The 72,089-nt window shown below is 36.0% G+C and overlaps 4 protein-coding genes, 1 long non-coding RNA gene and 1 other non-coding gene across 6 annotated transcripts in view; 1 reads left to right on the top strand and 5 right to left on the bottom strand.

Annotated features, from left to right (window-relative positions):
* The window catches only part of LOC137723712 (uncharacterized), a 5,538-nt gene extending 3,977 nt beyond the window's left edge, over positions 1 to 1,561 (top strand). The window contains exons 4-5 of the mRNA XM_068462906.1: positions 134 to 320; positions 790 to 1,561. Of these exons, the coding sequence (XP_068319007.1) occupies positions 134 to 320; positions 790 to 1,394 (792 nt within the window). The 3' untranslated portion in view covers positions 1,395 to 1,561. The remainder of the gene's footprint in view (positions 1 to 133; positions 321 to 789) is intronic.
* A 13,614-nt stretch (positions 1,562 to 15,175) lies between these two features.
* On the bottom strand, positions 15,176 to 16,135 carry LOC137722020 (uncharacterized). The gene has a single exon (XM_068461026.1). The coding sequence runs from the start codon at positions 16,133 to 16,135 to the stop codon at positions 15,260 to 15,262; it is 876 nt and encodes a 291-aa protein (XP_068317127.1). The 3' UTR covers positions 15,176 to 15,259.
* Positions 16,136 to 26,922: 10,787 nt separating this feature from the next.
* Positions 26,923 to 29,025, bottom strand: LOC137721791 (uncharacterized). The gene is made up of 4 exons (XR_011066719.1): positions 28,958 to 29,025; positions 28,778 to 28,853; positions 27,999 to 28,498; positions 26,923 to 27,197 (listed from the first exon to the last, which is right to left on the bottom strand). It is a non-coding gene; the product is annotated as an uncharacterized lncRNA (long non-coding RNA).
* Positions 29,026 to 37,021: 7,996 nt separating this feature from the next.
* On the bottom strand, positions 37,022 to 38,644 carry LOC137723443 (protein SODIUM POTASSIUM ROOT DEFECTIVE 1-like). Its single transcript, XM_068462640.1, has 3 exons — positions 37,839 to 38,644; positions 37,574 to 37,649; positions 37,022 to 37,231 (listed from the first exon to the last, which is right to left on the bottom strand). The coding sequence occupies exons 1-3, from the start codon at positions 38,511 to 38,513 to the stop codon at positions 37,041 to 37,043; spliced, it is 942 nt and encodes a 313-aa protein (XP_068318741.1). The 5' UTR covers positions 38,514 to 38,644; the 3' UTR covers positions 37,022 to 37,040.
* A 4,424-nt stretch (positions 38,645 to 43,068) lies between these two features.
* On the bottom strand, positions 43,069 to 46,797 carry LOC137722550 (UDP-glucuronic acid decarboxylase 1-like). Its single transcript, XM_068461578.1, has 7 exons — positions 45,643 to 46,797; positions 45,385 to 45,529; positions 45,207 to 45,286; positions 44,345 to 44,428; positions 44,147 to 44,221; positions 43,738 to 43,830; positions 43,069 to 43,502 (listed from the first exon to the last, which is right to left on the bottom strand). Exons 1-7 carry the CDS (start codon positions 46,273 to 46,275, stop codon positions 43,293 to 43,295), a joined length of 1,320 nt encoding a protein of 439 aa, XP_068317679.1. The 5' UTR covers positions 46,276 to 46,797; the 3' UTR covers positions 43,069 to 43,292.
* A 5,496-nt stretch (positions 46,798 to 52,293) lies between these two features.
* On the bottom strand, positions 52,294 to 52,367 carry TRNAR-UCG (transfer RNA arginine (anticodon UCG)). The gene has a single exon. It is a non-coding gene; the product is annotated as a tRNA-Arg (tRNA).
* Between the last annotated feature and the right edge of the window lie 19,722 nt (positions 52,368 to 72,089).

Below are 72,089 nucleotides of genomic sequence, written 5' to 3'. Positions count from 1 at the left end.
CAACAAGTGGATGCATCATACTTTATACGTATGTCGCATCTCTGTGTTTGAAATTCCTTCCCTGCTCGGTTGAAAGCAGGGCTTTGTATTAAAAAGTAAAAATTTTCTCTCAAATATTCCATTAAATTTCCAGGAACCATCAATCAGGCCCCCTGATGAACAGGCAGTCCCCTCTAACCATTCCGTGCCTGGAATCGAATCTCCTGGAAGCTCCAAGGAAGCTGAGCAGCCCAGTCCGGTTTCAGTTCTGGAAGTTCCTTTTACTGATGATGTGTCATCTAGTTCTGAATGCTTTGAGAGTGTCAGTGCTGACCTGCAAGGTAATTGCAAGGCCATTTATTTTGATTATTATTTCTTTTGTTTCTAGTGTCAGTTTCCCTATGAATATGTAGGTACTACAAAAAGCTATTGCCTTCTTCCAGTATCCATAGAATATGTTGTGCTAATTCGTATGTAGATTATTGTGATGAAGCCTTGATAGTAAGATGATACTTGCTAGCCAAGTAAAATATTTCTATGTTTATATCAATATATCGTATGCGAGAAGTCAGTTGATTTTTATTTTTTATAATAAATACTCATAAGGAAGCACGCAATTTTCAAGTGTAGGTATTGGGTAAGGATATGCTTTAGTCATTGATGGGAGTTAATTTTTGTTTGAACTGAATCCGTGTTGAGTTTGCTTACAAATATGATTTACTTGTCTTCCTACTGTGTTGTGCATTCCTTTATTTAATTGGCCTATTCCTTTTGTTTGCTTTAGTTTTCATCTTTTTGTTTGGTTTCTAGGGCTTCGGATGCAGCTTCAGCTACTCAAGTTGGAATCAGAACCACACATGGAAGTCTCGAGTGATGAAGACGGTGATGGATCTACAGCGTGTTCAGATGCAAGAGGGCTTTGCAAAGATGAAGAGAGCTGGGAATCTGTATACTTGGCCGATATTTTAACTGAATCTGGTTTAAGCAACGCTGGTCCGGCTACCTTCTTGGCAATATGTCACACTCCAGAATCTCCTATGTGTCCTTTACTATTCGAAGAACTGGAGAAGAAGTACTACGGTCAGACTTCTTGGCCAAAGCCCGAGAGAAAGTTACTGTTTGACCGAGTAAATTCAGGGCTCCTGGAGATGTTTGAGCAATTCACTGATCCACACCCATGGGCGAGGCCTGCAAACAAAAGAATTGGTCCCAAGTGGATTAATACAAGTGCACTTGAAGATGATCTTCACAAGTTTCTAGCAAGCCAAGAAGAGAATGCGAGTGAGGACAATCTGGAGAAAGAGCTGCAACGTGACTCGCTGTGGATGGATTTTGGAGATGAAATAGACGTAATAGGTGGGGAAGTAGAGAGGAAGTTGATAGATGAGCTAGTAGCAGAGGTAGTGGTTATGTAGTGTAGAAGGCCAAGAATTTCAACTGAAGTTTTTCTTCTGTTCGTTGTTTTGGTCGACGAGTTTAAATAGAATATGTAAATGAAGACTTGAAATTGTAGTTTCATGAGAAGATGAATAAATGGGATGGTCTTTGTTAGAGAAAAAAATTGTTGGTGGGTATGACTATAGGGGTAGAAAAGAATGCTCATCGACTACATAATTACCTTTTTATTTTTTTCTCCATATCACAATGGGGTCAATTATAACTGTACATCGAATTTTCTGTATACTCATGTGAGTCGAATTTGATACCTATTGCAATCAAATAAGACTACCTATAGCAGAAGACTTGCGGAGGTCCTTACTTCCCACTGCATGAGTGGTAACTTTCACTCGAAACTCATTTGACATGTGAACGCTCAACACAAACTAATGTGAGCAGCTATACCAACGAAAGCTAAAACCCTGTGTTGTATTTCCCGCTGGCCACCATAATTTAATGTTGTCATTTGCTATGATGTTGTCGATTGATGATGTGAATTTGGCGGAAAATTAAAGGTCAATTCATTATAATATTTTCTCATATACGCCGTAATTCAAGTGAGCTGAAACGTGTACCAATAAACTAAAGGTTGGTTAGTCTTAATATTTTTTATACGCCGCAAATTCAAGTGAGTCGAATCTGGTACAAATAAATTAAAATCTAGTTGGTTGTATCATTTCCTCCTATCCTTCCATAAGTTGTATATAGTTGGTGAAATTCCATAGTTGCTAAACCTCAAAAGGAAAAAAATTTAATGGATTCATATGCATTTACACACCAAATACAACAGAATACAAATTGATATACCACAAATCTAACATGGATTCAACGTGTTAATAAATAGCAAAAAACCATATAAGGAAAATAAATCTCTTATATGAGCACAACAATATAGCATAACTTTCGTTCAGAAACAACAACAAAGAGAGAGAGAAAGAGAAGCATTATCATGGGACTGTCACTATCCTACCAAAACTTTTCATGGCTGGCCTTGCTCCTTTTGCTAGCCCTAGGCTTTGCCTCTTCCTTCTCAGATGGCACCAAAGGGAAGCACAATCAGTTGCTCGGAAGGTGGGCTATACCTAGACACATCCTATCAAACGGCCTTCCAATCCCACCATCTGGTCCTAGCAAGGGTAACCCTCCACTTGATCCATTTCCATCAAGTTTTGGTGAATTATCAAAAGGCTCTCCAGTTCAACCATCTGGTGCAGGAGCTACAGAGCATAGAGTTGGAGTGAGTCAAATCCCTTTTCCCAAAATATCATCGGGAGAATTCCATGTTGTTATGAAGCCAAAGGGTACCATAATCCCACCATCTGCTCCTGGTAAAAGACATAATGCAGCTCCACCTGAGACATAAGTATCAGACAATTAAACTTTTTTATGCTACAAAACAACTCCTACCATTTTGTAGCATAAAATATTATGTTGGATGTTTGAGATATTATCAATAAAAATGAATGCATCAATTTTAGCTGCTCTGATATATATGACTGCACTAACAGCACTAAAATGAATGCATCAGTTTTAGAATATCTGATATATATGAATGCACCCTGTGCCCACATATAGTTATTCATTTATTTTTTTTCATCTCACTAAAGAAAATTGTTAATGGAAGATGCAAAATGTCTTGAAATGTGTACTTTATGTTTTTGGCTGGCTGGAAAACTCTCATATGGAGATATGTAAAATATCCATTTTGGCTAGAAAATGGAAACCAAAAACCTAAAGTTACATCTTTCTTTTACATCCTTTGGTGGTGCGGATCTTGCCAGTCAAAGAGAAATGAAATTGGATTCTAAATTTGCATCTCTGCTATTGTCGTAGAACTCCTATTTACATCTTCCAACATTGTAATAAAATGGTAAGTAACATAATTTGTGCATCTCAAATTTGTATCGTCACATTGAAGATGCTCCAAAATATTATGTGTACAAAATGAGGTGGGTAAAGACGTATGTGTGGCTAACAGTGTAGGCAAAAGGTATACTCACCCTCTTAGCCACTGATAAAGTTTTCACTCACCACATTCTGTGTAACTAATACTAGTGGTTATTGTCCAATTTTCTTGCAGTGAAATCATATAGCTCCATTTCAATTTCTCCTTTTTAACTTTGGCCTTTATTATGTTCTTGTATATCCAGACCTAAACCTATGCTATAAAATATCATACTATGGATACTATAAAATCACTGATTCATACGATAATGCTCACGTTTTAGGGAATTCAACAATCTTGTTCTAGTGGCATACAGTAATTGCGCGAGCTCACCTGTTTGAGGTCCAATCAATAAAATGAATGCATCAGTTCAGGCATCTTGGTTTCGTTTTCTCTTTGGCCTGGAAAAACAAAGGGAAACTATTAATATTCAAAATCGGGTATCTTGATTAATAATATTCAATCTCACTATCATGATTAATATTATTTGAAGAGAAGTATCATCACTCGTACTTAGGAGTGTATGCATACGCGATATAAAGTGCAACGTTGTTTAAGTTTGGTAGTATGTTGTTGACGCAGCAGAAACATAAATATATAAAAAAATATATATCAATAGAAGTATGAAGTGAAGTGATGTTTTTAGTAGGATTTGATGATTTATAAACTAATTTTTCTGGAAAAAAATGAACACTTATACACGTGGCTCGCTCTACATCATTTAGTGTTAGCAGCCCCACATCGATGGGGGTAAAGAAAACAATGACTTTAAATAGGATTATCCTACTCTAACTAATATTGAGGCATTTTATGTTAAAATTCCACACCTGATAGATTGGACGGTAAAGTTGGGAACAATATCAATGTCGTTAGAGTGGGGCTCCCGGGCCCGTTGATCTAAAAAAAAGTTGGGGACAGTATCGGTGTCGTTAGAGTGAGGCTCCCCTGAGCCCGTCGATCTAAAAAAAAAAAAAAAAAAAAATTCAATATGGTATCAGAGGCCATGGTTATAGGCCCATGCAAGCCAACGGGCTTGTCACCAGAAAATTTGGGCTTGGAAACAGCTTGGACTCTTAACATAGAGCCGGCCTCTAAGTTCTTAAGAGTTCCTAAAAAGATTGAAAACAAATTTGGACTCCATATAGAGTCGATCTCTGAGTTTCAATTGCCAATGTGTGGATCTCCACGTGTGAACTACTAAATGGGGTTACATGTGAGGGGGCATGTTAGTAGTCCCACATTGGTGGGGGTAAAGAAAAGTAATGACTTTAAATAGGATTACCCGACTCTAACTAATACTGAGATATTTTGTGGTAAAACTCTACACTTGACAGATTGGGCATGTGGTAAAGTTGGGAGCAATATCGATGTCGTTAAAGTGAGGATCCCGGGCCGTTGATCTAAAAAAAAACAAGAAAAAAAATTCAACACCAAGTGGATTAATAAAAGTGCACTTGAAGATGTTCTGCGCAAGTTGCTAGCAAGCCAAGAAGAGAATGCAATTGAGGACAATCTGGAGAAAGAGCTGCAACGGGACTCGCAGTGGATGGATTTTGGAGATGAAATAGACGTCATAGGTAGGGAAGTAGAGAGGAAGTTGATGGTAGTGGTTATGTAGTGTAGAAGGCCAAGAATGTCAACTGAAGTTTTTCTTCTGTTCGATTTTTTTGTCGACAAGTTTAAATAGAATATGTAAATGAAGACTTGAAATTGTAGTTTGATGAGAAGATGAATAAATGGGATGGCTGGTATCGAGTTTCTATAGATCCATGTGAGTCGAATCTGATACCTATTGCAATCAAATACGACTACTTATAGCCGGAGACTTGCAGGTCCTTGTCTTGCCACTGCTTGAGTGGTAGCTCTCACTCGAAACTTCTGTGACATGTGAATGCTCAGCACAGACTAATGTGAACTGCTATACCAACGAAAGCAAAAATGCTATGCCGTATTTACCGCTGGCCACCAGAATTTAATATTGTCATTTGTGGTGATGTTGTCGATTGATGATGTGAACTTGGCAGGAAAAATAAAGACTAATTCGTTATAAAATTTTCTTATATACGTTGAAATTCAAGTGAGTTGAAGCTTGTACCAATAAACTAAAGGCTAGTTAGTTATATTATTTCTTATACGCTGCAAATTCAAGTGAGTCGAATCTGGTATAAATAAATTAAAAGCTAGTTGGTTGCAATATTTCCTCCAATCCTTCCATAAGTTGTATATGGTTGGTGAAATTCCCTAGTTGGTAAACCTCAAAAGGGAAAAAATTTATTGCCTTCATATGAATATATAGACCAAATACAACAGAATACAAATTTATATACCACAAATCTAACATGGATTCAACGTGCTAATAAATAGCTAAAAAACCGTATAAGTCACAACAATATAGCATAACTTTCATTCAGAAACAACAAAAACAAAGAGAATGAAAGAGAAGCATATCATGGGACTCTCACTGGCCTTGCTCATTTTGCTAGCCGTAGGCTTTGCCTCTTCGTCCTCAGGCGGCACCAAAGAGAAGCACAATCAGTTGCTTGGAAGATGGGTTATACCTAGACACATCCCATCGAACGGCTTACCAATCCCACCATCTGGTCCTAGCAAGGGTTACCCTCCACCTGATCCATTTCCATCAAGTTTTGGTGAAATATCAAAAGACCCTCCAGTTCAACCATCTGGTGCAGCAGCTACAGAGCATGGAGTTGGAGTGAGTCAAACCCCTTTTCCCAAAATATCATCGGGAGAATTTCATTTTGTTATGAAGCCGAAGGGTACTATAATCCCGCCATCTGCTCCTTGGAAAAGACATAATGCAGGTCCACCTGAGACATAAGTATCAGACAATTAAACTTTTTTATGCTACAAGACAACTCCTACTATTTTGCAACATAATATATTATGTCAGACATTTGAGACATTATCAATAAAAATGAATGCATCAATTTTAGCATCTCTGATATATATGACTGCTCTGATATATGTGAATGCACTAACTGCACTAAAATGAATGCATCAGTTTTAGAATCTCTGATGTATATATGAATGCACTATGTGCCCATAAATAGTTATTTATTTATTTTTGTCAAGTCACTAAAGAAAAATATAATGGAAGATGCAAAATGTCTTGAAATGTGCATTTTATGTTTTTGGGTGGCCGGAAAACTCCAACGGAGAGATGTAAATATCCATCTTGGCTAGAAAATGTAAACAAAAAACCTAAATTTACATCTTTCTTTGACATCCTTTGGTGGTGCTGATCTTGCCAATCAAAGAGAGAAATGGAATTGGATCTTAAAGTTGCATCTCTGCTATTGGCGTAGAACTCCTATCTACACCTTGGAGAAATGTAATAAAATGGGAAGTAATATAATTTGTGCATCTCAAATTTGTATCATCACATTGAAGATGCTCCAATATATTAAAAGTGTACAAAATGAAGTGGGTAAAGAGATATGAGCGGCTAACAGTGTAGGTAAAGGCATACCCACCCCCTTAGCCACTGATAAAGGTTTCACTCATCACATTCTATATAACTAATATTAGGGCAAGATTTATTCATTCATGAGTTTGAATTTATAGTCTGGAGATAATATACTATGAATGAGTTGATAGGATTTCAGGTACTGAAGCAATGTCCTAAAAAAATTTCCTAGCCATTTGAAAGTCAAATGAACATTGACTATCCAAAAATGCTGTATTAAGGTTAGCATGGTCTTGTGCGACACATGTTGGACACGTGGGGGATCCATAGGTGCTTGTCTATTGAGCAAGTTTATTGAACACTAACTGCTCAAGAATCTTAAACGTATGGATGCTAACCACATGTCAAACTTTACAAAGCTTTAGGTTATAGTACGCAAATAGTTCTCAAATCTGAGACTCAAAGGTATCTTATGTTTATAAATATGAACTTTGATTTCACTTCAAAGCCTTCACTACTTCGTAGGGCCCAATAGTCTGATACATAGGTTGATAAGTATGAGTATGAAGATACCCATGTATGGCCTTATGCTAACTGTTCTACGAAAGGAGATACCCTCGAAGCCACTTGAAGATCCATCTAGGAAATCTTTAGCCAGAATAACTGGATGAAGCTATGTTTGTAAGATTTGCTTCAACATGAGAAGCATTACAGGGATCATATATTTCTATATGTGATTTGACATTATTCCATATCACATAAATCTTGATCACTAATACAGGGATGATAAAAGATACGTTGTGGTGAAAGTATAACAAATTTCAATCATTTTTAGGCTGACAAATTGATCTTTTAGGTAAGTACAAAGTAAGAGTAGCGAATAATTTTAGCCATTTTGACACTAACAAATTGATATTTTTAGGTAAGTAGAGAGGCACGCTATTGTTAGAGAAGTAGATAAGGTTTTTGCCATTTTCAACGCCAACAAAATTGATCATTTAGGCAAGTACAAAGATGCGTTTTGTCATAGAAGTGAATCAAATTTTAGCAATTTTAGATGTAGACAAATTGATCATTTTAGTTAAGTAGAGAGAAACATTGTTGTTTGAGAAGTAGATTAGGTTTTTGCCATTTTTTTTACGCCGACAAAATTGTATCATTTAGGTAAGTACAAAGATACGTTGTTGTTAGAGAAGTGTATCAAATTTTAACCATCTTCGAACCCGACAAATTGATCTTTTAGGTAAGTAGAGAGATGTGCTGTTGTTGGAGAAGTAGATCAAGTTTTTGCCATTTTTGACGTTGATAAATTAATTATTTAGACAAATACAAAGATGTGTTGTTGCAAAATAAACCAAATTTTAGTAATTTTCAACGCTAACAGTTTTATCTTTTAGGCAAGTTGAGATATTCAATGTTGTTTGAAATTTTTTATGGCCACAATGTTGACAAATTGATCTCTTAGGTAAGTCCATAGATCTCTTAGTTGAGTAGACTCAATTTTGGCCATTTTTTAGGACAACAATTCAATGTAAAAAACATAGCAAATTGTGGCTATTTCGGACGCTGACAAGTCAAGATCTGGGCAAATTTAGAGTTACTTGTAAATAAGTCATCATGAAAACGACAAACTTGATCCGAACAAACCAAATGTCTATATCGTCAATTCATACAAATGGTTACATTAATAACCGTAAGCCAGTTGTAAATATGCAAATCCAAACTACCAAAAAAATGCTCTCTCTTAACCCTAACCGCTCCCAATTTTCTCAATCAAAGGTAAGACACAAGGAGAGAAACACCACTAAATTGTTAAAAAAAATGCAAACAAATGGTCACGCCAAGAGGCTCCTAAATAGAACGAAGCAGGACAGTGACGTGGCCACATCCCAGGAACGACACTTGGAAAATGGGCAGAGTTATAGTCTGTTTCACCTCACACCATCCTTATTGTAGTCCATTCACAACACCCACACACCTTTTCCACTGACCAATCCCAACAATAGGGCAAGATTTATTCATTCATGAGTTTGACTTTATATTCTGGAGATAATATACTATGAATGAGTTGGTACTATGATCTATGGTATGGAAGTAATGTCCTAAACTAAGTTAGGACACAATGAGTAATATGCAATATATGTAAACGTGCGTTATTTTGTAAAAAGGGTACGTATAGATTATGTGAATATTAGGTGTCCTTTATTAGGAAGCATATCTTTTGTGTCCTTTCTTGTTTCCTTGTAGTACAAGGACTTTGTATGTATATATCTTTGATTATGTACTAAAATGAAAATTAAGCCATAAAAGTTCTATTTGGCATCCGAGCCTGGTTTGCCGTAACCCTAACTGTAAAAAATATTTTTTCCGCTGCTACTGCTATGATCTTTTTGCAGGAGACATACCTGCTCTAGTCGTGTATCGTGAAGAGGTTGCATAGGCTGTTCTTGCTTCCTACCGTGCTGCTACATGGTGTTCGTGGGTCAAGATGGCGAGTGTTGAAGAAAACCCGACACTGAAGTTGGAGGGTGGTGCGCAAGGTCCAACCAACAACTCAGTTTTAAGTTCAGTAGTTATTCAAAATAATGCTTCAGCCTTACCTAATACCGTGACACTTAATGGATCAAACTGCACTCTTTGGTCCAAGTTCTTGGAGATGCATATTGCTGGACGTGGTAAAAAAATGTTTGTGACTGGAAGCATCAAGGAACCTAGTGAAGGTAGTGCCAAATATGAAACATAGGAGACGGGGAATGCAATAGTGAATGGGTGGCTGATCAACTCTATGGATCCTACTATCACGGGTTTTTTCATCCACCCTTGCATTACTAAAGAAGTATGGGAAGAGGTTGCTCGCACGTGTTATGATGGGTTTGATATTTCATAGATTTATGAGTTGAAGGTGAAATTGTTCCGACTTTCTCATGAGGGACGTCCTATTGGTGTATACTATGTTGATCTCAAATCTGTTTGGCAAAAGTTGGATCAATGCCGGCCAATCAAGATGGAATGTATCATTGATTTAAACACTCCGAGAAGAAATCTAATTGGACCGTGTGTATGCCTTCCTGGTAGGTTTAGATGAAATATTTGATAAGGTACGTAGTGATATTTTACAAACTCAACCTTTATCATCTGTCGATGAGGTGTTAGATCCGTTGAGATCGAACGGACCGTGGGAAGCCACTTGGCTTCCCAACAGTAACTGAAAAAGCAATTTTTTTTCTGATTTTGTGTCGGCGACGCGCCCCCACGCGCGAGTGGGGTGCACGCGCCTGACAGAAAAAAATTAAAAAAAGCCTGACGCCAACCTGACGTCAGCACTGGCGTCACAGGGCCTCAGGCTCTCGGGCTGGCAATTCTCCACGGGCCCGAAACTCGGGCCTCCACCTCCACTCGGACTCTCCAACGCTGAAGCCAGTCCACAGAGCCTCGGGCCCCTTTTCTCTCCCCCGTCCCCCGAGCAACCAGCAACGCTGGGCTTGCTCTAACAAAATACTCTGAAATGAAAATGGGAGGATGAGATGCATGTGTTGGAGGAATCCTAAGGAGTCCATTGCACAGATGCATGCCACGTGTCTAAATCGCGTGCGTTCCGTGTCTGAAGATGAAAGGACGATTTTGAAATTGGAGGGACAGGGAGCCGTTGGCTCTGGGCTCAAGGAGAATGGATGCAGAAGCTTGGTCAAATACAGCTAGAGTTTCTGGTGTTTCCGCGTGTCGTGCGTGTGAGCAGCAAAATGGGTTGCTTTGTCTCTATTTCTGTGGGCCATTCTTCATGTTTTTCCTTGGTTTTCCATGGCCCAATGAGTGACTCTTGAAGACCTTGGATCCTTTCACGTCGTTATTCACACCAGGTGCACGTTGTTTTCCTTTCTTTAATTATTTATTTATTTTGTTACCTTTGTTTGGTTTTTCTTTTGTTTATTTGTTTTGTTCGGTTCAGGTTTCGTTTTTGTCTTTAATTTAATTTTATTTAATTTTGTTGTCTTTTCTATTTTATTTTATTTTCCACACCTTGAGGACAAAGTGTGAAATAAGTTTGGAGGTGGGAATGTAAAATTTTAGGATTTTAATTTTTGTGTCAAGTTAAAATTTTTATTCTTTCTAAGTTAATATTCATAGAATATTTTAAACGTTAGAACAAATGGACATGAGGAAGATTAATCTCATAATAGAGTCTTTTCTATTTGTCGTTGCTTAGACACTAATTCATGAATTGTACTTTGAAATTTGCACATCACACCAACATGGTTTGTGGAGAGTGAGATTGAAACACTTAATTTTTGTCTAAGTGTATTTTAATTTTTGTTCTATATAAAATAGAGTTAGTAAGTGTTATAAATTAATAATCGTTCCACTCGAGGCTTTGCTTAGTAACCGGGCCAGTCTTGCCTAATCAGCAGTGATTCTTTCGTCAAACGGTAGAGTTTTGGCATGGGGCAAGGTGGTTAATTGGTTTCGTAGCCTTTTCAGCTCGAGCTAGTAAGTCCTTAGGGGTGTTCTACACCTAGTGCCCTAAAGCCTTTATGGTTTGGGAGTCATTGACCTAAAGCTCATTACATGGGTTGGATAGAAAACTTAAGGGAACCGACATTGCACGACCACTGCTGTTACTGAAAAAAAAAAATATATATATATAAATAAAAAGAAGAAGCGAAAAGTCAAAAAGAAAAAGAAAAATAAAAATAGCTATATTTAAAGTTAGTACGTGTGAAATAAAGAAGGATGAGAGATAAGGGTTTTAGTCGAGTCTCCTTAACTCTGTTGGTTCACTTTACACCAAAAGAAGTTTGTGAATTCTTTTCTAATTGATTCTAAATGGCTTAGACTGTGTGGTGGGATTGGTTGGAACTTTTGAAAAGATGTTCTAATTTTTAACGCGTTTTATGGATTGCAACTTTGAAGGTGAAATTTTTTGTCAGTTAGTTTTAGTTAAGTTTCTAGTTTGTTAGTTTTTTTATTTTTGTTTTCTAGTTTTATTTTACCTGAGGACAAGCAAAAAGCTAAGTTTAGGGGTATTTTGATGAGTAAATTTCATATTAAAAATTTTTATTCTTAGTATGTTTTGGTAATTATTTTGGTAAAATTTTGATACTTTGATTTAACGTTGGTGCTTTTCCTAATTTTTGGCTTTGCCTCTTGCTCTTCAAATCCCACTAACCTTACTGCATTTGCTATCAACAAGCAGTCCAACGGGTAATCTTCTTGAATATTCATCAAGAAATGAAACCTGATTGGTATTTCATCAGAAGGTACTCCAACTCAACCGATAGTCCTGGGAAAGGTAGTGAGAATTCAAGAAAATGGTACTTTGGTATGTTGCCAAAGTACATTGCAGTTACACCATCTAGTCCTGCAAAGGAGGCGATCTTCCACCATCAAGAACAAAATTTAGATTTTGCCGTGGCACCCGAATAATGCATGATGCTGTTGTGCAAGTGCATTGTTTTATTTATTTCGGTCGATTCTGGTTAGCTTTTGTGCAATGTCATTTTTATTTGGTTTCTGCTGCAAATGAGATTGTGTTGTATATTCCTGTTTGAATGCAAAAGGAATAGTATTCCATCCGCTTCATAAAACTATGAACAGTAGATATATAATACGTGTGAAAGAACTATATAAATGTATGCAATATCCCTCTAATACACAATTGCGGTTTGGAATATGAATATCTTAGAAGTTTGGTCATGGACTCAACAACTTCTGCAGTGGAGCTGCACAGACGGAGCAGCGATGCCACCATCATCATGTTCTAGAGTTGTGGGCGAAGTTTGATGACTTCGCTAAGATTGATCATGCGTGTTTCGCAAGACACATAAACCTGACCAAATAAGAAATCAGTTAGGTTTCCTGTATTTTTGAAATCTTTAAAATCTAAGAATTGGCATGCGTTGCAAATAATCATACTCCTAAGAGGATGCAATAGATACTCCTATATATCCTTGAATTCTCCCAGTTTAATACGGATTCCATGTCGTAAAAGTACTCTATATCAACTAGTATAAATACACTCCTAGGGTTTATCTATGGTAATGCAATTATCACACACTTATTTTCCTGCCTAGTGCTTGAGTCTCATATATTTTATCACTAACTTGAGTGTCAAAGAGCTTTGGTCGACACCCCCGGTCCTTGGTTAAGATTGTTTACTATGTTGTAGGTTAAATGAGTTTGTGCATTTCCTCCACAGACAAAGATGGTGCGTGAAGCTAACGAGAAGCTAACGAAGTAGTAGACACGTTGGCGCGCTTCGAAGTCACTAGTGCACAACTAGTCTCTTGGTTTGAAGAATATTCCGATGTAATAATTGATTTGTTTATCAAGGATAGTATTGATTGAGCCTCTTAGTGCGGTGTTAATATAATAAGCCAAAAAAAAATATATATATATATATATATATATCCATTGATTCATTGATATCACTTGAATTTATTGGTAAGTGTCAATTATGGACATCTTATAAGGAAACATGTCATAGCACACATCATTTGAAGTAGTAATTGTTGTTTCTGGTATCGTTGCTACGAAATGCTCACAAATCACTCATCTTTTAAGAGCGCCAAGCAGGAGGAGGAGGTGCACAAAAATTGTTATTCTCATTACAAGATGTTCTGCGGCTAGGACCACTTGGTGGAATCAGTGTACCCTTTGGCAGAGTACCAAAATTGATTTTCCTTTCCAACAGAAGAGCAGGAGGAGGAGGTTCGCAAAAATTGTTATCCTCATTACAAGATGTTCTGTCGCTAGGACCACTTGGTGGAATTAGTGTGCCCTTTGGCAGAATACGAAAATCGATTTCTCTTGTTGGATAGTAACCTTCCGCTAACTTTCTAAAATTCAAGGGTTTGTAGGTAAATGTGGAACATGAGGCAAACCCCAGAAGGAGCAAAACCACAAAGGCTGCCAGTGAAAACTTTTGATATGCCATTGCCCTACTATTCATGCTTCTCTTCCTTTTCGGTTATGAATGAAAGACCAATCCCTGCTATATGATATTTATATAAGGACTAGATGATGTTTCCTTAGGAAATTATTTAGAATCCGATTTTTTTCATTGATGTTTCCTAGAGCTACAGATTATTTAGAATCCAATCCGTGCCACCTTTTCGTTTTTGTTCAAATCCAATGTAACTTACCTTCTGATCAACGATTCCTTTCCGCCTATAGTTTGTATGGATTTTGTATCCATATATAGTTGATTATAATTGTATAATTTGTAACATAAATCAGTCAGTAATGAAGGAAAATCATTCTTTATACAGCGAAACTACTTGAAACGTATAAATGTTGGTCGATTCTTGTTAGCTTTTCTGCAAAGTCATTTGTATCTGGTTTCTATTCATGTAGAGCAAATAAGATAGTGTTCTGTATTCCTATTTGAATACAAAAGGAGTATTCTAGCCATCTGATAAAGTTATAAAATAGTATATTATACTATGTGAAATAAATATATGTTCCAAGTTTGTAACATAGACTAAATATGACAGAGACCAAAATAAATAGAACACAATATTTACTAGGTTAGACGAGAGTACCTACGGCCGTCCTTGGAGCATAAATAGTTCATTTCATCATTTAAAACAATAGAAGTACAGCCACTTAGTACTACGGTCTAATGGTATTCCTCCACTTATAAGTGAGAGGTCATAGATTCGATTCTTACCAAAGACGAATTTGAACCACATTATTGCTAGTTCATTGCGAGGCTAAGCCCCCCCTAATGTAGATAATATCGTTTGTTCAAAAAAAAAAAACAATAGGAGTACAAAGTATAGTGTATATACTCTCCCTATTTTTCTTTCATCTCTAGGTTCAGGTGTAGCCCTCTTGCTCTCTCATAGAGAAACTCATTTGTAATTGGCGTGTATAAATCGTTATAACATGTCATCTATTATTACAGTCTAATTTTCACTTGTAAGTAAAAGATGTTAAGTTCGAATCCTGTAGATCTCGAGTTTAAAACTAATTTATTTCTCCACCCTATTGCAAATTTATTTTTGTATATACATATATGGACACACCATGTGGTAATATTGTGCTGAGAAATAAAGACCACTGTGTGCACATATGTAGAGTAATAATACTTACTCTGATTTGCAACTTTCACAGCCTTCATCTTTCAGTGTTTGGGCTTCCACATGTATATCATAACACTCTTCGTTAGATGTCTACCCATCTCATTGCAATTTTGTCATGAGAAGCCCAATTAATTGACAATATTGAAGTATTGCAATTATTTCCTATTCATGCTTCTCCTCTTTAGCTTATGAATGAAAGGCTAGTTGAAACATAAAATCGAGCACGTTGTGAACACAAATAAGAGATAAAAACCAATACTTGAAGATATCAAACAAAAGCTTACAAATCAAGCAACCCAAATCCCACCAATAACAGAGTTGCATAATCTTAAAAATTAAATAAAAACCATAAACTCAATTAAAAAGCTAATTAATTGCTGCCCACAAATCTTAAATCTCAAAGGGTCCATTGGGATCAAGCTGTTTGCAAAGTCCCAAATAAGTGAGATACAAGACTCGATCTTTAGCGCCGGTCCTGTGATTCTTCGTGTGCTTGCAGAAATACTTCAACTCAGAAAGCTTGCAGCACCCAAGCATTTGCCCCAGCAGCAAAAACAACCAATTGATCGAACGCTTCTTCGAAATCACTGGCTTCATACAGTTGTTCTGATCACAAAACTTGCAATTGGGCAAGGTGGGATTCATCCAATCAGCTGGTGCCCTGTCATGCATGTTGCATTTGTGTTTCGATATGTAGCCCGCAATCTCCTTGAATTTTTGGCGCAAATTGTAATGGATTTCGTAGCTTTGGTCGCATTTCTTGCACTGCATGAGGCCGTTGATTGTGTTCATGCCGTTGGAGAGGAGATAATCGAGGTTGTGGACTGTGGCACGTTTCGTTATGGCCCAAGGGAATGGAGCTGGAATGTCTTCTGACTTGCCTTGCTTGAGGGTTTGGACAGGGGATCTTCTGGCACGGGTAGGGCGGGATGGGCCGGAGGTTTCGTGGTGGGAGGCGGAAGGAGGGTTGTGTGGGAGATGTGAGAGATGATATTGGATAAGTGGCGGCGGTGGCGCTTGTGGGACGGCTTGTGCAAAGAGAGTCAAGGGTTGTGATGGTGTTGTTACCAAAAGAGGAGGCTGGTGGAAGTTTGTAGGTGGAGGAGGCTGGTGGGGGTTTGTAGGCGTTGGTGGATTGTGGCCTGTTGAGAGTGAAAGTTTTAGGAAATCGTCGTGTTCTTCATCAACTTTAGGGGGTTTTGTGGGGGTTTTCTCTGAGGATTTCACTGTTTCTTTTGTAGCTGTTTTTGTCGGGGTTTTTGCCATGGCGGTTTATTCTGCAATTTTTGGTGGAGACAAAGAAGAAGTGTGGCGAAGAAACGTGGAGAGAATGCAAGGCGGAGGAAAATTGAGGAAGACAAGAGAAGAAGGAAAACAAGGGTTTTGTTTTTTTAAACGTCTTTCTCAAGGAATGTAACAGACTCAGAGATAGTAGGAAGTAGTGCTGAATGGTTTAGGAATAAAAATATTTCAAATTTTGAGAAGAGATAATTGTGTAAGATATTGTTGTAGAAATCTAGATTCTAACAACTTTGGATTAGTGAAACTCGGATTTGGGAACGAAGATGAGATTAGTTACTCAAAAATCGAATTTTGCAAAATACTAAATTTATAGATAATTACTCCATTTCGAACAATTAAGGTTAATTGTGATGGAGCTTGGTACACTCAAACGAGGAAGGGTTGATTTGGGTGGGTTGCTAGAGATTTTGCAAGGATTTTTCAAGGAGTTGGAGGTATGGGGAATGTTTTGTGTGAGTCTAGCTTGGTGGCAGAAGCGGAAGCGGGGATGAGGGCTTTGTTGGCTTGTATGGAGAGAGGTTATGCAATCGTTCAGATTGAAACTGATTCGACGATGCTTGTGGATATGTTAAATGGTCTTTTATTACCGGATGCTAGCATTGAAGTTGTGTTATGGGACATTGGTCATCTACAGAAATTGAGTTCTATTGAATTTCTCTTTATTCCTCATGCTTTGTAATGGGGTTGCACATTTGGTGGCGAATTATGTCACGCGTATAGGGGGTTCACACTTGTGGGATTGCTTTGAACCAGAGTGGTTGTTTAATGCTTTGGCTCTTGATGTAAACATTTATATTTGTATTCTTCTCTTTGACAAAAAAAAAAAAAAAAAAACAAAAAAACAAAAAAAAAAATGGTACTGTAAGAATAAGTTTACAATATATAGGACCAAATGAGATTAAGTTTAGTAAGTTTACACTTAGGGCTGTAAATCGGCTCGAACTAGTTTAAATTTGCACTAAATTTGGCTCGTCAAATCTCGACTAGTGAGAAAACCAAGCAAAGCCTAATTTGGCTCAATTAAAAAAGAAGCATTGGTATGTTTGGCTCGTAAAGCTCCTCGAAACTTTTATAAGATAGGCTTGAACCCGGTTCAGTAATTCAAGCTTGACAAATAATAAAGTTTATAACATATATAAATATAAATATATATATATATATAAATATATATATATATAAATATATATATATATATATATATATATATTGTAAACATTAAAATTCGGTAACGAATGAAACGGGAACACGTGTACAAAGTAGATTTGTATTAATGAATTTGTAGGGCTATAGTCTCTGTTTACAACTTTCCTCATATTAGTCGAAATTTATAGGCCTTGTTGCCTATTTGTGAGCAATCTTCAATTCTTGCTTATTTTGTGAAGATGTTTTAACCTTCTTTCCGGTTTTGAGAGATTTTGGGCCCCTTGGCGATTTTAAGGGGGAGTTTCTCCTTTCTGCCGAATTTTGGGAATGTTTTAGACTTTCTTTGCTTGATTTGTGCCACATGTCGTTGATGACTTGTCCATTTGTGATGAGTCATATGCCACGTGGAGTTTTGTGATGCATCATTTGTATGCAATGAATTTTACATGTCTACATAGGGTTTTGAGTACAGCAGGGAGTCATGTGAACTCCCTTCGTACTACGCCTTTATGGTGCTTGTGATCATCTCTTGCAGTTGTTGGATAGAGAGATCCCATGAGGGTGGTAGCTCAATCCACCTCCAGCTTCTATTCGGCTTTCTCCACCAGAGGCTCCTCCTTTTCGTCAGTTTCCTCCTTTGGTGGATCAACCTTCGGGTTAGCTTTCTCATTGTGCTACGCCTCTAGATGGTTGACAAGTGTAACAATTTGCAAGTCTTTTTCCTCCACAATCTTTGTCAACCTTGCGATTGCTTCGCTCATTTATGCCAACTGCTCTTCGATTAAAGTCACACCAGTAGTCATGACTTGCATGCCTACAGGATACAAGCTGCTGCTTAAGTCGGCATCGAAAGTCAACAACTCGGAGTACCTCCTCGGGCTTTCTTCCCTTGGTGCCCTTAGCGAGGCCAAGGTGATCACGAGCTTGTGCCTCAGGTGCTCTTGCTTATTCGGCAAAGTTGATGTAAGGTTGGAAGGCACGACAGAGAGAGCTTTTGCCTTGCTTCGAGTTGTGACGCCAAAAGTGCCACCACTTACGGCAATGATGTTTTTGTTCTTCGCATTGGTTGCGGGAACAGCTTGATCCTTTCTTGATGACATGTGTGTTTCTTGTGGATTTGAAGACAGAGATGAGAGGCAGAGAAGTCCCACTAGGCGTGCCAAATTTGCAAACATGAAAATTTTGTAACGAATGAAACGAGAACATATGCACAAAGTAGATTTGTATTGATGAATTTGTAGCGTTACAATCTCTGTTTACAATTTTCCTCTGATTCAGTCTTCCAATTTGATGTAGATGCGTAGGTTGTTAATCCAAGGGTTGCAATGACTTGATCTCGGATGAACGATTGCTTCAAGTTTTTAAGCTTGAAACAACGCTTGGATGATCTTTACCTCAGGTTTAGGTCTACAACAAAGGTGATGTTGATGTAGGATTTCGTTAATTCAAGGGTCTTGGTGACTTAATCTTGAAACAAACGTCGTTACAAGTTTTGAGCTTGCAACAAAGTGTTGAAGGAATCGGCACGAGTGCTTATTGATTCTTCAAGGGAATGCTTCGGCTTTGAAAAGAAAGCTTCGACTTTGGTCGTACATTCTTCGAAGAGAGCTTTGACAGCATATTAGTCTTCAAAGATTTGGCAGAGTTTCTCCTTTTGTGTGAATTTCGGCCTTTTAATGTAGAAATTGTCGACCTTTATGCTTGTCTGAGGACCTTGTATTTCTAGACTTCTCAAAGCTTGCCTTTGGATGGATTTGGCTTTTATTTGCGTCTTGATTCGTCCATGGGAGAATTTAGGCATGTTTTGTGTCTTAATTTTAGCCACTTTTCCTTACTTGGCCGAAATCTATAGGGCTTTCTTACCTATTTTGCAAGCAATCTTCAATTCTTGCTTGTTTTGTGAAGATGTTTTAGCTTTCCTTCCGGTTTTGGGAGCAATTTGGGCCCCTTGCCGATTTTAAGGAGATTTATTCTCCTGTGCCGCATTTTAGGAATGTTTTTGAGCTTCCTTTGCTTGATTTGTACCACATGTCATTGATGACTTGTCCATTTGTGAGGAGTCATATGCCACATAAATCTTTGTGATGCATCATTTGCATGCAATGAAATTTACATGTCTACATATATATATATATAGACACACACACACATACTCAACTCAAATTGAACTTGAATATATTGGAAGAAGAATAATGGTATTTTTGTTTGTTTAGGCCTAAATCCAACTAAATCAAATAAGAAAAACTAAAAACGATAGTTTTTTTTTTTTTTTTGTGATAGTTTTATCTAGTTATATATAGACACACACACACATACTCAACTCAAATTGAACTTGAATATATTGGAAGAAGAATAATGGTATTTTTGTTTGTTTAGGCCTAAATCCAACTAAATCAAAATAGAAAAACTAAAAACGATAGTTTTTTTTTTTTTTTTTTTTTTTTTGATAGTTTTATCTAGTTTCGTCTATGTGATGGAGTGGAAATAGGACTTCAAGTTGCCACTCGAAGAACTCTAGCTAAACCTGGCAACAAAATAAGCAAAACTAAAGTCTAATTATCAAAATTTTCATCGTTGCCAGTGCTGTTATGTACCCAAAACAATTTAGAATTTAAGATATTGCTATAAATAATAAATTTTAATGATCTTATTTGTATAGTAGTGTATACTAAACAATATATCATTATTACACACTCTATCGTGATATACTTTTTTTTTTTTTTCACTATATGATGATTAGTAATTACTAGGGAGCTTTAGACATACAGACAAAAAATTTCACTATATTTCAAAGAACTCCACTAATTTTAAAACGTGTCAAGGAGAGACAAAGATATGAAAAACAACTAAAGCTTAGTCCAAAAACATGGAAACAATGTTTAAAATACCAGCTATACCCCTAAGGCTTTAAGGTTGTTAATAGAACCCAACCCTCACAACTCCAACAAAATTAATGTGTCATAAGCTCAACCTAACCCTTATTCGACCATTTTTGCATAACCAGTTCAACCAATCCTCGACCATTTTTGCATAATCAGTTCAATCAGTCTTCAACCTTTTTGCAGAATCAGTTCAATCAGTCATCGACCATTTTTACAAAATCAGTTCAACCCGTCCTCAACCATTTTTGCATAATTAATTCAACCCTTCTTCGAGCATTTTTTAATAAGCAGTTTAACCCGTCATCAACTATTTTTGCATAATCAGTTCAACCTATCCTCAAACAATTTTGCAAAATCAATTCAATCAGTTCTCGATCATTTTTACAGAATCAGTTCAATCAGGCATCAACTATTTTTGCAGAATCAATTCAAATATATGCAAAAGCAATTTTAGTATGCTTTTTAGTACGACCAATTTGTAAATGCATATACTTACATTTAGTTGCCTATTAGACCATCTCCAATGGTGACCTAAAACCTAAAAATATTTAGCCCAAAAACAGTTTTTCTACTACAACCCTTCTGGCCTAAAATTTTAGCCCCAGATTATCAAAGAATGAATTAAGGCTATTTTTTTTTTAAATTAACTTTAAAAAAAAAATTATGTAGACTAACCTAAATTAATTTTATGAACATTTTAACCTATAAATATTTAAATTCCGATAAATTTTGAAAAATCATTAAATCAATACATGAAAAACATGATAAACCACATAAACTTCAAAAAAAAAAAAAAAAAAAAAAAAGACAATTAATAAACCACATAAACTTAATACAATCGAAAACTCATATAGACTACATATTTTTTATTTGCATCTTCGTTATACGTGTGTGGGTGTAAAGGGTAAGTATTGAATTAAGTAAGATTATTAAGTTTGAATTAGTCTAGATAAGCCACTGCCTTTGAGATATGGTTTGTAGATTTTTCTCTAATTTTGTGGGACATTTGCTACTACAGACACCATCGCCAGCTTATTATGGGTGCTCGGGCGTGAAATAGGGTTTAGGAGGGATATATAGTGCGTGGGCGTGATTGGAAACCCTTCCTGAATACTAGTTAGGAGCTCCTTTAGGGAAGATGCTCTAAATGCCATATGATACTCCTTCAAATACTCTGATACCAAGATAGAAAGTCAAAGGGTATGATTTTGCTCGATGAATTTACAAAGGAAGAGTTTTAACCACAATAGAACTCTTTTAAACAACCTGATAATTACTAGATAATTACATAAAATAGATTCACAAATTAAAACTTGATTCTTCACAGGATGAGGATCGACTTTGGAACGAGTCTCACAGTGCTGTGCTTCCAGCTGCAACAGCTTTGAAGCTGAAGGTTTTCAATTTAAATTTGGCGGGAGATTATGTTGTTAGCCTTATAAGGTTATACAATTAAAACACAAACGAAGGAGAGACAAACCTGATTCCAGTTGTAATCATGGTACTCAAGCAAGGAAGGAGAAGGGGCACGACAACACCAATGTCTTCTATAAACCGAATACAACTACTCTATGGGAAGTATTATGTTGTATGTTCTACGGCTTATAGGGACCGGTGTTTTAAATAGGCTAAAAGTTAGGGTTTCCATCCATAAAGGAAACCTAAACTTTACTTTCTTAACCTCCAAGTCAAGTATCATAATCATATTTAATTAAGGATTCCATCAATCCTCTTTCCAATATAACACCTTATATAGGATTGTTATCTTCAAGAGATCAAATCATAATCAACATTATTCTCTAATATTACATTCCTATTACATATAGTAGACCACTTAAAAGTTCATTTATATTGGATAAATCCAACATTCTCCCACTTGGTCTACAAAATATAACATTCACGTTTATACTTGAGATTGGAGACTAATGTCACTTTAGTGGCCATGTAAGAGTGATTACATCTCCTCCTTAATGCAATTTATGTCAAATACATTTCTTAACATGGAACTAACAAGGTTGTAGGGTTGACACAACCCAGAACCTTCATAATCACACATGCTAAGATCCTCATTCACATGAAACACAAATTACGATCAAAAGATGAAACTTTAATTAAACTTTAAATTAACCAAAAATGTCTTACTTTATATCATCTTAGGTCCACCTTAGTATAACTCACAAGTTACACTTTATGCTCCTTCGAAGCCTTAAATCTGCCAATACAAATATCATTCATCTAATGAAACCACCATAACCTACAGGTGTGAATACATCTCCAAAACAATCATGCATCATTTTCATTAGATTTGTAACCGACGGACACAACTGAAAATACCAAATAGGCACATGTCCAAGTGAAATATCCCAAAACTTCATAAAACAAATTAATTCAACACCTGTGAGCAAGATGAATTAATATGTTTTTGACATTGATCTATGCACCATACCAGTTACTTTCATAGTGATTTCCAACACCTATGAGCAAGATTGAAATCCTCACAACTGAGGCAGTGCACAAACCATGCCATGCCATTTAATATGCAATTTGATAACAACTTGATATCCGATATATATTTCATCAGATAATTGACTAGCACACGAAAAATGTGAATTAATGAATCCAACTGGAGATTAAATTGAATACATGGATTCTATACATACCTTATAGGCCATCTGCAAATGTAAGGCATTATTAATACGAAACTCAAGCTCCCACTGATCTGCAACATCGTTACTTAATTTGCAAATCAATACTTAAATCATACTTTTGAAAATATGCCTTTGGGGATAGCCTTACTTAGTCAAGTCAATGATTGTGTATTACCTCAATGAAAGGTACAACTAAGCATGAAAGCATTCACTGCTATTACACAAAAATATGCATCCAACAACCATCTTATGTGTATTAATAAGTCCACATTTATGCTAAGTCCTTATGAGCCCCAAAACAAATGATGAATGAAGAAATCTAAATGATTGCAAGTAACAAAAATATGTACACATGTTCCAAGTAGCTATTCATGCAACTTAAACATACTATTGTTGTTCGAGTAACACAAATTCATGGAAGATAGAATAACGCTTTAATAGATTCATGCAAGTCCACTTAATGCTCAAAATTCTAGAACAACTCCCACTAAGTTTTCAGAGTTTATACTTGCAAATAAGTTAATGAGTGTGAAGCCCAATTTTCGTTCACTAATTCTCCCACTTGGGCAAACACTCGTTAATATATTCTTTCAAAGATGTACCCAAAGAAAATTGCTTTATATTTTAGACATAATAAATAGACATCACAACCAACATAAAATTGTCAAATTACACTTACTTTAGAATTTATCACAATTAATTTCAAGCTTGATTGCTACCAAATTTATAATGATCAAAATAGACACACTAATCTTCATAAAACAAAAATATAGAGCTGTTTTGGGTCAAAATAATAGTCTAAAGTCACGTCTCAAAAAGACCAACACAATCTGCCAGTAAAACTGTCTATACGAGTATGGGTTACTAGTAAATTCACCATAATTAAAATAAATGGAAGAAAATTACGAAAATTTGCAGACACATAGTAGACATCTATATGTTGAACATGTCCACAATTCAGGTCATTTGGTGGCCATTAGATGTGTCATTCACCCGATTTAAATCAAAACACGCAATCTACCAGAAACAATTATATGCATCTACCATGAATTTATGCATCCATAACAAATTCAATTTCATATCATTTCAATTTCGAAGTCCAAAGGAAACTCAAGTAGTCAAATTTCATCCTCTAAACCAACATCATAGTTCAAATTGAAAATATTTACAAGCATAAGACTTAAACAATGCGTACCTTAGCAATCCTTGATTAACCTTCATGGGTCCAATACTTTGCATCAACAAGTATCATGAAGAGACACAAAATACGTAATGATGCAACTGATTTCCATGCCTTAAAACTACAACCCATTATGGGCTCATAGTGGAAATATTTTAACTGATGGCATGGAACTTTATCCCCAATAAACTTCATGAAACTAAATTAATTTACACCTGTAGGCAAGAAAATTAACTAGTTTCTAGTACTAGATTCTATGTCACAAAAGTACCTTCATGAAAAACTTCAACACCTGTAGGCAAGATGAAGATTTTCACAACTTTTGTGAAATAAAACCCATACTATGCCATCTTAATTAAACTAAAAGAAGTAATCCACACTTGTAGGCAAGAAGATTATCCCTTTTATTCTAATCAAGATGCAAAGTTGACCGAAGTAGCTCAAAAACACAGTCCCATCATCAACTAAGTCGTTGCAGCTTGCTTTAGTTGAAAGGACATTTATCAACTCCGCCCTGAAACAATACAAAAGTCACACGGATTAATTAACCATAAGTGACAAAATTATGATAACCTGATTCGAGCTTCGAGTCTTGCTAACAAATGGCACTAATTCCTTCACGACTCCCTTTGACATTAAATTAATCTCAAGAAACCTGACAACATACTTGAAAAAGATTAATCACATATAGAACAAGTTTTATTCCACCACAAGAATGGCAATACTTATCATCATGAAGTCAATTACTTAATAGAAATACTTTATGTAATGGGAAAGAACAATACATTCCTTTAATTTAAAAGCTAAATCGCTCAAATATATATCAAACGGGTTCCTTTCCTTTTATATATTTCTTTCCGTAGTACAAAACTACTAAACATAGTATTAAAATCATGCATTAGCATTGTAAATACCAAATTAAATAAAAGGAACAAACAAAATTATTTTCTTCCATAGAAAACATCTCCAATATATGCCCTACATTAGCTTTGAAAAGTTTCTTTTCTTCTCCCCTTATGGCACATAAAAATTTACTAATGAAAATACTGTTTAAATTCTTTAGGCATAGGAATAACCACAAACAATAATACATGTTTGAAATTCATGCTTATCAATTAAGTTGCATACTTTGAATGGATTACATACCCCATACCTTCATATGTTCACCACTTCTTTGTAAACATATATATAATCACATGACCACCATAATTCTCATATAAGAATAAATGAGAATTGTCACATAATTACTACAAACCTAATTCATTTAGTATTCTTGTCCGTGTCACTGGATGCTTTTTGTCATTCTCAGTCAATCCACAAGTTATATATCAATTTCATAGTTAACTAGTCATGTACAATTAAATGACTATACTGAGATAGGAAAGCAAAATTGTAGACAAAACTAATTTGATTAGTCATGCAAATTCCTTATGGAGTTATCATTATAAACCTTACTTGAATTAATCCCCAATCATACTTAAGTACTAGTATACTGCATTACTAATCTACACATGTGTGTCTTTACATAAGATCATCCCAAGCTTAAAGCAATATAGGACAACCCAATCCCTTTAATAAAACATGCCATATGTCAATTTTGCTCCATGTTTGCATACTTAAAATTGAATCCATATTAGATATTTCCGACAGCAACCAATGACATGGCTATTTAATTCAGTCTGTATATATTTCCTACACATAATCATGTAATGCAAAAGGAAAACAGAACCTGCAATAATCTGTGAGGCATTTGAAGGGTGGTTAGCATCCCCTTGTCGCCTGTCCACCCAGGACGCACCTCACACAGGTGTTCTCGCGTGTGGTAGTAAAAAAACCCCCCTAAACCTGCGGCTGGAGCTTTTGATTCCAGCAAGCTCGCTCTCATGTGGCACTAACAAAATTAGCCGCGAACAAACAAGATAGATTTGACATTTAAATACTTCTTGGCATGTCTGCATTTGCCATTTAAGGTCAGAACAAATATAGCACGCTTACAAAAATTGAGATCATCAGTGGCACATGGTAAATCATTCCAACCAAAACATTAGCCTGAAAATTGAAATAGAACGGAACTGCTATTCTTCTCAGTGCCTTGTTCGTGGTTTTATACTTGTGACTTCATGTGTCCCTAACGCAAGTTATTTTCAATGGCTTAATATGGCTGGTCAAAAGGAATCACTTTGAACTATATTTGAAATAGAAAAACCTCCCATGATTTCCACTGTAAAATAGTTATGATACCATGATTTATATACAAGGATTGATGCCACGATTTGCTGCTATATCCTTGATTAATTTTGTTTTTGGATTCGTGCCATAAAATTATTAAAATTCTTTACTAAAACCGAATGGTTATATAACCTTTTTACAATCATCAATTGTACTGATTGATACAACATGGTGGTGTTGCCAAGTATATGCAATTATATGCGGAAACGTACTGATCCTGTTTCAAAGGAGGTCCGGCATGGTGGTGTTGCCAAGCATATGCAATCGCAACTTGGATTAAACACATGTAGTATGAGAATATTATCACTACAACAAAAATGGCCACTCTGCACAATAAATTATATGCACCCTTTGAGGCCAAAGAGCACCAACATATGTGTCCATAGACCAATAGCAACACTGCAGCAACTTTATTTGTATTTGTGCCCTCTATGGGCGTCACCTTTGCTAAAAAGACACAATAGACTGTTTGGTGCTCAAAGAGGTAGGCACATATGGAGCCCTATTTGTACCTTGTTCCTGACAACTTGTCAGATAACATTTTCCAGACAAGTTGGCACTTCATATTGTAATTGTGCCAAATGAATTAAATATAAAAAAAAATCAAAATTTGAAACTAAAATTGAGGAAATGAAATTTTTTAATTTTCTTAAAATGAAAAGACCTACAACACATTCCCAATCTCACATACATAATGTAATGTTCCATGTTTTATCTCTAATACAACAAAACTTGAAAGCACATATTTTTGGACAGATGCCTTTTCCCCAGCAACCCTTGCACCTCATCAGAAGCCATAACAAATATAGTCGAATTCAAAACAAAATCAGTCCAAAATTACGCCTAAGATGGGGTTAAGTTAAAATCAATACGTAAAAGTTTCAGATCTGCCATATCAAAGATTCACCTCTTTTTCCAACTTGGTGGATAGTGCAATCATCTTCCTGAAATCCAAATGAAAGTGAAAATGAAATAAAAAAAAAATGAAAGAACCTATTTCCAGTCATGTTCAAGGACCAAAACTCAATCGACATTAAGAACTCAATAGCAATGATGCATTGCTACTTTGTTATACCAAATTACAGCGAACAAAATATGCAACTAAACTGAGCAGCTAAACCATCATTACTAACAAACAAGATGTACAAAACAATAAAAGTTTGGACAATCATTGTTATGACATTAATTTCTGAGAAAGATAGAAACTGCTAAGAACCTTATAGGTTCTGCAACGCACAAGCTAATAAATAAGTATTTTGAAATCTAATTTTCAGCTTTAGTGAAGTCTTTCATGTTTCCATACGGAAAGATAAGATCCATGGAGCTGTTTAGTTTCTTAAGACTGCAGGTTTCCTCACTGTTCAGTCTCTCCTAAGAGCAACCTAAACACTTAACTACAGCTAAAAACTTGCAACAAAGCCCTCAAGTGGGTACTTGTAGGCTGTACCAATGTAATATATAGCCCATCCCTCTAAAATCCTTCCCCACTATTAGTTGTGTATAAGCAGTTAAGAAGCTACAACATAACAATAGCATATGTTCATTTCTAACAATAAAATCATCCAGTAAGAAACATACTCCTTATTAGACATCGTAGTGTTTTAAGGAGTGAAAACTCAAATCCGATCTTCACACTTCTGCATGCACTTTTATTATCAACATAACATGATCATCAAGAAGTTAAATGAAGGTAACAAATTAAATTTATGTTCATTTGCTAATAATGAAACAAGTAACCAACATACTTCATAAGTGATGTTTATTTGCCCCAGTTGTCAAAACCACAGCTTTCCTGCAAGGCATCAAAGAAGAAACCTCTTTTCCTTGAAAGCGAAAACAGTTAGGATTAAAAAGAAAAAATTGACGGGCATGGTAACAGTATAAGAAATCAATCCAATGCAATGAGACAAATCCGACAAAATTCACACCGAATGCCACATGAATTTTAGTTATTGAAATTTTGAGAAAGACTGAAAATTCGTCATAATGAAAATCTGCTTATCAATGAGAGTGCACAACATTGTAACATTAGATTCAGAAAATAGTTTTGATTGGTTTTGATAGGAAGCATTGTAAGTTAATCCCTAACATTTAATTCATGCTTCCAAACTTAACAAATTCTACAACTGCAAGAGAAACTCTACTTAAATATCTCAAATGCCGAAACCAAAAACTGCCCTTATCTGCTGGAAGATAAGATCCTACCATCTTCTCTGTATTCTCCACCACAGTCACATTCCCGTATCTGCATTACCAAACACATAAAAACAAGGCAATCAAATCTCCATCCAAGAAAACAATTCAACATTGTTATGACATTATCTTTCTGTTTGCTCCACAAACGAACTAATAATATATGCAGCATTTGGACCTCTCATTGCCAAAGTCATGAGTAGTATAAAAAATTAAAACCATCGATCTAATTCATTAAATTTGATCAACAAAAAAACACACAAAAAACAAGCCAAGCTATTAGAAATCGAAAGAGGGCTACATTTAGGGTTAGGGTTTCTCGGGTTCTTACCTAAATCCAAGAATTTGAACCACTTTCTTACAGTTCAGCTTGAATTCAATCTCCCAAACAAAACCACTAACCAAATCTTCAACATGCCAAGTTAAAACCGAATTAGTCCTGAATCTCAAGAATTTTTCAAATCTAAAAGTTAAAATTGAAGAAACCCACTTACATTGATAGGAAGCTCACCATGAGAGGATCACTTTTCTCTATTGGGTCGAGATCTAGTTTTGGCCGAAACTTGGCTGGCGATTCCGATTTGGTCGTGTCGTTTTAGAGGGAACAGAGAAGGAAGAGACGCAACTAAAAATAAGGAAATATGTAGGATATGAGTAGGTTAAGGAGGGGGAGAGAGAGAGAGAGAGAGAGAGAGAGAGAGAGAGAGAGAGAGAGTTGGATGGATGTAGGTGGGTTGAGGGGAGAGAGAGTGGGGATAAATATGGAGGGTGTCAATGGGTTAAGGGGGGAGTGAGAAAGTTGGATAGAAGTAGGTGGGCTAAGCAGAAAAGAGAGTGTTGGATGGACGTGGGCCACAAGTTTTTTGAAAATAATAATAAAGAACAAAGAATTGTGTCTTTAGAAGTAAACTATGGACACAAATAATATATTAGAGTCCATTTTTTTCAATAAAGCTATCAGATAATGTATTTGTGCCTATTTTTTCTTACAATGGGCACAATCCATGGTGCCCTTTATGGAATGAGAATTGTAATGGGAACTGTTTCAGTCTTTTGGTGGTCAAACAGACATAAAATTCTTATTTGTATCCTTTGTTTTGTACCCAAAGCTCATTTTTGTTGTAGTGTATGTAATCCAACATTAAACCTAATAGGTTTTAATTATATAATTAGTGACTCTAATACCAACTATTAGCCTTATAAGGTTATACAATTAAAACACAAACGAAGGAGTGACAAACCTGATTCCAGTTGTAATCATGGTACTTTAGCAAGGAAGGAGAAGGGGCACGGCAACACCAATGTCTTCTATAAACTCTTAGCCGAATACAACTACTCTATGGGAAGTATTATGTTGCATGTTCTAGGGCTTATAGGGACTAGTGTTTTATATGGGCTAAAAGTTAGGGTTTCCATCCATAAAGGAAACCTAAACTTTACTTTCTTAGCCTCCAAGTCAAGTATCATAATCATATGTTTATCACAATTAACATTATTCTCCAATATTACATTCCTATTACATGTAGTAGACCACTTAAAAGTTTATTTATATTGGATAAATCCAACATATGTTTATCACCATCTATCATCCACCCATGACATGATATGGCTATAGCTCCTTCCATTCGCAAGTGAGCATTATGGATTTTCTTTTTTTTCTTTTTCTCTCCTTCCTCTTAATTTCAACCAATCACAAGCAGGGGCAACGCCACTAAAATTGTGCATTGAAACACCAGAATTATCTGCCCTTCAACACCATTGTTGAAAGGAGTGATTTTCACAATTTTCTTTTCTTACATTCCTCCTTTTTGTTCCTTATTCTTTTACATAAATAAGGATGAATCAAGGAGAAAGAAAAAAAAAACAATAGAGTGAAAAAAGGAGAAAAATAAAGCGTGTAAATGACTACATTGTTGCAAACTAAAGCTTTTGAGTTCCCTCTAAAACACTCAAATTATTTTCCAGCATTCTAATGTTTGACATGAATAACCAAAACATGTAAAGCAAAGTGTTCTGTGAGAGAAATTTTTATGCGTAACACGACGTAACATTACAAAGATTGCATAGCCTAATTATTGTGGTGTGCAACATATAGTTTTTGGCCATCTGATTTTAAGTTACTGAGAGCCTTTGAAAATCACTTTTAACCCAACTTACAACAATACTGCGCGCTTACTGTTGTTGTGTTGTTATATGATTTGGTGCACGGACCATGTATCTGATTGGACATATCAAGCCATAAATTTGTGTTAGCAGTAAAGTTCATATGAGCTGCCAAGTAAATATATCGATACTAGCCAAGTACTATACACCAATAGAAGTAACAGTTTGCCCCTGTCCGTCTCTTTCTCTATTCACTCCATCCAGTTCTCTAAGTTCTCATTTTTTCACCTTTACCTGGATCATTTGACTGAAAACTATGTTAAAGTTCCACATCGGTGGTGGGAAAGAAAACCAATGGTTTTAAATACGATTACCCCACTCTAACTAATACTGAGGTTTTTTGTGGTAAAACCTCACACCTGACGAATTGGGCAGGTGGTAAAGTTGGGGACAGTATCGGTGTCATTAGAGTAGGGCCCTCGGGTCTGACGATCTAAAAATATTTCAACATGGTATCAGAGCCCCCGATTACTTGCACATGCAAACTGTGACGACCTGTCTCGAATAAATACATATTTTATCCTCGAATGTGTGAAAATGACGATTATGCTCTCGTTGGCTGGGTGACGTGGATGTACGTTTATAGTTTTAAATTATTTTTCCCGCTGACATGATTAAATTGTACTCAACGTCACAAGAGCTTTGACGCGAGCTAGGCTCAAATCGGAGTTATAACGAGAAAGTTATGAATATTTAGGTGTGTAAACGAGTAAATTTTGGACTAATTATATGGGCTCGTATTCTTTTGGGCCCAATCAGATCATATTATTTTCTTCTGTTGCCCAATCCCATAACACACACATGTACAACCTCACCCTCTCCGTCCTTCTCCAATTTTCTCTCGTCCATACAACCGAGAGACCATCACTTATAACTTTAACCAAACGTCACGGATCGAATTGTTGAAGTCCACCATCGTATTCCTTGTAGCATCACGAGTTGAGTGATACCTTTAGGCGGTGGTATGGGTCACAAGAACCTGAGAACTCTCGAACTTCGGCAAGGTGGTTGTTGCTCCGTCGTGATAGAGGCCTTTTTCCAAGGTTTTAAGGCTCGAGGAAGCTCCTAAAGAACTTTATAGGAACCTTAGAAGGGATTTAGGACAAAGTTGACGTCGGAGTAGGCGTTTTCGAGAAGTTTCAGTTTAGCTGGATTTTTCAAGAGTTTTTCCGACCGTTTTCCGTCAGTTCTGGGACTTAAAATAGGTAAGATGATGTTCTCCTTGTTGAGAGCTTCAAATCCATATAAAATTTGTGAATTTTGGTTGAGAAATGAAGTAGTTAAAAGCTTTAGAATATTTTCCAAAATCCAGCGTTGCAAGTGGCGGCTGGCGGCAGTTTCCGACGAGTCACAGGAGAAGACAAGGAATATTCCATCAACCTTGACGGAATATATTGATGGCATCAAGTAACTCCGTTAGTTTTTAAACGGAATATTCCCTAATGTAGTTAGGGATTCCGTCAACATGCCAGGCACGTGCCTGGGCGTGGCCGGCGCGTGGGACATTAGAAATTTTTTTTAAAAATATGGGGATGCTTGTGGTGTTGAATAGGTCACGATGGTATATTCAAACACCTCAACTGAGCAACGTACGAGAAGTTATTACACCGTTTGTTTATATGCTTAAAATTAACGTTAAATTAGTTGTTTCACATATAGGTGAGACGTTTCCGGACGACAAGCGTAGCTAGGTGAGGCTTGGGGGTTACGACCCTACTACATACCAGTGAATGGGCTTTTGGTTTTCTATATATACATATATATGCTTTACATTTTCCCAAAAACTGTTTTAAACAAGTGTATTCTTCTAAATGCCATGTCATGTTTGCACTCCATTTTATTATATGCATTAGCATGTGTATGCATAACATTGTATGATGATGCAGAGGCCAGGTAAGTTTTAGGTGAGTACTATGTGATGATATTGGTTGCATTGTTTATGATTATGCGTAGATGCATTTAGAGATCATTATCCTGCACCCTGGCGTTAATGCTCCCGCCTATGGCCAGAGCACAGTCTTTCACATGATGTTCACCTCCCGCATCGCATGCTCACCTTGGATCCAAGTTTGGTGCACAGCCCTATCATATATACCACATTAGGTGGTTCCGACTCGTAGGTGACCCGCGATTCATCGCACAACCTTCTCATGATCTTGGCACTTGAACGTACTTATTTACACCCAGCCCTGTCGTACATACCATAATAGGTGGTTCCAACTCGTGTGCAGGAATTGGTTTATGAACTATAGGTTCAGCTGTACAAGTCACGTTAGGTGACTCCGGCTGGCATATCATTTTATATTGATTCACATCACCTGGCTTACATATTTGTTACTAAGATACTTGGCATGGCATATATTTTGGTTTTCATTGTGCTCAAGCATGATTTTTATATACGTAAGTATTATTATTTTATGGGAAATTATACAGGTTTTATGGTGGGATGAGAAATGGTTTTAAAAAGCTTTGTTTTTGCTCACTCACGTTTTCTGTTTTGTGCCCCTCCAGGTTCTAGTTAGAAGTTCGTTTTGGTGGCTTACGAGAACCCTACGGCGGTTCTGACAAACTTCAACTAATGTAGGAATTTCTCTCTTGTCTTGTATAATTAATATTTAGCCTACTAGACTACATTTAGGTTACCTACGCTCTGAGTACTTGTATTACTACTTTAAGTATCTTTGCATCCTTTTATGGTTATCTTAGTGTAAATTAGTTAGTTTTGGTTTTTAATTACTCACATTTTCATATCGCTGTCACTTCCGCACTGCGCTCATGCCTACATTACCCGCTCGTGACAACCAGCATGCCTTGATTCCGATCGGGGTGTGTCACAAGCCATAGGCTTCTCATAGGAAGTGTGGGCTTGGAAACAAGTTTGGACTCTTAACATAGGGTCGCCCTCTGAGTTCTAAGAGTCACTTCCTGAAAAATATTGAAAACAAGTTTGGACTCCATTGGAGCCAACCTCTAAGTTTCAATTGCTGATGTGTGGATTTGCACATGTGAACAACTAAATAGGGTTACATGTGAGGGGGAGTGTTAAAGTCCCACATCAGTGGTGGGAAAGAACACCAATGGGTTTAAATATAATTACCTCACTTTAACTAATACCGAGGTCTTTTGTAGTAAAACCTTACACCTAACGGATTGGGTAAGTGGTAAAGTTGGGGACAATATCTGTGTCGTTAGAGTGGGCCCCCCGAGCCCGTCGATCTAAAAATATTTCAACAAATAATATGATTTTGGAATGGTAGGTTGGTACTGAATGGTAAGTTGCCCTCTTGGACATGTGTTTTCTGTCATGTCCATGTGCATCTGCAACCTCTTTTATGAGTCAACTCAAGATCAATTAATTGGCGCCACAAGTGAGAAATTCTCATGTCCGGCAGCCTATATTGAGCACCGCCCTCACAAGAATTCTTCCATATAAGAGCGGCCGGACACACGTATGTATCTTTCCTCTCTAGAGGGGGCTTCTAGTTTTTCCTGACCGTAAAGTATCAATACCTCTTTCCAGCCTAGTGATGAGTGCGCTTCAAAACTATTTTTGACGTAGGAGTTGTGTAATACAAATTAAGACCCATTTAGATCCGTTGTTTACTTCTTTTCAAATACAAAAAGTAATTTGGTAACATGGTTCAATGAAAAATCGGGTGTCTTATGTTGGTGTAAAATTGATAATTCCTTACAAAGTGTCTGAGTTTATAATGTCTTAGACTAACTCATGTTTTCAGTTGTAATTATTTAATTTCAAGTTTGTCTCTTGTGCTCTCAATCACAAAAATAACAAGCGTTTCAAAAACATCTACTCATGTAAATTTGTCATGCATAATGCATTCATATAGTACAGGTTTTGGTTGGTTCAAACACAATTAATTTGGGCTGCATGGGTTTAGGTTTACGAACTGGATGATTAGGTTAAGTTTGGACTTAACTATTGTTTTTGGACTTGGTGAAAGATTAATGGATCAGACCAACCTGCTCTTTTGCTGTTGTTGTACAAGATGTATCGAGAGCAAAAATTTCTGATAAGCAGCCCGTGAGCATTGGGAGGAAATTTCCAGAGTATTTGGAGCGAAGAAAACCAGTTTTATAGCCGTGTGCTTTTAGAGAGAGATTTGGTTTTTAATCACTGAAATCAATCAAAAAAATGGCCCATGTGCTTTTCTCGGTTGGTCTACTACAGTCGATATTAGATCATTTATTTCATACATTCTGCAAGATTGCCTTAATTAGTATTCAGCAAATTCGAGATGAAGGCGATGGCCGCATGAGTATCTTGCCTCTTCAACTCGAAGGCTAAAGAGAGGTAGCAATGAGCGGAGATAAAACTACCTACTAGAGTATGTGTGTCTAGTTTATGAGTTTAAAGTCTTTGTGCACTTATTTCTCTTAGTGTTTGTCCTAACTTGGAAGCACGAAGATTTTTGTAATGATAGATTTTGCCTCGTTAAATTCTACACCTTGTGTTCAAATTTTTAGTTATGCTTGTTATTGTTTTGGAGAATATTTTCGTATGTGATGTGGATGTGAAACTTAATTTAAGAATTGAAATTGAAATTGAATTTTTGAGTTGGAAACCTATTCACCCCATCTAAGTTAACTAGTATCCATCCTAAAACTAGGGGTGGCTCTAAGATTTCAGGGGCGTGTGCGAAAATTAAATTGAGGCCCTTTCATGTACATGACCTTTTATATTAGGGTATTTAAAAAAAAAAAATTCCCTCTATGGTACATGTATGAGTACGAAATATAATATGAAAGTCAACTTTATAATACAATATCGTCTGCTGAACAACAAATATAGAAGAATTTTAAGAAAAGTATATGTCAAAGAAATGAAAATTTTTAACCAAGAAATAAGATGGTATATAAAAAAATCCAGTATTGTCCGAAACATAAAATAACTTAGGAAATTTTTCAAATTTGTACTTAATTAGTTATATGCATATATATAAAATTTTTTGAATATATGGAACTGAAATGTATATAATTAAAAGTTGGGGTCCCCTTGTAGATGGAGGGCTCTGTGCAGCTGCTACGACCCTCTTCCAAACCTTCCACGACCTAAAACTTTCATCTTATTTATTATTTTTACCAGATTACTGATCTTTACAGCTTCCAAATGACATTCTAAAAAGAGACGAGTAGTTGGTGTTACTGGCTGCGGATGTCACATTCTAATCCGAAACACCAAGAACCCAAAAATATTGCCCTTGAGCCAGCAACCCAACACTCAGGATTTTACAGTTTCCCAAGCACCGTTTAACTTAGCATAAACTATGGTAAAAAAGAAGACGAAATAAAATAGCTTTTACGAAGCACAAATTAAACAAAAACATGGGGACTTGTAAAATAAAATAGAATGGGGGCCATAGATAGCTAAGAGCATCTCCTATCCAAAGAAAAATATCAAATGTTAATTTGATGATTGATGTAACAATGTTAAATTTTTTCTTTTTTCAACCGATATGTTTTCTTGTTATAAATAATATTTGTACAACGCATTTTTAAAAGAAATTAATTAAAATAAATTTCAAGATTTTTAATTAGTGCATTAATGGGATTTGCGCAATAAAATAATTAAAAATTATTTGACATCATTTTTGCTTATATGTCAAATTTGACATATGAAAACTTATATGCCAATCCACATATGATTGACATATCGGTTGGAACTTACTCTTACCTTCAAATTTGATTACATGACATTCCACTTAGGATTTGACATCTTCCTTGGAGATGATCTAAGCAAGCTTTTAATTTCTTGGGTACTCTTAAAGAGAACAAGAGAAATTTACCTACAATGAGAATGCCGTTATATTTGTATATCAAATTAATCACGTATTTTATGCATTTTAAATTTCGCATGACAATACATGATTGTTAATTGATTTGCATATGATTTTAATAGCATTCTCATTGTAAAAAGAAAATTTTCATTATGACCGGTACACGGGTGGTACACCATGTGTTCTAATATAAGTGGTGAGAAAATTTATTTTTTAAGCTATTAACTTTTTAATACACATATCGTACCATTTGTATAATAATATATAGCGTACCACTCCGTATTTTGATCACATTGAAAAATCTCTCTATTTTTAAGAAAGTCCTCCTCCAAAAGGCACCACCTTTTCTTATAAGAGTAGAGAAAGCAAAGGGTCCCAAACTAAAAGCAACGCATATGATAAGATGAGTTCTATTCTTTGATTCTTCTACTACTCGCTCAACTTCTTCCTAGCTAGTTCCTGCCAAGCCATACAGAATCTGGTTCCTCCACTCACTCATGCTAACAGTGCATTTACACTAAGATTAAATTTTAACTAATAATTAATAAAATTCACATCCAAACCATACATCTAAAGAAACTTCCCAGTTTTTGGTTTTTTTTTTTTCCTCCTCTCTCTTGCTTTCTCTCTCTTCAGTTACCTGTTAAATTCTTTCTTGGCCTCTAGTTTGGTAGGACAAGGTGGAGAGGCAGGTGATGCTGATGACACAGTAGGCCAAAACTGAGCGTTCTTCACCTTTGAGACACTAGCAAGGACACTCAATGGGGTTACATCTCCAGTGACTGTCACCTTCTTTGCTGCAAAGTCTATGTTGAATGATGTCACCCCTGCCAACATAATTCCCAACAATTAACTTTGAGTTTATATATTCATTGGTAAAACTGAAATTGCCATAAGTGGATGTTAAATTTACTGAATGAGCTCTTATTACAGTTGAGAAATGGAATTGATTTCCGCACAACCTTTTCTCCTTTCTGCACACCTTTATTTATTGTTGTCTCCTAATTTTCTTATAGTTTATTCAATTTAAACGCAAAAATAAACATGAATGTGCATGAGAAAAAAAAAAAGAATTGGTGGAAATCACTTCTTTGAATGATACAATCTAGTAAAAAAGTTTTCAGATTTAAGGATTTAAACAAATTACAAAATGGTAAAAAAGCAATTACCTTCCATTCTGGATAGATGTTTTCTCAGTTTTCCTACACACCCTTTGCAGTGGAGAGACACCATCAATACAACAACCTGCAAAAGAAAATCATTATCACAAGTAATCATTAAAATAATTACTCAAGGCTTTGATTATTCCTCGACCTGGGATTCACACTCTCGACAATTTAAACCAAATTTGGAACCATCAACATTGTTTAGTGTTACTTCTGTGCATATAAACTAACAATTTGAGCAAGAAAAAACAGAAGAATTTGGACATACCTGGTTGGAAGGGGGCGGCGGCAGCGGCGGTGGTTGTGAGTCTTTTGTCAGAGATGAGGAAGAGCTAATTGGAGAAGTAGTAGATTCATTTTCTTCGAGTATTTTTACTGCATTTTGGCTCTTTTTCTGCCCAACTGGAACCAATGCCGAAACCGGATCGTAATCGGATAACCCATCAAAGATCACAGTATCACTCAAAAGGTATCTGGTGGAGCCAGGAGGAGTAATGAGATCTGTAGGGTTTGCAGAGCTCTTCCTCACAACAACACTCTCACTTAGAACAGAAGAAAACTTCTTCACATTTTCATCCAACTTTCCTTGTAAAAGGTTACTACTCTTCCTCTTCTGGTCGTTTTCTTTTGCGGAGCTCTTTTTCTTGTTTTTATGATCAGTGCTTGGTCTTGGTGATGAGGAGGAGTTTTTTTTCTTGCTCTTTGGGAGTTGGTGGTAGGCTTTGGGGTTGATGGGAGATTGGGAGGAGCATGGAGCAATGGGAAGGGTTCTGGAGCTTGTGCTTCTTCTTGCATCTTGGATGATGGGGTTGTGGCGGTCGAGGGCTCGGCCACCGAGTTGAATGACGGAGGAGGAAGAGGAGGATGCTTGATTCTCCATGCTCATGCATATGGTTGTTGAAGCTTGGGATGCACAGAAGATGTCTATGCCTTTCATCTTCATATTTGATATTGATAACACAGAGTGGGAGCTAGTGGTTTAAAGAATCTGCATAAAAGGAGGAGCGAGAGAGAAACAGAGAGAGAGAGAGAGAGAGAGAGAGAGAGAGAGAGAGGAGGTTTAGAAAGATGGCCGGTAGTTTAATTTCTGCTTTTGAGCTTGAAGCTTCCTCTTGGAGATAAAGGAGATATTGAAGAAACATAATGTGGTTGTAGATTCCCAGCAAGTTATAAAAAAAAAAAAAAAATATGATTTTTTAGTAAGAAAACTGATTTAATTGTATGATACACCGGAAAGATAATGTTGAAAGTTTTTCACAAAGTGATTTTCGCCCTTTCGGTAGTTTTTCCTTCGCACTACTCGTCTCTTTGCTTTTGTCTATTTTAATCTATTCAAATTTATTACTGTTAGAATAAGAATTAGAGTTGGAGGAAAAATGAAAAAGAGTGCAAAAATCACTTTCATATAGTGCCAATATTAAATTAGACTATTCCAATACCAAAAAATGAAATGAAACTCCCACATATCATGGGGCAGTACAAGGAGGACTTGGTGCTGAGACTCTGGTTAAGAAGAAAAGAAAAAAAAAAAAAATTGAGGGGAGGAAGGAAAGCAAAAAAGTAGTAGAAGCATCCTTTATGATATACAGCTAAGCTATCTGCGGATTCAATGGATGAAAATGATGTGTAGTAAGTGCCTAGTTTTATTTCCTTTCCATGCATGTGTTACCATTTACCAATTGTATTATAAGTCATAAATTTATGCATTGTCTCATTATTATTTTTAGAGGAAGACACATGCAATTTCGACCTATAAGTGAGTCATATATCCTTAAAATTTTCAAGACAAAAGTATCCGCTCAATTTTGGTTTTCTCCGATGGGATATCTACAGAATACAGCAACACTTTCTCGCTACAATGTGTCAGTTGTAATTAAATATTAAAGACACTAAAATGTCTAAAAGTGGATCGAACTTGAGATCTCTTCCCCTTGGTAACAATCGTTGCGAGATAAAAAGCAAGCTAATTGATGAACCTATAGTTACGGTATAGATGTTTATCTATTTTTTATTTTTTCTGAAGTAGAGTATGACGTTCATTAATGGAGGTAAAAATGAATAGGAACAAAGAGAGTGAGTGTCCGCACCAAAATACAAACAAATTTACATCCTCTAATAACAAGTCGACGATCAATAGGCAGTTCTTTAAACTAAATGGTCTCTCGTTCTTCTCCGACTCCATTTCGAGTTAGTCTCCCTGCAATTAGATGAAGTAATTTATGAGTGTCGGTGTGCCATTACATAGGTAGTTGTATAACTCGTATTTTGAAATACTGTTATCTTTTTGGTATTCCTTCATTTGGTATCATGTTTTTCTTTCAAGTAATTAAGGAATTGCATCAGGAGAGCATCAGATATTGCAGATGGTGCACTAGGACCAATATAAATACATAATTAATTAGGGCATTTGATGGTGTACTTACAGAGCTAAATATCCTAATTTTGGCTTGGATAAGAGTGGAGGACCCGTGACAGTTTCCTTTGGATGCTTTAACCTTAAGGTTTATATAACATTGGAAAGTGAAAGAAATTGTATCCTGCAAATCCTAATTTATTGTATAGTCTGATAAACTGTTGGCCTGGGGCATACATGCCCAATAAATTTATATTCACTACTTCTTCACACGCTTGGCAGCAACTTGTCCCCATGAGATTAGTCTTTGAAATGAAACAAACAAAAAATCAGAAGAAACAGACCAACGGCTTCCTCAGTTTCAGCGTGACTCTTAATTTTATATTATAAATTCACTTAAGTTATAAAACATGCATATCTTCTTATTAAGATTGTATTTCAAATCCGTGATATATCAATCATGTTGCACTTCATGTTATAACACGTGGCGAGGCAGTCACACTCATAGCAACTTAGTACATATCATAAGTTCAAATCATATTGAACTTTTTAGTCAAAATGGTCCCTGAGATTTGCATAACACATAACTTTGGTTCCTGATATTTAAAATCAATAGAAGTGGTCTCCAAGATTGTCCACTATCCATTATTTTGATCATTCCGTTAAAAAACTCCGTTAAGTTGAGGGTATAACACATAACTTTGGTCCTTGAGATTTGCATAACACATAATTTTGGTCCCTGAGATTTGCCTAACACATAACTTTGGTCTCTAAGATTGTCCACCATCCATCATTTTAGTCCTTCCATTAAAAAGCTTAGGGACCACTTAACGAAGTTTTTTAATGGAATGATCAAAATAATAGATGGTGGACAATTTTAGGAACCATTTCTATTGATTTTAAATCTCAGGAGGCAAAGTTATGTGTTACGAAAATCTTAGGGACCATTTTGACTAAAAAACCTTTTGAAATTGCAAGATTTTGTAGCTCACTTAACTAAAACCATTTCCCTTTGCAAATGAGGTTACAAGTAAAATTGAGATTACGAGTTTAAGTCCACTTCTCTCGTATCGCTTGTCTTAAACAATCATATTATTATTAAAATTGAAAAGAAAAATATAAGGGTTTGAAGAATTAAAGAACAAGAAGACGGTCCTACAAAAACGTTCTTAAGAAGCCAAGCATACCAGCAATGGAACAAAGATATGAAAGGAAAGCTTTCCAGATGATATTTATCATGCAATTATTTAGATTCCTATGGAATAAATGTTGCCAGCATATAAATGGAATAAATAAAGAAAAAGAAGAAGGGAAAACCATTTGGAATTTTGCTTTCTTTTCTATGGATGGATGAGACACAGAGTTCTCACTGTGAGAGATATTTCTACTCCTCAAGGGTTGTGGAATCAGATGCTTATATAAATGGCTACTACCATCACTCATTAACTCCTTTCCTTTTCTTCCTTTATATTCCCTGCCTACTCTCCACTTTCACCAATTCAGACTCCCAATTCCAAACGTTTCCATCCTTTTTTTTTAAATATATTTATTTATTTTTCCTGCTGTCTGATATTCTTGATTAAGTGTCTCTCCCTCTCTCCAATCACTTTGTCATACGTAACTTAAATCAATTGGTTAAGACAATGTGTCTGCTCTTATGCAATCAAGTTTAGTCTCTTTCGTTGTAAGCCGTAGTTTAAGAGAGCAACTTACGTCAAACGAGTTCATAGTTATCGTGGCACTCGGTCTAATAATCAATATACATGTCAATGTGTTACTGGATGAAGACATCATGTAGCGGTGAATCCTTTCCATGCAAGTCCAAATAAAATAGATAGACATTTCTCTTCATCTCAGGTCGTGACGGATCTTCTCAATTCAAAGATTTCTCGTAAGTCGTAGTTTAGAAGAGTAGCTTACATAAAACGAGTTTATTAGCAATGTCCCGGTTCAATAATGCATTAAACACATGTTAATGAAAAGCAATGAACTTGGTAATCCCATGTCTTTTGTTTTTTTACTTAGTCTAGAACTTCAATTGGACTTGCATGGAGGTGGAAAATGGTGGGGTTGTTTAGAAGGTAAGCTTTCTTCTTTTTTGCTTTAAAGTTTGGTCAAAACTTTACTAGAAAATTATAAATGCGTTCTGTAAGTGAGAGGGCAGCTTTTTCGTGCCTTAGATGAGATGGTCCCAGGAAGGGACTCTGTGCAAACCATGCATCAATATGACATGGAATTTGATCCCAAGTTCCAAACTTTTACCAACCAAGATTTCAAATGGAAGAAAAAGGCCAAAAAAACAAAAAACAAAACAAAACTTTATTGGATTTTAGTCGGCAGAACAAAGGGTTTGGGATTAAAATTTAAAGGGATTTTCTTGTATATAAAAATTATCTGAAGTTTGATGGATTTTTGTCATTCTTGCTAAGCAAGTAAAATAGTTATCATTCTTTACCTTCATACCAAATGTTATCTCACCAAAAGCACTTGTAACTTGGAGAAATTTGAGTCACTGGATGAATACTTCTCTATGCCTATACATCTCGTTATGTGATCAGAAAGACAAATAGAACAGCTCTACAGATCCAGTGACACAACAGAATCTCTTGTTAGTGCGGCACAAACCGAAGCCAATGCCAGACATCAGTGGCGAGCATGGACTTGATATGTTGGTCGATTTGCTGCCCAAGGTGACAGTACAATATGACTTGGAGTGATTTATAGGCACTCTAATGTTATGATATTCCTTCTACACACCCACAACATTTGACAAATATACTAAACGCAAACCTTAAATGGAAAAATCGAGGGAGGACTGAGGAGCCAGCAAGTCTCCGTCTTCCCCACTCCGATGACCCATTTTCCTCAATTCCGGTCAACCCCTCCCTATCATCTTTAAAGCTTCGACCAAGTTGAGAGGAACAGAGGATGGGGTTCGCGGTGATGACAAGAGAGGGGGAAGCACGTACCTAGAAAGGGCGGTCGAGGCGAAGCTGTTTCATTTTCTTCGTTCTAGTTTAGTTTTAAAAATGTCAAAAAGAATTCAGACTACCACCTCTTATCAGTATTAGAATTTTCTGCAAGGAGAATCAACTTTCGTTTCAAGATACCAAAAAAAATGTCAAAAAGAATAAAAGAAGATACATCCTTCCACCAACACAATGTGTGCCAGAAAATGTTGTAAAAAAATTCATCAAAATCTAGTGACTGTAGACTCTCTGCTGATCAAGCACGGCCGTTAAACAGATACATTTCCTACAGTGGCATTTTGCTTGAATTGCCAGGTAATGTGAACTGAGGATGACAATAATAAACGAATCGATTTGATACAGTCATGCTTCACACTATACATACCGGTTCTCCTCATTCTTAGTTAATCCCTTTTCCTTCATCTTCATTTAGAATGCGATTCTGGAAATCACTCACCATTAGGGGCAGTCCTTCCCTCAGTGAGACTTTCGGCTCCCAGTTCAATAACTCCTTGGCTTTGCTAATATCGGGCTTCCTCTTGTGTGGATCATCAGCAGTGTTTGGTCTGAATTCTATGGTCGCACTAGAATCAATTGTTTCTTTGACAACCTGTTCATCAGGAAAAACAGAAAATTGAGAATGCCATCGTACAATCACTCTGTTGCGAGCATAAAAATTACTTGAGAATACCAAATATTGTAACAAACAAACATAAAAGAAAGCAAAATGCTAAAAGTGCTTTATAAGAATTACCTCCCAAGCATCTTAATATCATATGGCATTTCTATGTCTAAATGGAGTGTCTAAAATACATTAAAACTATGGAAACACGATTAAGACAAACCTCGGCAAGCTCTAGCATAGTGAACTCCCCTGGATTACCCAGGTTGAAAGGTCCCACATGTTCTCCATCCATCAATGCCATCAGTCCATTGACCTGTATTGTAAGAAGTGTTTTATAAGACCCATCCATCACATCATTTCACTAATTTATTCACAGCCCTTCGGATTCAAAGTCAGATAAAATGGATATTAAAGCTTTGCAAGCCTTCAGAATTCAGATCATGTCCTAAACTTTAACTGCTTCTAGAATTGCCTGGTGATCATGAGATCTATTGTTTCAGCCATACAATGTACATGTTTCTAAGTACAAAAATAAAATGTGGCAAACATGAAGAATATGCATAAGTAACGCGGCATGTGCAAAAGTTGCAAGGAAAGAACTATATAACGATACAAAAAGTCTGGCATACCAAATCAGAGACATATTGGAAGCTTCGTGTTTGTTTACCATCACCGTACACAGTCAATGGTTGTTTGCGGATAGCCTGCACAGACAGCCAAGGTAGTTAATAAAACAATGAGAATCACATTGCAAAACATTTAGTCCTCATGAGTTATTTCATTGAACAAATTTCAAAATCACTTTAAAAGAAAAGGGTTGTATTAACCTGAGCAACAAAATTGCTAACCACACGCCCATCATCTAAACACATACGCGGCCCATAAGTGTTGAAAATTCGAGCAATACGCACCTGAAAACAGAAATCTTTATATGAGTTTGACAAGTCAATTGTGGAAAATAAGTCGATGAATATCCTACCTTACTTTTAGCCACATTAGTTAAAACTTCTGCATGATAGAAAAGGATTGCAAAAGGATTTGGATGAGAGAAAAGGTTTAGAAATGGAAGATGACTTGTATGCTTCACTCAAGGATAAATTAAAATTGAAACTGGTGCAGGGTGAAAATTTGCATCAAACAACCCATACATGGAAAAAAACCCATATAACAAAATTTACTTGGCTAGGGTTCAAGTTGGCATTATCATATAGTTCAAGATACCGTAAAAGGAAAGCCCAAGCAACACTTGACTACTTGCAACTTGCAACCCTTAATTTTACAAAATCCTAATGCGTAAGTCCACCGAATCAACATTTATAATGACAATTAAAGTATAGAACAGAATAGTTTTCAAAGGGAAAGAATATGTATAAAGTAGAATATGTGGAATGAATTAAAAGAACAAACAAGGTCACCCAAAGTCGAATTTCACTATAAAAGCTCCCAATGCAAGGAGGGAAATGGCGGGCGGGTACCACTAAAGTGAAAAGGCATGCAGTTTCTCAAGAATAAACTGGTTATGGAATACCAGATCGGAGATATCAATACAAAATTTCAACATAATCCTACTCAAATGTAAAAGAATGACATTAACATTCTACATCTGCATGCCTAACAATCCAGGCACCAAGTAATGGATTTCAAAACAGCTCATTTACAGGTAAACATCAGAACCATAATTTCAGTTACCTCAACATCTGCACCTCGATGATAATCCATTGCCAATGTCTCTGCTGTCCTCTTTCCTTCATCGTAACAGCTCCTCTCACCTACTCTTTCCAACCACACATGTGCATAAACATATTAAGCAACGGAAATCCATTGTGGACGCAAACATCTAACATACAAAAAGAAACTAACAACACACCTATAGGATTCACATTTCCCCAGTAAGTCTCCTTCTGAGGATGCTCCAGCGGGTCGCCATAAACCTCACTGGTACTAGTAAGCAAAAACCGTGCCCCAATTCGCTTGGCAAGTCCCAGCATATTAAGGGTACCCATCACATTGGTCTTGTAATCACAGTCAAGGACCTCAAAACCCGAAATTTCAGAATTCAGCACAAAAAATCAAGCAAACAACAACAACCCAAATGCCAAAATTCAATAAAAACTACGATAAAAGCATAACTAGTTGAAAAGGATATAATTGTCTTGACTGGGTTATACTTGTAATGAACAGGGGAGGCAGGGCAAGCCAAATGGTAGATCTGATCCACCTCCAACAGAACCGGCTCGACGACGTCGTGCCGAATGAGCTCGAACCTCGGGTTCCCGAAATGATGCACCAGATTGTTCTTCCTCCCAGTGAAGAAATTATCAATCACAATCACATCATTACCTCTGTCAAGGAGCTTGTCAACGAGGTGGGACCCGACGAACCCAGCTCCGCCGGTGACGACGATGCGGAGCCTCCGCTTGCCGAGGGCAACAGGGACGCGACCGACCTTGGCATGAGTGGGCTTGGAGACGAGGTTGTGGGCGGTGGAGAAGGATCTGGAGACGGTGTTGATGGCGGAGTTGGGATCGGAGGGGCCAAGGCGGGAGAGGGTGGGCTGGAGGATGAAGAAGGTGGAACCGATGAGAATGCCGACGAGGATGAAGAGGAGGCGCTGCTCCTTGAAGAGGTAGTTGATGGATCTGGGGAGCGATCGGGGGTGCTTGAGAGCTTTGGGGGAGTAGGGAGAGCTTAGGGTCGATGGGGTCTCTTCGTCCCGCCGGTGGTTCACGCTCGATTGCTTGTGCAGTTGCTTCATCATTACAATTTAGGGAATTGCGGATTGAGATTTTTTCTCTGTCTCTTCTGGTTTTCTGGGTTTGGCGAGAAAGACAGAGACTTTCTGGTCCAGGTGAAAAGGATTAGTTGGGGACTGCGTGTGTGTGTGTGTGTGTGTTTTGGTATTTGGGCCAGGAAGGTGAAAGGTCTGTTTCTGAGAGGTGGTTATGGTTATGGCGATGGCGATGGCGATGGAATACGATCGAATGTTGGGGGTTGCTTTGAGTAATTAGGAAGGTATTTGCATTTTGATTGGACCCAGATTTGATGATGAAGCGCGCGGGTGGCAGTTGGTGTGTGGGAAATTATGCTACGATCAATGGCATGAGTTAGCTTATAGCTTAGCTAAAAATGAGCAGTGAAGTAATACACTTACTATCTGTGGCATTATTTATATTATTTATTAGAGATAGTACAAATAGGTAGCAAGAATAGTATTTTTGTATGACAAATACTATTTTGTGCAAGTATGAGCACGACCATAACATCACGTGAGTGTAAATTGTAAAAGGAAACTGTGATTTCTCTCCTGAACTTTTACTTAATTTTCGATTTCCCCTTAAACTAATTTGTTTGGCCAATTTCCCCTGCTAGAAGCATGTACACAACATGTGAAGGTACTTCAGTCAATTTGTTCTTTAAAATAATTAAAAACCCTAGATTTCTCGAATGTCAACCTATGCAAATTTGTGTGATTCTATCATTTTATAGTTTTTATGTCTGAATGTCTAGCGAAATGACATTTTTTTTCCTCAAATGAGAGTCACGTAGTGTGCATGTGATAAGATTTAACGTTAATTTGAATGGAACATGGAAAACGAACGGTAAGGGGAAATTGGCCAGAAAAAATTAGTTTAAGTCCTTTCCAATTATAAGGTTTAGAGGAAAAATAGAAAGCTAAGTGAAAGTTCAGAGAAGAGATCGGCAGTTACTCTAAATTGTAATACTGTGCGAGTTAGTATTACCATGTTACCACAAATTAGTGACTTAATTATTATATTTTGATTTGACCAAAAAAATATATTATATTTTGAAAATATTATTGTGTGGGTACAAGAGTGATGCAAATTATATAACGTAAGTAACTATATGGTTTTATTAATTTATTCAAATTATGATACGATGACACACAAATTATTAAACATGTTGTAATAATATTGTTACGATCCATTTCAATAATTATTCTATTTTATTCTTATAGGCCTAAAATGACCAAAAATCCTCTAGAAGAGAAAGTGTTGACTATTGTGTCGTAACATGTATGGTGAATTATTTTAACATATTTGTGTGGTATTCGTCATCATGAACGTGTGAACACAAGCTAAATGGATTTTCAGAATTCGAATGAGGAAATTATGAATTTTCAAGTTAGTTAAAGTTTGAGCAATTTGCCAATAAAATTACGTAGACCTTTTGGGGTCACTTTTGGAATAGTTGGATAGAGTTCGATTACACAAACGCGTATGTGAAACTGTTTGCAAAACAGAGTTATAACAAAGGAGAAACAAGTGAGCAAAAGAAGAACGAATTGGTCTTTTGGACCTTCTATATATAGCAATCCCGGTAAGTTGAAGCAGCCCTTCCAATTTTGGAAAACCAACCCGAATAGCCGACCCAAATTCCCCCATTGACCCGCGAACTGACCCCAATTCGTTCGACCATTTTCAAGCAAGTTTTTCGGTCAATTTCTAACGAAAATTGTCACCACCACCACTATTAGAATTCTTTCGTTCCAACGAACAAAACCCACTTAAGAACCACCTCGTTGAACCATCGTACGTGGTGATGTTGGCCACGAAGTTGGACGGGTACCGGGGGCTTTAGCTTTTTTCTGCTAATCCAAAAGGCGGTGACCTATGCGATCACCTGGGCTTTGTAGCCCATCACTCCAAAAGTAAAACTCAACTAGTTTCACTTTCGTTGGACCTCTGAAGGTGGCGCTGTGAGCTTCAGAAGTTTTGGACACTTGCCGCCTTTACCGGCGAAATTGACTGGCTTCCATCTATTATTGGACTTCCTCATATATATGAAAGTTGTTCCTTATTTAAGATCTACCTTCCTGCAAAATTTGGTAGAAAGTGGAGTTAGTCGGAAAATTGAGTTTCCATTCGCTAGAAACCGCCACGTGCAGCAGGACGTGATCAATGACCCGACTGTGTAAGTTTGACACTCTGAATTCATTTTAGATATTATTTTCATGTAATTCCATTGTTTAAGCCTAGTTTCGTAAACGGCCTCCATTTGACCTTTATGGTAGGAAAAGATTCGGCCATTGGATCAATAAAAAAATGTAGTATGTTATTGTGTAAGTAATATAAAACTTGTGGATCAGCAATCTGATGTGCAAATCTTTTAGATTGGAATAGTTACGGGTGTTCACTTTAACGGGAATCACCCCAACCACAGTTTGAGGCTTAGCCAACATGTTCTAAAATTTGAATATTAAATGGGGTGTGATATCCATACACCCTGTTTTACTTCTCACACACCTTTTTTAATTTTCGGCCGTTGGATCGGATGAATTGAAGAAGATCAACGGATAGAAATTATCAAGGACACACCCCTATTAAATTTAGCATTACTAGAGACCCGATAAAACCTAGCAGGCCTAACTCAGTCAATGTGCCACCTTGGGTGAGGTGTAGCTTGATTTGCCTATAAAAGGCACTGTACCTTGATTTTGTAGATTAAATGATTATATAATATGAAAGCCCTATTGAACTTGGCGCTATATACTAGCATCTGTTAGAGATAAATGTAGTGATAATGTGTGATTTTTAGTATGTTAGACGAGTCAGGGACTCTATTAGAATTTCAATAAAACTAGTAGATAAGAGCATTCCACGTACTATGCTTGGTATAACAAGATACTTGGTTGATATGTAGAATCGACATGTAATGCTTATAAATGTGATATTTTGGTGTATGATGCATAATGTGTAATAATTAGCATGCACCATATAGCAGTGTGGTAGATGAATGGCTCTGCTCAATCAATAAACATTGGGGGACTATACGCATTCTAAGGTTTGGGTTTCATTGAGTTGGTCCTGAACCTTACATTATTAGGATTTTCTGAAATTGGTCTGGATTCTTGGTTATTAGATTGATTCGTCTTGCAATTTTGGAACTCTATACTTTCATGCTAGATAATTTCAGAAGAATTTTAAAAGCCATTGCAAATACAAGATTTGAGTTTAATACGTAGGCAGTCTAACTTGAAAGTTAGATGCAGCCATAAGATTAAATATAATTTCAGTTACATTTATAGGAAAACGGACTTTGGGAGTTAATAACATATCGTATTATGTACGATTATATTTTAGGCTTACACGTGTGTGATTTGTATTCAGTTTTTCCATACTGCGACATGACATCTAGTTTGCATGTATATGATGGATATATTCAGCTTGTTCATACTATGGACATGACATTCAATGTATGATTTATATTCATACACGTGTAAACTAGATGTCATGTTCATAGAATGGACAAGTTGAATATAAATCATACACGTGTAAGCTTGATGTCATGACATGATTATACACGTGTAAGCTGAATATAAATCATACATGTGTAAAGAAATAAAGAAGTCATTGCAATTGCCAGAAATACTAAGCCCACTAAAGACACAAAAATGGAGGGGAGACTATTGAGAGTTATCATAGAATGGGTACCTCAATTTAATAGTTGTACCTGTTATTTATTGTTTTATATTTTAACCTTATCCTTGTATTGTTATAAAGGTATCTTATAATTCATATATAATTGTTATATTATACTAAGTATACCTAAGTGAGTGTATATATACTTAACAGGAATAGGGAGTCTATAAGTACATGTTTTAAGAAACAGGGGTGTGATATCTACACACCCTATTTTATTTCTCACACACATTTTTAATTTTCGACCGTCGAATCAGATGAATTGAAGAAGATTAACGGACAGAAATTATCAAGGGGTGTGTGAGAAGTAAAATGGGGTGTGTGGATAGCACACCCCAAGAAATATAATAATTCAACTCTTCTTTGTTTAGTAATAATTTAACTGTTCAATAAAATACTTCTTGTAAAAATATCAATAACCCGTTGGTTTCACATAAGAAAAAAAATTCTATATTAATTAATGAATTATGACACAAATTACATATCTATTAATATGTATATGGGAAAGAATAAAAGTAACAAAGGATAAATAAAGTAAAGAATAAAAGTAACAAAGAATAAATAAAGTATATTTAGCTTGTCCATGCTACGAACATGACATCCAACTTATACATGTATGATACAAGTCAAATCGTAGATGTAGAAATATAAGAAGGCAGATCCCTTCTCCATTGAAAGAAATTGTATGATATTATCGTGGACACACCACATAAAATAAAGAATTAACACGTGTAAGCTGAATATAAATCATACACGTGTAATATATATTTTCAGCTTGTCCATACTACAGACATGATATCCAGCTTACACGTGTATGAATTTATATTCAGCTTGTCCATTCTATGAACATGACATCCAGCTTACAAGTGTATGATATACTATTAGCTCGTAAATACGTCGAGATTACTTAGTAATGACGTGGTTATACATATATACTTTCAACTTATCATTATGTTGAGATTACTTCGTAATAATATGATTATATCATTATACAGATATATTCTCAGCTTGTCATTACGTTGAGATTACTTTGTAATGGCATGATTATACATATATACTCTCAGCTTATGGTTACGTCAAGATTACTACGCAATGACATGATTATACAACCATGCTTTTAGCTTGTCATTACGCCGCAATGATATGATTATACAGTTACTTAGTTTGTCATTGCTTCAAGATTACATAGTAATGTCATGATTATACAGCCAAACTGTTAGCTTGTCATTACTTCAAAACTACTTAGTAATAACATGATTATATTACTACCCAGCTTACAATAGCTACGGGTGGTGTATGATATTGTACGCTATGTCACCGGAATCAGTAGCAACAATAGTGAGCATATTCAACGTTGAGGCATCCGCCCAAAGCTTTGACACATTATTACCAAGCAGGTTATCTACTCAGCTTTATTAGTAAACCTTGTATTTCCAAAAATATGCTTTGAACATTATTACGCATGTAATAGAGGATTGGAGACCTATTAGGTGTTTTAATTTGGGCTTATCCCTATTTTTGAGGAAGTTGTGTTGAATTTTCGATAGATTCTAATTGTTGGTAACTTTAGTTAAATTTTCATGCACATCGTGATGGCTTTGTCAACTAGTTTTGGTGCCAACTAGACAATAAGGTCAAGGTGTGTCAAATATGGTATTATGTTAATTAGTGCATTAAGGGTCTACAACTCTACATTTGTAAAACATTATGTATGAGTATATGAACTTCGGAGGCGCAAGAATTTCGTCACAATGAAAACACACCTCATAATTACTAGCTTAATATAGCTTATAATCCTTAGCCTTCTCCTTTGAATTTGATTAAGTTTTATAAAGTTATTTCATCACATCTCAGTGACTCAGAGTCAGGATTGATTAGTAAAAGAAAGATTAGTAAAAGATAAACATACATATTTGGGTCATTCAAACTCATGATCCATAGTTACGACTTTATCTCGGATATTGAGAATAAGTATTGTAACAACACGTGACATGTTGTCGAAGAAATTTAAGTGACTAGCTTATATTTCTTAGCAATGTGACAAACCAAAGACACACATTTATGATAACTAAAAGGAAATTTGAGATATTAATTGCATGTTAAGTCGTAGATATGATTTGAGAAGAGTGTGAGAGAGATGTATTTCAATTGTTCGTCCTAGAATATGATGTAAAAATTAGCTAGAGTTGCACCAAACTGCTCCCAAACCGGGCCAACTTCGGGCCTACCTGGTAATGGACAAGATATATATCCTCATGGACGGCCCAATATAAAATGGACTGTAAATTAGATCCCGACAGGATGAATAAAATGTTAAAATAAAAATGCAAACATTGCGACCACAGTGGGAGTCGAACCCACGACCTTTTGATCCGAAGTCAAACGCGCTAATCCACTGCGCTATGCGGTCAACTTGTTAATCTATTGCCCTTTGTTTTAATAGACACACAAATCTCTTGAATGAGTTTGCTTCTTTGCAGTTTTCGTTTCTTGTATTAACATGTATATTGGGTACAAGAAATTATAAGTTCATCAGTAGTTCTTCTAAATGATTGAGATCGGTGTAGTATTTGTTTTAATTCTTGTGAATGACAAATTCGGTATCAATATATTTCTTCACCCCTACGGTAAATAATATCATTGTATTAAAATTATAATGGATCAGGTTCATTTTAAATTTGATACATCAAATTTCTTGGCTTTATTAAGTGTCAAAATCATGATTGTTTGAAACTCTAGGGTTTACCCACTTGCCAAGCAATTCAATTGTCAAGTATGTGATGATGAGGAGCCATAAACATTATTTTCATATGACACGACTTTCTGCTTTGAGAAGGAATCTCATAATTATAAGCTCCCAAAGGCCAACACCCTTAATTACAATATGAATGCATGGTTTTTGTCCAGCTTTGGATGTACAAAATTTCAAACTGAATATGTCTGTGCTCTGTTGATATAATTACATCTGATTCTCATGTATACATATACATATATTTGTGTATATATCTTTATATAAACTATTGGTTTAGAAAGTAGCTAGATTTTAAAAAAAGAAAGAAAGATTAGCTAGTGGTTTTTTCACAGCAGCCCATCCTTTCAAGACGTGACGTGTAGAATACAAGTCTGAAATTCAACCCCAATCACATTAGGTTTTTCATTGTAGCAAGTGTGCCCACACAAAGATCTGCATGGACCATATATTATACTGTTCATCAATGGTGAACGCTAAAATTCAACGATGGATAGACTTGGCAAGGGCCACATACGAGCTGAGTCTGAATCGACAACACAACATTTTCAATTCAATTATTTAAATCGTAATTAAGAGCAAGATGCATTCACTATATGATACTTATGCAACAAGGGTTCACTTCATAACTGGAGAATGAAGAGGGTTGGCACCGTCCGAGTGTACCAGATATACCTCGCGATATATGATCAGACTCAACCCTCGAATTGATGAGCTAGTAAGCTTACTTCAAGGGAAGATGAAATATACACTTTATTGTTGAACTGATAGTTATGATGATTATTGGTTAAGAAAAGACAATGGTGGTTACTGACGATCTGAACCGTTTATATTCAATATATCATTCATAGATTATTCTTGAATAAAATTTAGACAAATTCAAAATCACTAAGAATTCATTTGTAGTGAAGAAAATAGATGAGTACGGTTTTACAAGGAAATGCTAAGGGCTCGTTTGGATGTATTTTTAAAATAGCTGAAAGCGATTTTAGAGAAAAAAATTTTGGATTCCAAAAGCATTTTAAGTGCTTTCTGCAAGAAGCACCATTTATGTGTTTCTTCCAAGAAGCACTTTAAGTGTTTTTATAGAATTTACTTGCATTTTTATTAAAGATTGGTTCCCAAAATATTTTTACTAAAAGTGCTTTTAGTTATTTTAAAAGCACATCCAAACACGCCCTAATTTTAATTCAACGGCCATACGGTTTTAGATTTGGGTAAATTTTATACACATGAGCTGTTATGTTTTATGTAAAAGATAGACGGTACTACATTACGAAGTGAATCCTACATAAATAAATGTTAACTGTTAAAAATGTGTGTGTGTGTGTCTATACATACATACATACATATATATATATATATATATATAAGTACGACATTCCATTCTTTAAATAAAAGGCGTTACAGATGCATATTTATCTCTAAAATTATCCATGCAAACTAAATTTAAAAAATTACAATAAAGCATGACCAATTGCAAAGAAATTTGTGGAGATCATGTTGAGAACAAAAACTCAGTACTCATCAAGAATCTCAAAATTACAAGGATTAATAGAATCGCTATATTTTGTGTTATATGGAGATCACTTGAGAGCAAAAACTCTCAACTCATATTAGTATAAGGAGTACAATAATCATGTTCTAACCGAATCACCATGACCCCAGAAACCAAGTGAAGTAATTAAGTACGTACAACAAATCAAATAGCTTCATTCTTTCATACATAGATTTGAAACTAAAAGGACAAGATAGTGCCGCCCTCCACATTCTCCAGGTATCCCGAAGAGGGCCATACCGTGTACCATCTAAACCTATAGTGTCATGTCGGCTAAACCCGAACCCGTAGCAATTCGACAACTTCCACGCCTTGCAACTCCAAATCCATATTGAAAGCCATAAATGGAGCCAAAATTTTGTGCTACCAATGACTTGTAGTTATTACTCTCTTTTCTTATGGTGGGCACTGAAAGTCATTTTAGGTTGAATTTCCGTTGCAAGTGCACATCAAATATTTCAATCTCGCATCGCCATCAATTTGAAAAACTCATCACAAATTTCAGTACCATAGACTTTTGATTTACGTGTACGGAGTCCAAGATGGTGTACCGTACACACCGTCGAAGAAAGGCTGAAGGGGAAAATTCTTTAGTTTTTAAAACAATTAATCAATTAGATATTAAAGAAAGTGAAACTGATTGAGTTGTTGGGCCAAATAAAGTTGACAGAGACTAGCCACCTAATAAAAATTGTTGTATTTTGTTTTAGGGTGAGCTCTTTAAAAATAGATCTTTACAAGTAATGTTTTTTTAAAACAAAAACTCACTTAATATTAGAAATGCGAGTTAACTCAAATATTAAATAAGCTGCCATGTGGATAAATAAGTGGCCTATTATCACAAAATATCCTAATCATGTAAATTATCATAATAAGTCACTCCAATCGTGATGAGCAATGAACCCCACATGAAAAGTCTTGTTATAAATATTAATAATATATACACACACACGCACACACCTACCAATAATATATATTCTCACATAAAGATTTTAAAAATACAAGTTAATTTACGTATATTTTGTAGATTCGTTTGTTTAATTTTTTTAATCAAACAGCATTCCTATATTTTGCAGGTAAATTTATTTATTTTTTCATGTATTTTATTATTATAATTATTATGTACAAATAGTTTACCTATATTATTTTTAAAATGTAGGTAAATGAATTTTGATTCAATTAACATTTTTTTATTTGGTAGATAAATAAGTGACCTATTATCACAATATATTTACAATTTATGCCACAACACCCCAATGATCTAAAATACATATTAATAGAACTCTCTTTGTCAACCAAAAAAGGATGAAAAAACTATTTAGTCTTCTATCACAACAAAAAAAAAAGGTAATGACAATAACATAATTTCACAAAACAAAATTTTGCTAATTTTTGTTTAAGAACTTACAAGTGATTTTAACATCTCTACTTTTAAAAAAAAAAAAAAAAAAACCTCTTTCCCTCTCTCCCCACTCTCACCTTCTCTCCCACACTCTTCCTCCCTCCTTCAATTTTGAAACAAAATAAAAAATTTAAAACACTCTTTGTGTGTGGGCATATACTAGTGTCAATTAACATAATAACTCACCTATGACAAGCAATAAACCCCACATGGAAACTTGTATTATAAATATGAATAATGTATACCTACTAATAATATATATAATAACAAAAAATAAAAATTAAGAATATGTAATTAATTTACCTATACTTTGTAGATTTGTTAGTTTAGGTAAATTATTTTTCATTTATTATTATTATTATTATTATTATTATTATTATTATGTCTAAATACTTTATATGTGTAAATATTTTTATTTATTTTTTAAATGGAAATGAGAGAGGCCGAGAAAGTGGGAGTGGGAAGATAGGTTTTTTTTTTTAAAAAAAAAAATTAATATTTGATATATGCTAAAATGACATGTAGGTGAGACAAAATTTGGTTTTTGTTGTGGCCTATATTTAACTAACAAGGGAGAGAGAGGGCATGGCTAAGAGAGAGAGTCGAGAGGTACGTGTTTGTAGGGTTGTGTAGAGAATGTGTTATTTCCCCTACACAGTGCCTTTATTTAGAGTAATAAGGGCGGGAAGAATCATTCTCCTCCAAGGAATACAAGTCCTAATAGGGAACAATAACTAGAATCAAATCTAATCTAGGATTACACAATCATACTTAAATACAAAGTTTTTAACACTCCCCCTTGAGTGTGTAAATACTCAAGTAGATTCTGCATCATGTAGAGTTTGAGGAAATCGACTCGTCGGCACTGATTATGGGATCACACTAGCTTCAAATAAGATAGGAACTTGCATATGGAACTATGTCTCACAAAAAAACAAATGGTTATGGCAAAAACCTGAGTAGGGACAAAATCTATAGTCTAAAGAAAAATGCTTGAGAAATGCGAAATCAAATGAAACTTCTATAGGACGTTATCATGGATATGATTAACTCAAGGTGGGTGCCTCGTCAAAACCTCGTGAAGTAACAAAAACCCAAAGGGAAAAATGCTCATAATCGTAGGGAAAAGAGTACATTAAAATCAAGTAAGTATACTTCATGATACTCCCCTTAGTTTGACATAAGTCCAAAGAGAACTAACAATGTTACAACTCATAAAGTTTACGCATACCTATTCCTTGAACAAGCTTATGAACCATCCTTCGATAGGTCGGTCAGATTGTCTTGTGAATAGATTTGTGTGACTTCAATCTTCTGATGCTTTTGCTGTTGATGTGAGAAGAAGAACTTCGGCACAATATGTTTGGTGTTGTCTCCTTTGATGCAACCCTTCTTAAGATGTTTGATGCATGCTACGTTGTCTTCATCGATCGTTGTTGGGACGTCAACGACGAGGTAAAGATCGCAGGAGCTTCGAATATGACCCACAACTGCTCTCAACCAGAAGCATTCTCGAGTTGCTTCGTGTAAGGCAAGAACTTCAACATGGTTAGACGAAATGGCAACTAAGGTATGTTTGGTTGACCTTCAAGAGATTGAGGTGCCTCAAATGTTAAAGACATAACCTGTTTGTGAATGCATCTTGTACGAATTAGATAAGTATCATGCATTGGCATAATTAACAAGGCAAGAATCAACTCGAGAAAAAGGGGTGCGACATCACTTGAGGATCCGTAGGGATAGAAGAAACCTAGATCTGTCGTACCCTTAAGGTAATGAAAGATGTATTTAACACCAATCTAGTGTTTGCGTGTAGGTGCATTACTGTATCTTGCCAAAAGATTAACAGTAAAGGAGATGTCTGGTTTAGTGCATTGAGCTAAATATAATAAAGCGCCTATCGCACTTAGATAAGGAACTTTAGGCTCCAAAATCTCTTCATCATCCTACTTCAGAAGAAATGGATCTCGTTTTGCATTTAGCGATCGAACGACCATAGGAGTACTCAAAGGCTTCGTTTTATCCTCGTTAAAGTGGTAGAACACCTTCTGGGTGTAGTTCATTTGATGTACTAAAATTCCATCTGAACGATGCTCTATCTCAAGAACAGTATCAAGTCTTTCCTAGATCTTTCATCTCAAATTCTAACCTAAGGTGCGTGGCAATTCTCTTAAGCACTTCAAGAGAGGTTCATGTCGTCGACATAAATTACAACAATCACAAAATCGCAATGTGACTTCTTAATGAACACGCAATGGCATAGTTTGTTGTTCACATATCCCTAACTAGTCAAATACTCACTTAGACAATTATACCACATTATTCCGAATTGCTTCAAACCGTAGAGTGAATACCTTAGCCGAATTGAGAACGTGTTCCAGAGTTTGTAAATACTTGATCCAGTCAATGTAAGTCTTTTAGGAACTTTCATATAAATTTCCGTATCAAGATCCCCATTGAGGTATGCAGTTACTACGTCCATTAACTACATACTCAGTTTTTCGGAAACTACCAAACTGATAAGGTAGCGAAAATCAATCACGTCCATAATGGGTGAATAAGTTTCGTCATAGTCAATCCTGGGGTGTTGTGAGAAGCCTTGTGCAACAAGACGAGCTTTGTAACATACAATTTTGTTCTTCTCATTACACTTCCGAACAAAAACCCACTTATAGCAAACGAGCTTCATATATGGAGGAGTAGGAGCTACAGGTCCAAACACCTTAGGTTTTGCAAGCGAATCGAGTTTGACTTAGATTGCTTGTTTCTAGTTTGACCAATCAGTTCTACGTCGACATCTATCAACGGAACAGGGTTCAATGTCATCACTTAATATGATCTCAGTAGTTACTGCATATCCTAACGCATTGTCGATGATCATCTAATTTCTACACCAAACATCATCCAAGCTAGCATAATGGACCGAGATCTTTCGATTCTCAAGTGGTGGATTCGTCGTTTCAAGGATGCTTCCATTATCTAAAATTTCCTCATGAGTTGGATAGAATGAGTAGGCGATAGTCAGACTCACAGTAGGCTCAGGAAGAGCTTGTGTAATAGGTTTCTTCTTCCAGGGGTGTGAATCTTTTAAACCAAGTGGTATGCCACTCTTTTTTTGTAGGGACAGAGGATTGGCTAGTTGCTAATGTATGTGGATCGGCCAAAGTGACTTCTTAGGCCTCCAGAAGGGAAGTCCGTTGTACATTTGGTACATCTATCTTTGTAGGCACATTCGCAGCTGGAATATGTAATCTTGTCACTTGCGCTAGATTGGTGAAAGAATCTGGCATGCTCTGAGCTACGCTTTGAATATCTAATATGCGTTGCATTTCTATTTCAGACTAAGTGGTTTGGGGATCCAAATGAGACAAAGTGGGAGTCGTCCATAACAATTCACGTTATTTTTCAGGAACGTTGACGTTCTTATCCCCTAACGATAGGAAGACTATCTCATTGAAGTGACAATCCACGAAACGAGCAGTAAATAGAGCGCCTGTCAAAGGTTATAAGTAACGAATGATCGAAGGAGAATCATATCCTACATAGATTCTTATCCTTTGTTGAGCTCCATTTTTGTACGTAATGATGGTGAAATCGGTGCATAGCTGCACAACAAAAAACGTGCAGATGTGATATGTCGAGTTCGTATCTAGTAACCAACTGAATGACACTATATGGTTGGGTCACAACAAGCCTCAGGCAGACCAACATGGTTGTGTGTAATATTGTATGGCCCTCAAGCAGTGATCAGGAGCTTGGCACATATCGAGTAATCATTTGTAAGCGCTTAATGAATGTCTCTGCCAGGCTTTTTGGGCGTAAACATGGAGTACTAGATGTTCAACTTCAACCCCAACCGACATGCAATAGTCATCAAAAGTTTTAGATATGAATTCTCCAGCATTATCCAATCGAATAGATTTGATTGGATAAACAAGGTGGAGAGCCATAAGCTTGATAACTTGAGCCAACAATTTGGAGAATGTTATGTTCCTTGTGGACAACAAGCACACGTGTGACCAACATGTGGAAGCATCAACCAAAACCATAAAATATCTAAATGGTTCGTAGAAAGGGTGAATCAGTCCACAAGTGTCTCCTTGAATCCTTTGTAAAAAAAAAAAGGAAGATTCGAACGAATCTTGTCATAAGAAGGCTTAATAATAAACTTTCCCATCGAGCAGGTTTGACATGCAATTCCTTGAATCGAATCTAAACTTCGAGTTAGTGGATGCCCATGTGATGATTTGAGGATATGGCGCATCGTTTTTTGTCCAGGGTGTCCCAAACGATCATGCCAAAGTGTAATTTCACGCACAATCACAGAGGTAAGGTTGGCCACATAGTGGTTCTCTATAGGGCATATGGTCATAGTATACAGACCACTCAAGATACGCTTAATCTTCTCTAGAATACGCTTCTGGCCATATTTGTAGGAAGTTATGCACAAAAATTGAACTCCATTTTCTACATGGTTTCAACGTGGTAATTATTATCTCTAATGTCCTTGAAACTCAATAACGTTTTTCTGGAACATGCAGAATAAAGTGTCTCATCAATGGTCAAGGTTGTACCATTGGACAACATTATACATGCCTTACTGTATCCTTCGATTAGGTTGGATGGGCCTGAAAAGGTCGTCAGATGTGCATTCTTAGGTATGAAGTTAGAGAAATAGATGAGTTCACGAAAAATGGTGTGCATGGTTGCGCTATCTGCCAGACAACTAACTTTTCCATTAGTCATACATAGAAATAAAAATTAATTTGAATCGGTTACATGCATAAAAATTCTTAAAACAAATATCCATTCAAAATAATTTAAGTATTCAAAGATGGTAATTAAAAACTTAATATCCTAAAACAAATCACTAACAAATAATCTAAACATAAAGGAAAATAGTCGACCATTATGTAGAATATGGCCCCCAAGGGTCTAAATGCAACTAAAAATAGTTTTTGTCTAATCTTCCATAGCGGTAATAGCTTCCTGAAAGTCAGAAACCTACATCTTGGTACTCTTGGGTTCATCCACTTGCATAAAGTTTGATTCAAAGTTCTTACGACGAGAATGATATTCAGCTACAACCTTCTGGGGAGTACAACAAACACAGGACCAATGGTCTTTTGAATCACAATGGTAGCACATGTCCGCATCCCTGATTTTAGGTGCTTTCCCCTTATTGTTGAAGTTTGGGGCCTTGGAAGTGAGGTTAGGGCACTTCTGAGCTTGGTTTCCCCCTTAAGATGGGCCTTGGCCCTATTGACCTTGATGGGGTGGCTTCTAGCCGCCCTTACCACGCCTATGTTGGGGCATTGGGCATTGGTTTGTGCTGTTATGTTTCAGGCACAGCAGTTGCCCAAGTAGGTTGAGCTTTATGATTCTTCATCAACAACTGACTCTTCTTTTCAGCGATAAGCAAAACAGAGATCAAATCCAAAAACTTAGTGAACTTCTGAGCGCTGTATTGTTGCTACAGGATAATGTTGGTAGTAGAGAAGGCCAAATAGGTATTCTCTATCTTCGGTCAAGTTCTCGTTGCAGAACTTGAGAACTGATCGGATTCGAAAAACTTCATAATTATATTTATTCACAGACTTAAAGTCTTAGAAACGCAGATGTTGCCAGTCATATCTTGCTTCAGGCAAAAAGATGTTCTTTTGGTGATCAAAGCAATCAGCCAAAGCGACCCAAAGTGCTCGTGGATCTTTCTCAGTTAGGTACTTGGTTTGTAGTGTGCCATTAATATGTCTTCAGATGAAGATCATGACAGTGGCTTTCTCAGCTTCGCCAACCGAGTTCTCCATCTAATCTTCAATGGTGAGACGCAAATTCTTTGCAGTGAGGTGGAGCTTCACATCTTGGACCCACTTGAGGTAGTTTCTTCCAGAGACCTTTAAAGCAGTGAAGTCAAGTTTGTTCAAATTAGACATGTTCCTATCACCAAAATAAATGGACAAGATGTGATTAGTGCAATGGAGAAAAAATCAATACATTCACATAGGAGTAGAACATATAGGTTCTAATAGACATGTATTAGTTTAAATTTACATGAAAAGAACTTCGGGTTTCGTGGGTGATGTTTTTAAGAAGAACTTCATGTTTTTAAACAAGGCATGTTTCTAGAAACTTCAGGTTTTGAAAGAATTATGAACTTCAAGTTCATATTTTCTTGCAGAGAAACACAAATATGTATATATAGAGAAAATATACAAATAGATCTTTAGGTCTAGAATTATAATTGAATTAATTATTTGGACTTCGGGCCAAAATTAAAGTGTGGGTGAAAAATTATAAAACCCAATGTGCCTAAAAAATATAGGCAATTAAATTCAGGGCCCAAAAATTTGGACCAAAGCCAACAGGTGGGCAGAATGAACTGGTGTTGTGAGGTCCAGTCCCAAAACTGGGGTGTAGTAGGCACGTGTCTAGCATGCAAGCGAGCCCAACATCACATGAATGGGCTACAATTGCAAGCCCAAAGATAGAGGCCCAAATGGGCTCTGATCTGGTGCTTCGTGGAGACAGATACACCAGCGCATAGGCTGGGATAGGGTGCAATGCAGTGCAGTGAAACTGTAATAGCATCGCGGATTGTGTTCCACTATGGTGTGAAACACAGAGACACTGTGTCTAAGAAGGTCAGTGTTGGGCCGAGATGAACTCCAAAGCCTAAAAGGGCTGGTGCTCACTGAGAATAGGTTATGCCCAAGTAGGCTAAGGTATTGAACCAGACACCTCAACACAAGCTAGATGAACTCGCCAGAGAAGAGAACCGGTGCCACCACTGCAAGTGGTCATGTCATGGCATAAAAATCACGGCAAGAAAAACCATGGGTTCGATGACGATCTATAAAGGTGAATGAAGAGTAAAAATTCTCAACGCTTTAGAAACCCTAGGAAAATTAAATCAAAATTTTGAAAGAAAAAAAATTGATGAGATGCGAACGAATCTCGATCAAAAATCATCACGGAACGATCTTCAGGTCATTAAGACGATGACCCGAGGGCAAGGTTAGGATGCGGGCCATTGAAGGCGTCAGGTTTTCTGGGTTTCAAACTTGGAGCCTGTGGCTTTGGCTTGGGGAAAGCTCGATGGTGGAACGACTTCAGGCCACTGCCATAGGGGTTTGAAAAAAAAAAAAAAACCTAAAATTTGTTATGTTTTTATTTTATTTTATTTTCTTCCAATTTCAAGATTATAAATTATTTCAATTTCATGCATATGCAACATATAATTTAATGTGTGAACAGATATTTGATACAATTCATGGCAATATCAACACATAATTCAATAGTTATGGGATATAATACATACACAATTTATGTAGAATCTAAAATTTGAAAAATGTAGAGTTGGGTTATGCATTGTTATGAATGTTCATGCTATCAAGGCTTCAAAAATATAGGGATAAAAACTGTTGTTTTGAAGGAACTTGATTGCGTGATGATATTGATGAACTTGTTTGATGCAGAAAACTTCTATTCATGTCAGATTCCTAAGCTCAACGGTAGGAGCATGTTGATAACATGTTGTGGCCTATATTTAACTGACAAGGGAGAGAGATGGCACGACAGAGAGAGAGAGTGTGGAGAGAGATGTGTTTGTAGGATTGTGTAAAGGATGTGTTATTCCCCCTATGGAGTGCCTTTATTTATAGTAATAAGGGAATGAAGAATTCTTCTCCTCCAAGGAATACAAGTCCTAATAGGGAAGAATAACTAGAATCAGTTGTAATCTAGGATTTACACAATCATACTTAAATACAAAGTTTATATCAGTTTTGTGAAATTACATTATTATTGTAGGTAAATTATATTACATGTATTAATACACATATTAGACACTTTTGTTGGTATTAGATATGTGTATAAATAATATATCTGTATTTATATGAAAAATATAGGTATATTAATTTTGAATAAATTATTACCTTATCCATGTGACAATTTCAATTAATTTATTTTTAGGTATGTCTTGTGGGGAAGTTAGTTGTCTTCCATATAGTGCGCCTACACACACCATTTGGTTGAACGTCACTATTTTACTAACTTCCTACCTAAGAATCCACCTCTGACGACCCTCTCAAGTTCACCCAATTTGATTGAGGGATATAACACTGCGCGTACCTTGTTGTCCAAATAATACTGAATTAACCATTAAAAGGCACTTCTCCTTGCTCCGAAAGAACGTTGTTGAGCCTTAAAGGTATTTGGGATAATAATTATCACGTTTTAACCACTGAAGAAAATGGAGATGAATTCCTATGCACTTGAAAACACTGGTAACAACATAAAGAAAGGGGTATATATAGTTATTATGCCCGCCCCCTTCTAGGCAACAAGCTTCACTTGAATATGGCCAAAAATGTATTTTATGAGAAAATGGAGTGCCTTTCGAATGGTTCTACATAATCACCATTCACCCCCCAAGCCAACTATATAGCTGACACTATGAGTGGACTTGCATTGGAAAATATGATTTGGCATGATCAATTGAGACATTCATGAACTATGATGATGTACCGTATCCTCGATGTTACACACGGGTATTCGCTTACCCAAAGTAAGCACATCATTCTTGGCAGTGGTCACTGCAAAGCTTATTATTTATGTAAGTTTATTACTCACCCATCTTTGGACAAAGTTCGAGAGGGACCCTAAAACCTTTCTTTAAAGGATTCAAGGGGACAGTTATGGACCTATCCAACCACCATGCGGACCACATAAATATTTTATGGTGTTGACTGATGCATCAAAATAATGTCACATGTTTACCTATCCACACATGCCGCCACCTCTGCGAAACTCCTGCCATAAATTATTAAGCCCTTGGTCACCTTCCTGATTATTCAATTAAGTCAATTCGACTAGATAATGTTGGAGATTTTAAGTTGCAAACTTTTGACGATTATTGCATATCAGTTGGGATTAAAGTTGAACATCATGTACTTCATGTTCATGCCCAAAATGGCCTAGCAGAAGTGTTCATTAAGCTTTTTCAATTAATCAATTGGACTTTGTTCATGCGCACTAAGCTTCTGAAATCTACTTTGAGCTATGCAATTTTGCAAGCAGCCATGTTGAGTCGCCTGAGACTCTTTGCCACCAACCTTATTCACCATCATAGTTGGTTACTATATACGAGCCTAATGTCTCACACTAATGAGTATTTGAGTGTGTAATTTATGTGTCAATAATGCTACCACTATGTACCAAAATGGGTCCTCATAGAAGGATATGTGAAAAATGTCAGTTATGATTCTCCTTCAATCATTCGCTATTTAAAGCCTTTGACATGCGTTCTCTTTACCATACATTTTGTGAATTGTCACTTTGATGAGATAGTCTTCCTGTTGCTAAAGAGATATAAGAACATTAACATTCTTGAAGAACCTGCGAATTGTCGTGGACTAACCCACTATGTCATATCTATCCCCGCACTGCTAAGTCTGAAATTGACATGCAAAGAATCTTAGATCTTTAAGAGCGTTGCTCAAAGCATGCCTGATGATTTTAATGATCTAGCCAAAATGACAAGATCATATATACCTACTCTAAACGCGCCTGCAAAGATAGAAGTACCAAACGTACGTCGAAACATCACCCCTAAAGGATGAGCCACCCACGAAGGACGGTTGGACACATTTGTTGCATAGTCCGCTACATTGGCGGTCAGCCAATCCTCTGCTCTCATCTTGAAGCATGCATGGCATACCAATTAGTTCAAAGGCTTTACAACCTTGGAAAAGGAATTCGGCACAAACGAGTGTACCTAGTGTGAATCCGATGGATCATCTACTTAACCATTTCAATGTATAAGGTTATTCTAGATTACAAAAGTGTCCTGGAACAGGCACATCTACCTCCCGAGAATCATGAAATTTTGGTATACTATGCAAGTCTGGATGAGGTTTGGAATTAGACTGTGAATATAGTCGACGATGTCATCGCCTACACATTAGCTACTTATATTATGTTGACCGATGAGATTGAACTACATTTGTTGGTGAGCATTGACGTAGAGCAAATTGGTCAAACTAGAAATAAGCAATCTAGGTTGAATTTGATTTACTTGCGAAACACAAGGTGTTTGGGCCTGTAATTCCAACCATCACATGTGAAGCTTGTTGGCTACAAGTAGGTTTCATAATGAAACATAATTAGAAAAATGAAATAATACGGTACAAAGCACACCTCATAGCACAAGGCTTTTTTCTACACCCTAGATTGATTACGAAGAGACGTATTCCCTTAATGAACGTCATAACTTTTCGCTACCTTATTAATTTAGTAGTTGCCAATAAAAGAGTATGAAACTCATGGACATGGTAACCGTGTATCTCTATGGGATCTTAATACGGAAATCTACATGAAAGTTCTTAAAGAATGGAACACCCTATCGATTAGATTGAGGTGTTCACTCTACAAATTGAAACAATCTGAACTGTTTGAGTGAGTATTTGGTTAGTCAGGGATATATGAACACGAACTAGCCTATGTGTGTTCATTAAGAAGTGACATTCTGGATTTGCGATCGTTGCAGTCTTTGACGACAACATGAAACTCATTAGAACTCTTAAAGAGCTTAAGAAAACCGTCACGCGCCTAAATTCAGAATATGAGATGAAATATCTTGATAAAACTTGATTTGTCTCGGCATGGAAATCGAGTATTGTTCGGATGATTCTGGAACTTCAGTCGAATTATACATAGAAGATGTTATGTTAGTTTAACAAGGTTAAAGTGAAGCCTTCAAGTACTTATATGGTCGTTCAAATGGCAGATTAAAAAAGGTATTAAAGACGACGAGTAAGAGGTTTTGGAGCCTGAGGTTCCATACCTTAGTGCATTGTTCATAACTTAGTTTACTAGACCGAACATCTTCTTCCTATTAATATTTTGGCAAGATATAGCAACGAGCCTACACGCAAACACTGGAATGTGAAAAACATCCTCCGTTACCTTAAGAGTACTTTGGATTTGGGTTTGTTCTACCATCTACGATTTTTCGAGATGAGCCCTCGGTCTTCAGGTTGATTCTTGCCTTGTTGGTTGTGCTGACACGAGTTTTTTATCTGACCCACACAAGGCATGTTCCCAAACAGGTTATGTATTTTCCATTAGAGACACCACAATATCTTAGATGTTAATCAAGCAAATCTTAGCTGCATCTTCTTTGAACCATGCTAAGATTCTTGCCATGCATGAAGCTACTTGTGAATGCTTCTAGCTAAGAGCAATTGCATAACATATTCTAAACAGATGCATATATTCTTCCGTCATTGACATCCTTACAATGATTTATGAAGATAGCACATCATGTATCGACCAGATTAAGAAGGGATGCATCTAAGTAGACAACACCAAGCACATTGCACTGAAATTCTTCTATTCACATAAACAACAAAAGTATAAGAACATTGAAGTCAAGCATATCCGTTCCTAGGACAACCTAGCCGACATTTTCACAAAGTCACTGCCAAAGTCTACTTTTCAGAAGCTTGTTTAAGAAATCGGTGTGCATAAATTATCTGATTTGAAGTCCTTGTAGTTCTTATTTTTGAAGTTTGTCAAACTCATGGGGAGTTTCCCGAAGTATACTCACTTGATCTTAATGTACTTTTTTTCCTACGATTAAGAGCATTTTTCTCTTTGAATTTTTGCTATCTAACAAGGTTTTAATGAGACACATATTTTGGCCAGGCCATACCCTTGTGTGTTCTACTTTCATCTAGAAGACATTTAGTTTTCAGTTGAATGCAAGTTCTCATTTTTCTCCTTAGACTATGGGTTTTAACCTATCGTGAGTTTTACCATAGCGAAATTTTGTGAGTTTTACCTTTTATGCATTCCTTCAGGGTTTACTTTGAGACTAGCATTCAACCACTGTGTCATCAACTTCATCAACTGTTTATCCATCATCTATAAAGATGTGATGTGACATCTACTTGAGTATTTACACAATCAAAGGGGAATGTTGTAACATAAATCCTAGTATAAGTATGATTGTATAAATCCTTGGCATATTTGTTTACTCTTTATGATGATGATTATTTTTTTATTAAGACTTTCATTACTTGGATGACAAGTTTCTCTCTCCTTGGTTTACAATAAATAAAGGCACATGCGAAGAAAATTATCATCCCTAGAATTCCACAATTTTTTCTCTCTCTATGCTTTGCCGCACCCCTCTAGAGAAAATAGGCTACAACAAAATTAAATTATACGAATGCTTGCTTTATTTCCGTCTTTTAAAAAGGTCCCTGAAATTGACCATCACCATCAAGATGGTCCCTGAAATTAAAAACCAATCAATGTAGTCCCTAAAAATAATTGTCGCAAATTAATGTGGTCCTTCAATCACAATTCTATTAAAAATTCTATTAAGTGCTGATGTGGCACATAAATGGGCCCCACAAGATTTACGGGTTTTTATCACAAATGGTCCCTGAAATTGACCCACACCATCAATATGGTCCCTAAAATTGAAAATCAATCAATGTAGTCCTTGAAAATAGGTGTCGCCAATCAATATGATCATTCCATCACAATTCTGTAAAAAAAATTGTTATGTGCTGATGTAGGTTTAATAATTAATTAAAAAAGTTGTTTAAATACCTTTTTGTACAATGGAATTTTTTTTTCTTATAGTAGAGCCTACTCCGAAGAGAGCTCCCTTCCATAAATTCTCAAAGGCACAAGGCTTAACCAAGGCCTAAGAGGGGGTGTGGAAATAGTTTTCAACCAACAATGGACATGCCTCAGTTATAACCTCATTATCTCAAGGAAGACCTCGTCGTTCTTTGCATCACCAGACCACTAGAGAAGCACCGAACAAACTCTCCAAGATTAAGATAGTGAGGATGTTGATCGCCTAAATGTCAACAGTGATGTCCCAGAAGTCGTTGCCAATGCACCGAGCTGTCACTAAAGGTGATCTCGATCTAGGTTCAATTCGGTGAAGAGTGTCGAAGTGTGTAAAGAAGAGTGTATTGAGATTTTATTTTATTTTATTAATTTTTTTTTAGAGAATAGAGAGTGAAGGAGGTAAAGAAATGTGGATTGGGATCGGAAGTGATTGCAAGATTGGGTTTTTGGGTTGACAATTTTTTTTTTTTTACTCTTAAATTATTAAGCCTATTTGTAATTTTTTTTTAAATTTAATTAGACTTGTGTGACCCATTTATGTGTTATATCAGCACATAACAGAATTTTTTATAGAATTGTGACGGAATGACTACATTGATTTGAGATACTTACTTGAGGGACTACATTGATCAATTTTCAATTTCATGAACCATTTTGATGTTGTGGATCAATTTTGGGGACCATTTTGATGTCATGGGTCAATTTCAAGGACCATTTATGAGGAAAAAAGGACTTATGGGGCCCATTTATGTGCCACATGAGCACTTAACAGATTTTTTAACATAATTGTGACACCTATTTTCAGGGACTACACCATTGATTTTCAATTTTAGGAACCATCTTGATGGTGAGGGTCAATTTCAGGGACCATTTGTAATAAAAACCCTATATACAATTCCCTATTCTTGCTCCACCATTAAAGCATTCTTTTGAACCCTAAAATGCAAAATCATCCATTGGTATTTGTACATTGTTTTTCCTCATGTATATATATGTTGAAGTTAGATGGTGTACCATAAAATTTATAGTACTCTCCGTATTAACAAACGATAATGTTAATAGATTAAATAACTAGTTGTCGAAGGAGGAGAATTAGTGGTATTCAAGCTCATACAAGAATGCAAATGCATAATTATTTTCTATTAGGGGTGGGCGTGGGTTGTTTTGGATTGGTTTTGGGTCAAAACTGAAACCAAACCGACCTAGTTGGTTGGGCCAAAATTGCAAACCAAAACTGGTCAAGCTGGGTCTAAAACCGATAAAGGTAGTTAACCCACAGTGACGGGTTGGTTTGGATAGATTTTCGATTTGTGTGAAGACGAAAATACATAACAAATTCTTTTCCCAAAAGCTACAGAACGTAGCACCAATACGAGTGATTGCTCAAAGAAAAACACAAATGATGCAGCTCAAGGAGAGCACCAAAGAGCAGCTACTACCTTCTCCAAATGGTGACCTTGTTTTCCTTTCATAATGTCATTCCTCTCTGCCTTTGGCACATAAAGGTTGTCTTTTCTTTTTGCTATTTGTTTTTTGAATGAAAGGAAAATGGACTCTTAAACTAATCATATTTTATTTTTATATGATGGATACAAAGTAACTCGTAAATAACTAATTATTTATATTACTATACGTATTAGTTATGATTATAAAAATAAATAAGTATATATGGGTCGATTCGGTTAACCGCATCCGAAATTTTTTAAAAACCATTTGCCAAACTAATTAAGATTGGTGCAGTTGGATGAAACCACCAAAAATTTAAAAATTAAATTAAATTAAATTAAAAAATTAAAAAATTAAAAAAAACCCGAAACGGCTGTTTTTTTTCAAATGCCCAGCCGTACTTTCTATACTATAACCTGAAAAAAGCTGCCATCAAAGGTCAAATGTACAGAACATATATAATATAATTCTTGTCTATTTTAATATAGCTGTTATCAAAAGTCAAATATGCAAGTAGCATTGGCTTGGCTTTTTATTAGGATTCCCTCATCTTCTATTTTCACTCATTTTCATCTCATTTTCTAACATTCTCTATTTTATTTTATTTTATATTTTTTATAAAAAATTAATATAATATATTAACGTGATTTAATTATGACAGTTTAAATAAAAAGAAAAAGAAGGAAATGGAAAAAAAAAAAAAAAAAAAAAAAAAAAAAAAAAAAAAAAAAAAAAAAAAAAAAAAAAAAAAAAAAAAAAGAGGAAACAATCCTTCCCCGGCTTGCCTATATATCAAAACTGTGTCTGGGTGATGCTACCTGTCTCTAGCAGTGTCAACTACAAGTACTATAAGTACAATTTACATTATTATGCATGGAATAACTATTTGAATGTCGCAAATTTTGCCACTTGGATCTTGAGCTAGTCGTGTCGTGTCTCTTTCGGTTGATAGCATGCATATGTGATGTCGAAAAATATTAAACTTTTAGGCAAAATTATCTTTGAAATTAACATAATTTCTCGTTTTGAATGCCGCAAATTTTGCCGTCTGGATTTTGAGCTAGTCGTGTCATGTCTCTTTCGGTTAATAGTATGCATGTGTGGTGTCGAGAAGTATTAAGTTTTTAATCAAAATAATCTCTGAAATTAACATAACTTGTCGTTTTGATTTTTGAGATTTAAAATCGATAGAATTAGTCTCTGAGTCTGTTCATCGTCAATAATTTTGGTTATTCTTTAAAAAAAAAAAATTCATTAAATAAGGAAGATAATTACAAAAACACACTAGATCTTTGTTAAATTATTTTGGCATATTATTTGTTATTGATGATATTTTTGTCACTGATCATTATTTTAACAAAGATTTTTCACAAAATAACTAAAATGATTAATGATCAATAAACTCAAACTCAATGAATTAATTTCAAATCTCAAAAGACCAAATAAAAAAAATTATATAAATCATCTTTTACTCAGACTTAATTTGCTCGACACTTTTCTCCTTCATTTCTGAATTTCTCATCAAACAATTTTGTCCATTAATTTTATGTTGTGAATGACATGTATCATTTGTCCAGTATTGCAGCATACCCTTTATTTTAATCAACTTTATATATGTCGACGTACATGCCAAGGCCAGCTTGTGGATGTAATATTATATAATTGGAATATAATAACTTTAGTCAAACAAAAAAATGAAAATGAAAAGTTGATTAATCTAAAAAAGATACCAGTTTGATGGTTTCACTATTACTGTTCACTTGGGTCAGAAAGACTTATAAAGGCATTTCAGTCTCACCTGACTACCATCGTGTGATTCACCAGCGTTAAGAATGGAATCCATAATGTACTGTGTGGAATACATGTTTAAAATTCGTCTCCAACTACTGAGGTCCATAGTGGTTAAAAGTTAATTAATCTAGGTAAAGCTTAAGCTGTTATCAACGCGAATTAAAAAAATGACTCAGACGTTAGGGTCAATGCATGTTGCGTAGCCATATTGTTAATTAGGGGTTTTAAAATCAATCGAGTTAGCTCTCAGATGATCAGATCCAACTTGCTGGAGTTACACCTCAGAGTATAGGAAGTTGAGACTTGAGATCATGGCCGCCCTTGAAATTTTGAAAGTTTCGTACAAAGACTGTAAATTGGGTCAGAGAGAGATTGAGAGAGATGTTTTGAATAGATGGAACAAGTTCGAGAGACTGGCTAAATTTAAATTAAAAGAAAAGGGCTATGACAATTTAGTCTTGTATATCTAAATAGTTATAGGATAATATTTGCATTCTTGCTTTGAGATGAGTCTATTTTCTCACTTGCAAATAAT

The sequence above is a fragment of the Pyrus communis genome, chromosome 17 (genome assembly GCF_963583255.1).
Source record: "Pyrus communis chromosome 17, drPyrComm1.1, whole genome shotgun sequence".
Classification (NCBI taxonomy): Eukaryota; Viridiplantae; Streptophyta; class Magnoliopsida; order Rosales; family Rosaceae; genus Pyrus; species Pyrus communis.
Note: the sequence above shows the minus strand (reverse complement) of the source record. Positions and strands in the feature narration are given on the sequence as shown.

Bases quoted from the DNA above. Each gene is read 5' to 3' on its own strand.
- LOC137722020 (XM_068461026.1), bottom strand. From the start codon at position 16,135: ATGGCAAAAACCCCGACAAAAACAGCTACAAAAGAAACAGTGAAATCC.
- LOC137723443 (XM_068462640.1), bottom strand. From the start codon at position 38,513: ATGAAGATGAAAGGCATAGACATCTTCTGTGCATCCCAAGCTTCAACA. The intron at 37,650-37,838 runs GTATGTCCAAAT...TTTCTTTTGCAG, and splicing joins CGCCGCCCCCTTCCAACCAG to GTTGTTGTATTGATGGTGTC. The intron at 37,232-37,573 runs GTAATTGCTTTT...TTATGTTGGCAG, and splicing joins ACATCTATCCAGAATGGAAG to GGGTGACATCATTCAACATA.
- LOC137722550 (XM_068461578.1), bottom strand. From the start codon at position 46,275: ATGATGAAGCAACTGCACAAGCAATCGAGCGTGAACCACCGGCGGGAC. The intron at 45,530-45,642 runs GCTTTTATCGTA...TGTGATTACAAG, and splicing joins TATCCTTTTCAACTAGTTAT to ACCAATGTGATGGGTACCCT. The intron at 45,287-45,384 runs GTGTGTTGTTAG...TGGAAAGAGTAG, and splicing joins GGGAAATGTGAATCCTATAG to GTGAGAGGAGCTGTTACGAT.